This window comes from Triticum urartu, chromosome 3A, assembly GCF_056163025.1.
Source record: "Triticum urartu cultivar PI428250 chromosome 3A, HENAU_Tu73, whole genome shotgun sequence".
In the NCBI taxonomy this organism is placed as follows: Eukaryota; Viridiplantae; Streptophyta; class Magnoliopsida; order Poales; family Poaceae; genus Triticum; species Triticum urartu.
This window is the reverse complement of record NC_141875.1, coordinates 568,614,389-568,686,108: the sequence shown is the minus strand read 5'-3', so window position 1 is coordinate 568,686,108 and position 71,720 is coordinate 568,614,389. Positions and strand designations below refer to the sequence as shown.

Sequence of the window (71,720 nt, the reverse complement as noted above, 5' to 3'; positions counted from 1 at the left end):
ACCTCTGGAAAGATGGCAAAAACCTTAACAAAACATATGTAGAGCACCAGGGCATATCATGCACACAATAATCATGGCAAAAATGACAAATATGCAAATGGAGTAGCAGATCTGACAATTAACTCAAGTAGCCCTCTTCTAACAGCATTTCGGGCATCCAGATGAACTCAAATGAAAATGATGCAATGGAATGAAATGATCTACTCTCTGAGATGAACATTTTGATATGCTATATGCATGAATCAGAGCTACGGATGCAAAGTTACGAGGCTATGAACATGAGCACTTGGACTCGAAAATTCTGGGGACTTAGAGAAAAAACACCACCAGATCTAGGGTTTCGGTGGCACGCGAACCGAGGTGGCTCCGGCGAGGACTGTAGCTCCGGCGAGGTCGCCTCGTCAGCGGGGAGAAGAAAGGGAGGTGAGGCCGGGCTCTCCCCGGCCGGTGCTGACGGCGGCGGCGGCGGGCTTCGAGGAGCGGCGGGGCGGCGACAACCGCGGTGGCCGGAGCAGGCGGAGGGGAGCTCCGGTCGCCGGCGTTGGCGAGGGAGGCGGCGATGCGGCGGCGGGGAGCAGGGAGGAGCGGGGCGGCCGATGGGCCTCGGGGGCCCGATCTGGGCCTCCCGGGCCGGCGGCGGCGAGAAGTGGGGCGGCAGCGCGGACCAGTGAGGAGGCGACACGTGGCGGCGGCGGGGTCGATCCGGACGTGTCCGGCCCGCGGGAAATTGTCCGGCGGCGCGTGGAGACGACGGAGACTAGGGTTTCGGGGAGGGGATCCGAGATTTGGAATGGGGGTTCTTTAAATAGGCATAGAGGGAGCTAGGAGAGTCCAAATGAGGTGCGGTTTTCGGTCACGCGATCGTGATCGAACGCTCTAGATGATGGAGCAGGTTTAGGTGGGTTTTGGGCCAAATTGGAAGGGTGTTGGGCTGCAACACACACGAGGCCTTTTCGGTCCCTCGGTTAACCGTTGGAGCATCAAACGAAGTCCAAATGATACGAAACTTGACAGGCGGTCTACCGGTAGTAAACCAAGGCCGCTTGGCAAGTCTCGGTCCAATCCGGAAATGTTTAATCCCCACACATGAAAGAAAGGTAGAAAAGACCACCGGAGGAGAATGAAGCGCCGGAATGCAAAACGGACAACGGGGAAAATGCTCGAATGCATGAGATAAACACGTATGCAAATGCAATGCACATGATGACATGATATGAGATGCATGACAACGATAACAACAGACGGAGACAAAAATCCAAACCCGAGAAAATAAAATAACTTAATGCCGGAAACGGCAAGAGTTGGAGTACAAATTGGGAAAGTTACATCCGGGGTGTTACAACACTCCACCACTACGAAAGGATCTCGTCCCGAGATCTAGGACTGAAAGAACGCCGGGTACTCAGAATGGAGGTGATCCTCGCGTTCCCAGGTAGCTTCATGGTCGGAATGATGTGACCACTTGACTTTGAGGAATTTGATTGACTTATTGCGAGTCTTGCGTTCAGTCTCTTCAAGAATAGCAACTGGGTGCTCACGATAGGAGAGATCTTCTTGGAGCTCAATGTCCTCGAAGTTGACGGTGCGGTCAGGAGTCTTGAAGCACTTTCGGAGCTGAGAGACATGGAACACGTCATGAACATTTGCGAAGTTTGAAGGAAGCTCGAGTTGATAGGCGAGATCGCCTCTCTTGCTGACAATCTTGAAAGGTCCCACATATCTGGGGGCAAGCTTCCCTTTGATACCGAAGCGACGAGTACCTTTCATAGGAGAGACACGGAGGTAAACATGATCTCCGATCTCGAAAGCCAAATCACGGTGCTTACTATCATAGTAGCTCTTCTGACGTGATTGGGCTGCTTTGAGGTTATCTCGAATGACTTTGCACATTTCCTCTGCCTCTGTGATTAAGTCATTACCCAAAAGTTGACGTTCACCGATTTCAGACCAATTGAGAGGGGTACGGCACTTCCTGCCATACAGAATTTCAAATGGGGCCTTGCCCGAACTTGCTTGAAAACTGTTGTTGTAGGAGAATTCAGCATAAGGAAGACAATCCTCCCACTTCATGCCGAAGGAGATCACACAAGCCCTGAGCATATCTTCAAGAATCTGGTTGACACGCTCGACTTGACCGCTAGTTTGAGGATGGAAAGCTGTGCTGAAACGGATGTTCGTGCCCATGGCCTTCTGAAAAGAATCCCAAAACTTGGAGGTAAAGATGCTGCCACGGTCTGAAGAGATCACTTGTGGAATACCGTGCAGAGAGACAATCCGAGAGGTGTAGAGTTCCGCCAATTGAGCTGCAGTGATCGACTCTTTGATAGGCAGAAAATGAGCCACTTTGGTGAGTTTGTCGATGACAACGAATATAGCATCATTGCCACGCTTGGACTTTGGAAACCCAGTCACGAAGTCCATTTCAATGTGGTCAAACTTCCATTCTGGAATGGCAAGAGGTTGGAGGAGACCAGCTGGCCTTTGGTGTTCTGCCTTCACTCTTCTGCAGACATCACATTCATTCACGAATTGAGCAATCTTGCGCTTCATTTGAGTCCACCAATAAGACTGCTTAAGGTCCTGATACATCTTCGTACTCCCAGGGTGAATGGAGAGGAGAGAATTGTGAGCCTCGTTCATGATCACTTTACGAAGTTGACCTTTGGGCACAACAATACGATCCTCAAAGAAGAGAGTGTCCTTGTCATCAAGACGGTAGCACTTGTACTTGGGTTGACTCTTGGCAATCCCAATCTTCACCTTTTTCACCATAGCATCAAGAAGCTGGGCTTGGCGAATCTGGTCTTCCAAGGTAGGAGAGACTTGAAGGTTGGCGAGGAAACCTTGAGGAACAACTTGCAGATTAAGTTTGCGGAAAGCTTCAGAAAGCTCGGGTTGATAAGGCTTGAGAATCAGACTGTTGCAGTAAGCCTTTCTGCTCAATGCGTCAGCAATCACATTGGCCTTGCCTGGAGTATACTCGATACTCGGATTATACTCTTGAATCATTTCGACCCATCAAATTTGCCTGAGGTTGAGATTAGGCTGAGTGAAGATGTACTTGAGACTCTTGTGATCAGTGAAAATGTCCACTTTTCTTCCCAATAAGAGATGTCTCCAAGTCAAAAGAGCATGCACAACTGCCGCCAACTCGAGATCATGAGTGGGGTAGTTCTTCTCATTAGGCTTCAACTGGCGAGAGGTATAAGCAGCAACTTTCTTCTCTTGCATCAATACTGCGCCAAGACCTTGGAGAGAGGCATCACAAAAGACCTCGTACGGCTTGGATTCATCAGGCGGAGTCAGAACTGGAGCAGTGATCAATTTCTCTTTCAAAGTGTTAAAAGCAATGTCACACTCCGGAGACCAAACGTACTTGACGTGCTTCTGGAGAAGATTAGAGAGAGGCTTCGCGATCTTAGAGAAGTTTTCAACGAATCTTCGGCAATAGCTTGCGAGACCGAGGAAGCTACGGAGTTGCTTCATGTTCTGAGGAGGTTCCCAATCCACAATTGCAGACACCTTCTCAGGATTCACGGCAATGCCCTTGGCAGAGATGATATGACCAAGATAAAGAACCTCATCGAGCCAAAATTGGCACTTGGAGAACTTGGCGTAGAACTGATGTTCTCTGAGCTTATTGAGTACCAAACGCAAGTGCTTGGCATGATCTTCCTTGTTCTTCAAGAAAACCAGAATGTCGTCGAGATAGACTAAAACGAAGTCATTGGTGTAGGCGTTGAAGATGAAGTTCATCATGCGAGAGAAAGTCGGAGGAGCGTTGACGAGGCCAAAAGACATGACAGTGTATTCATATGAACCATAGCTTGTCCTGAAAGCCGTCTTGGGAATATCTTGCTCACGGATTCGAATCTGATGATAACCCATACGGAGATCAAGCTTGGAGAATACTTGGGTACCTTTGAGTTGTTCGAACAGCTCGTTGATGTTGGGAAGTGGGTATTTGTTCTTGATGGTCTTCTTGTTCAATGGACGGTAATCAACACAAAGTCGGTCCGTTCCATCCTTCTTCTTCACAAAAAGAACACCACAACCCCACGGAGAAGAACTAGGCCGGATGAGACCCATTCTCTCTTGAATATCGAGTTGCTTCTTCAGCTCCTTCAACTCTTCAGGTCTGAGCTTGTAAGGACGCTTGCACACAGGTACCGTACCAGGCTCAAGATCAATAACGAATTCAACTGGCCGGTGCGGAGGCATTCCTGGAAGCTCTTCTGGAAAGACGTCTTGATATTCGCAAACGACTAGAATCTGCGAGATAGCATCCAGTTCACCCTTCTCATTGAGAGAAAACAGACGGATGGTATTATCCCGAGCGGCAAAGACAATTACATCCTCAGACGAATGAGTCAATTGAATCTGCCTGGCAGCACAATCAAGATGCGCTTTGTGCTTAGAAAGCCAATCCATCCCGAGAATAAGATCAATATCTGAGTCACCAAGAACCATTGGAGAAGATAGAAATTTGTAGTCACCCAAAGTGATAGTAACATCCGGAGCAATGGAGTTAGCATGCATACGCCTACCGGGAGAGACAACTGCTAATGGACTAGGCAAAATTTGCATAGCCAAACCATGCTTAGATGTAAACGGTCTTGAGATGAAACAATGCGATGCACCTGTCTCAAAAAGAACTTTTGCAGGAATATCATTAACAGGAAGGTTACCCATGATGACATCTGACGAATCCTCTGCCTGAGCTGCATTCATCAAATTGACCTTGGCGTGCTTGGGGTTATGCTTGACCACAGCTGTACTTGCCGATCTCACAGGAGGAGGAGGAGGAGGAGGAGGAGGAAGACGCCTCTGGTTGAAACACTTGTTGGCATAGTGACCCTTCTGTTGGCACTTGTTGCACGTGACCTCTGAAAGCGGACGGTGATACGGAGCACTCGATCTTGGAGGTTGAGACGAAGTCTTGTTCTGAAAGCCAGGGTTGGGTGGGTGGGAAGAACCACTGCCACCTTTGCTCTTTTGCTGATACGGCTGACGGAACGGAGGAGGAGGAAGCCAATACTTCTGCTGCTTGGCCACTTGAGTAGAGGAAGAAGGAGTAGCATCTTTGACTCGCTTCTTGGAAGCATCACACCTCAACTGAGCGGCCTCTTGCTTCAATGCCATGTTGTAGAACCCATCGTACCTCAAGGGCTCAAAGAGGACAAGAGCTAGCTGAATTTCTTCTCTGAGACTACCTCTGAACTGGTATATCATGCTCTTCTCATCAGGGACGTCCTGCTTGGCAAAGCAGGCGAGCTTCTGGAACAACTTGTTGTAGTCATAGACAAACAAAGAGCCTTGCTTCAGGTTGTGGAATTCCTCACGCTTGCTTTCAACCACACTCTGAGGGATATGGTGAGCTCGGAAATCTTGATGGAATTCATCCCAAGTGATAACACGTCCGCCTCTGGAGTCCTTGTACTGCTGGAACCATTCTGTAGCTTGATCTTTGAGTTGGAAGGAAGCGAACTTGACAAAGTCCTCAGGCCTGACGTTACTGCACTCGAAATGCTTGCACAGATCCACAAGCCAATCGTCAGCATCGGTTGCCTCAACGCAATTGCTGAAAGTCTTTGGCCCATTAGCAAGGAACTGGTTGAGTGTAGCAAAGTGATTCTGATTGTTGCCTTGATTCCCTTGGTTGCCTTGATTGCGCTCTTGGAGAATTTGCATGATCAACTGTGTGTTTGCATTGGTTGCGGCCATCATAGCTTGCCATGCCTCCGGAGGAGGTGGAGGTGGTGGCAGATCAGGATTCGGAGTCGTGCGCATTGGAGGAGCCATCCTGAAGAGGTTGACCACCATTAGCACATAGACAGACAAATATTGAAGCTGAATCCAACGGAATGAAAATTGCAACATATAGTCTTCGCATCCGAACAAAATGAACGAATGCATTCCTCTTGAAATGGTCACATATCCATAAATTGAGAAGCCACGTAGAATTAAGGTAGAGAAATAAATCAACAAGGTACGGATCAGGAACGAATAATCGGTAAGAAATCCCAATCTCAAACCAATATCCGTGGAAGAAGAACTAGAGCTACAAGAATTCCCACCTATAAAACTCCCGAACCTTTCCGGTTATGCAATCAGGTGTTGGGGATACATGGGAAGCATAATATCTCACCCAATTCTAGCAAATCCTACATCCAGCTGTATCCATCCTTCAACACATAACCGAGAAAAAAACTTTGGAAACCATCTACCTCAACCTTCGAAAAGCATCCGTTATACAAGTTATGGCAATACTCCCGAACTCCCGCCCCAGTACTGGGTGGCGTCGAGGTTATGTCACCAACAAACTGCATAAAAGAGTTTTTCGATGTCGACGTACTAAACTCAGGTATTTCAGAATTGCAACGATAAAATTATGACGACAACACCTCAGAGCTCAACTCCCCGGGACACTTCCACTAAACCCCTGATAGGAGGCACCAAGACAATGTTCTCATCATAAAACCATCGGAACGATTCCAAGATACCCGCGTGATCCTAAAAATTTTTTAGTGAAATTTGAGAAGAGAAGAGTCAAAACTCTACGTCAGGATGCCTTACCAGAGCGATGAGGAGACTAGGAAGTAAAAAGAATTCCTACTCTCCGATATATAATTCCTAAATGACTCAAAACATTTTTCTAGACACAACTCGGCCGCTAAAAATGATCAAGCAATGGGGCTCCTAAGGTCGGGGAAGGCTCTGATACCAACTTGTCACACCCTCGGGTATTCGGGTGTAAGTGTTTCATTCTCAAGAAAGGTGTTCGGTTGTCTAAATTTGAGGCTAGAGCTCATGAGGGCATATTTGTTGGTTATGCTACAAACTCTCATGCTTACCGTGTCCTCAATAAATCCACGGGACTTATTGAGGAGACGTGTAACGTGGAGTTTGATGAGAATAACGGCTCCCAAGTGGAGCAAAGTGGCACTTTTGATGTAGGTGATGAAATTCCTCCTCAAGCCATAAGAAGAATGGGTGTTGATTTTATCCTACCCATTGAGGAACCCCTTGTGGCCGAAGGAGAAGGACAATGCTCCACTCAAGTGGAGCCATCACCAACCCAAGGCCCACACTGTCACACCCTCGATGCGACTATAGCTCCCACGTGTCGAGGCACGACTTAGAGACATAATCGCATTGAAGGCATATGTCGCAAGTCAGGCAATCATCACAAACATCCCATGTAATATAGATAATAAAAGGGATAACATAGTTGGCTTACACTCGCCACGTCAATCAAGTACATAAATAACATTACATCATCCAAACACTCATGGCCCAACTACGGCGCCAAAATAAAAGATAACCCAACATGCGACATGGTCCCGATCACCCCCAACTGGGCACCACTACTGATCATCAGGAAAGGAAACATAGTAACGTTGAGAGTCCTCGTCGAACTCCCACTTGAGCTCGAGCGCGTCACCTGGAGCGGAATCATCAGGCCCTGCATCTGGTGTAATAGTAATCTGTGAGCCACAGGGACTCAGCAATCTCGCACCCTCGCGATCAAGACTATATAAGCTTATAGGTAAGGCAAGGTAAAAATATAAGTGGAGCTGCAGCAAGCGACTAGCATATATGATGGCTAACTTATTCGCAAAAGAGAGCGAGAAGAGAAGGCAAAGCGCGAGCGAGAAACTAGAGGACAACCTGCACAAGCATTACTCCAACACCGTGTCCACTTCCCGGACTCCGCCGAGAAGAGGCCATCATGGTAACACACTCAGTTGATTCATTTTAATTAAGTTAAGGTTCAAGTTATCTACAACCGGACATTAACAAATTCCCATCTGCCCATAACCGCGGGCACGGCTTTCGAAAGTTCAAATCCCTGCAGGGGAGTCCCAACTTAGCCCATGACAAGCTCTCACGGTCAACGAAGGAATAGACCTCCTCTCGAGACATTCCGATCAGACTCGGTATCTCGGTTCTTCAAGACACTTCGACAGGTTAAAACAAGACCAGCAACACCGCCCGAATGTGCCGACAAATCCCGATAGGAGCTGCACATATCTCTTTCTCAGGGCACACTCAGATTGTCTTAGGTACGGGTAGGCCAGCCCAGAGTTGCCCCTGGTGGCCACCGGCAGCTGACAGGTGGACCAACACTCAAAGGAGCACTGGCCCGGAGGGGTTTAAAATAAGATGACCCTCGGGCTCTGGAAACCCAAGGGAAAAAGAGGCTAGGTGGCAAATGGTAAAACCAAGGTTGGGCATTGCTGGAAAAGCTTTAATCAAGGCGAACTATCAAGGGGTTCCCATTATAACCCAACCGCGTAAGGAACGCAAAATCCGGGAACATAACACCGATATGACGGAAACTAGGGCAGCAAGAGTGGAACAAAACACTAGGCGAGAGGCCGAGCCTTCCACCCTTTACCAAGTATATAGATGCATTAAGATAGCATGGCAATATAATGGTATCCCAACAAGTAAATAAATGTTCCAACAAGGAACGGCCTCCAATCTTCACCTGCAACTAGCAACGTTATAAGAGGGGCTGAGCAAAGCGGTAACATAGCCAATCAACGGTTTGCTAGGACATGGTGGGTTAGAGGTTTGACATGGCAATTAGGGAGGCTTGAAAGCAAGTGGTAGGCATCGTAGCATTGGCATAGCAAAAGAGCGAGCAATCTAGCATAGCAAAGATAGTAGTGATTTCGAGGGTATGATCATCTTGCCTGCAAAGTTGTCAGAGTTGACTGGATCCTCGAAAGCAAACTCAACGGGCTCCTCGTTAGAGAACTCGTCTCCCGGCTCTACCCAAACAAGACAAACAAGCAACAAGGACACAATCAACCACGTGCAAGGATCAAACAATATGATGCAATGATGATATGCTAAGCGGGATGCGATGCGGGATGCATATGCAAGATGTGACAGGAAATGCAAGAACCTGGCCTCAACTTGGAAATCCAAGTGTGCCACTGGAAAGATGAGATGAAATCGCTTGAAAATGATATAAAGATCACCAGAATCGGAGTTACGGTTTGGAAATGGCAAGCGATTCAAGAATGACACCGGCCTGTGATTTACAACAAGTAGCCATCTAAATGCAATGAGATGAACATGCTACAGCACTCAAACATGACAACAAAATACATGGCAGGGATGCATTCAAGATGCTTAACAAAAGTCTAGCACTGAGCCACGGCCAATTCATCCATTAACAGGTTCAAACAAGCATGGCAAAAATGCATATGACAAACAGATCTCAGACTTAGTGAAATTAACACTTGTCTGGAATTTCAGATCAGGTAGCCCTCTTTGGAGCAACAAAACTACATGCTACAGGACCTGAACATGACAAAGTAAAATATGGCATGGAGCTACTCAAAAAGCTTAACAAAAGTCCCTTAGTGACCTTGAGCCAAAAGGGATCAGAAAATATAATAACAAGCATGTGAACATAGCAAAAACATAATCAGTTCTCAGACTTAGTGAAAACTGGAGCATGCTAAAAACAGATATCAAGTAGGCATGTTTACGAGCTCGATGTACTCACTACGGTGCAAGTCATGACAAACTAATCATACATCTATCAAGAAAACACAAAATGCAAGCTAGAAATGGCAATAACAATAACATAGCATGCACGGATCAACTACAACATCATCGGCAAAATTGCAAACAAGTTGACAATCTGTCCAGATTCACAAAGTAGCAAAAGTAGAGCTCGATTGACTCAAGCTAGGGTGCTCCATAATTGCAAACAAAGACATGGATGGATAGAGCACTACAAGATTACCAAAACAACCTTAATGATCATCCTCAAAAGAGGCACGGATCACTAGGAAACAACATGAACATATGACCATATGAAATAAACAGGTCAAGGACTTAGTGGAAATGCTAGGTCCCTGAAATCAGCACTACCAAGTGCCTCACTTGGCAAGCTTGCACTAGTCACCACACACATCATAAAAATACATGGGTTGCACCTCTGGAAAGATGGCAAAACCCTTAACAAAACATATGTAGAGCACCAGGGCATATCATGCACACAATAATCATGGCAAAAATGACAAATATGCAAATGGAGTAGCAGATCTGACAATTAACTCAAGTAGCCCTCTTCTAACAGCATTTCGGGCATCCAGATGAACTCAAATGAAAATGATGCAATGGAATTAAATGATCTACTCTCTGAGATGAACATTTTGATATGCTATATGCATGAATCGGAGCTACAGATGCAAAGTTACGAGGCTATGAACATGAGCACTTGGACTAGAAAATTCTGGGGACTTAGAGAAAAAAACACCACCAGATCTAGGGTTTCGGTGGCACGCGAACCGAGGTGGCTCCGGCGAGGACTGTAGCTCCGGCGAGGTCAGCTCGTCGGCGGGGAGAAGAAAGGGAGGTGAGGCCGGGCTCTCCCCGGCCGGTGCTGACGGCGGCGGCGGCGGGCTTCGAGGAGCGGCGGGGCGGCGACGACCGCGGTGGCCGGGGCGGGCGGAGGGGAGCTCCAGTCACCGGCGTTGGCGAGGGAGGCGGCAATGCGGCAGCGGGGAGCAGGGAGGCGCGGGGCGGCGGATGGGCCTCGGGGGCCCGATCTGGGCCTCCTGGGCCGGCGGCGGCGACGAAGTGGGGCGGCGGCGCGGACCAGTGAGGAGGCGACACGTGGCGGCGACGGGGTCGATCCGGACGTGTCCGGCCCGCGGGAAATTGTCCGGCGGCGCGTGGAGACGACGGAGACTAGGGTTTCAGGGAGGGGATCCGAGATTTGGAATGGGGGTTCTTTAAATAGGCATAGAGGGAGCTAGGAGAGTCCAAATGAGGTGCGGTTTTCGGCCACGCGATCGTGATCGAACGCTCTAGATGATGGAGCAGGTTTAGGTGGATTTTGGGCCAAATTGGAAGGGTGTTGGGCTGCAACACACACGAGGCCTTTTCGGTCCCTTGGTTAACCGTTGGAGCATCAAACGAAGTCCAAATGATACGAAACTTGATAGGCGGTCTACCGGTAGTAAACCAAGGCCGCTTGGCAAGTCTCGGTCCAATCCGGAAATGTTTAATCCCCACACATGAAAGAAAGGTAGAAAAGACCACCGGAGGAGAATGAAGCGCTGGAATGCAAAACGGACAACGGGGAAAATGCTCGAATGCATGAGATAAACACGTATGCAAATGCAATGCACATGAGGACATGATATGAGATGCATGACAACGATAACAACACACGGAGACAAAAACCCAAACCCGAAAAAATAAAATAACTTAACGCCGGAAACGACAAGAGTTGGAGTACAAATTGGGAAAGTTACATCCGGGGTGTTACACACATGCTTCCGAAGAACAAAGTGAAGGCCCTCAACCTCATGAACAAGACCAAGGGCAAGATCATACTCAAGATGGTGTTGACACACCAAGTGATGCCCAAGATCAAGTTCTCTCCCCCAAGCAAGTTCAAGATCAAGAACAAGTTCATGACGGCGCTCAAGATGATCAAGTAACCGCTCCTCAACTCACCACCGAGGAGGAATTAGAGCGTCGTGCCGCCAAGATTGCATCCAAGCTCTCCACCAAGGATCATCTCATGACGAATGTGCTTGGAAGCTTAAGAAAGGGGGTAAGCACTCGTAGACAATTAGAAAATTATTGTGAGCATCACACGTTTGTCTCTTGTGTGGAACCCCACAAGGTCTATGAGGCGCTAGAAGATCCGGATTGGCTCAATGCCATGCACGAAGAACTCAACAACTTCGAGCGCAACAAAGTGTGGAGATTGGTGCCAAGGCCAACGGGGAACCACAATGTCATTGGAACCAAGTGGATATTCAAGAACAAGCAAGATGCCCATGGGATTATCATTCGCAACAAGGCTCATTTGGTAGCACAAGGCTACTCCCAAGTCGAGGGTATCGACTACGGTGAAACCTTTGCTCCCGTTGCTCGTCTTGAATCCATTTGCATGTTGATTGCATATGCTTCTCATCATAACTTTAAGTTACAACAAATGGATGTGAAGAGTGCTTTTCTTAATGGTCCCATTAATGAATTGGTTTACGTCAAGCAACCCCCCGGGTTTGAGGATCCCTACTTTCCCGATCATGTGTATCAACTCGATAAGGCGCTCTATGGCCTTAAACAAGCCCCACGTGCGTGGTATGACCACCTTACCGAGTTGTTACAAGACCGTGGTTTTGAAGTTGGGCTAATCGACCCCACTCTTTTTACTAAGAAGGTTAAAGGGGAGTTGTTTGTGTGCCAATTATATGTTGATGATATTATCTTTAGTTCTCCTAACAAAGCTTTCAATGAGGAATTTGCCGCTCTCATGACCTCAAAGTTCGAGATGTCCTCCATGGGAGAGTTGAAGTTCTTTCTAGGGTTCGAAGTGAAGCAAAGAAGAGAAGGAACCTTCATCAATCAATCCAAATACACTCAAGACATGCTCAAGAGATTCAAGCTAAGTGACGTCAAGCCGGCTTCCACTCAAATGCCCACCAAGTGCCAACTTGACTTAGATCCCAATGGTAAAGTGGTGGATCAAAAGGTATATCGTTCCATGGTTGGATCCTTGCTTTACCTTTGTGCATCTAGACCGGACATCATGTTGAGTGTGGGAATTTGTGCCCGGTTTCAAGCCGCACCTAAGGAAAGTCACTATGTGGCGGTCAAACGAATCTTTTGATATTTGGCTCATACCCCAAACTTTGGCCTATGGTACCCTAGAGGATCAAACTTCAAGCTTGTAGGGTACTCGGATTCCGATTGGGCGGGAGACAAAGTGGATAGGAAGTCCACTTCCAGAGGGTGCCAATTCCTTGGTTGCTCTTTGGTAAGTTGGTCTTCCAAAAAGCAAAGTTGTGTGTCTCTCTCGTCCACTGAGGCGGAGTATGTTGCCGCCGGTAGTTGTTGTGCTCAACTCCTATGGATGAGGCAAACTTTAAAGGATTACGGTGTCACTTGTGACAAAGTGCCTCTTTGGTGTGACAATGAAAGTGCCATCAAGATCTCTCTCAATCCGGTGCAACATTTCAAGACGAAGCATATTGAGATCCGGTATCACTTCATCCGGGATCACATTAGACGAGGAGATATCGAGCTCAACTATGTCAACACTCATGACAACCTTGCAGATATTTTCACGAAGCCCTTGGATGAAGCAAGATTTCGCGAGTTAAGGCATGAGCTAAATATCATTGATTCGAGCAATGTGGCTTGAACCCTTGCACACCCTACCACACTCAATTTGTTATCTAGTTTAGGTGTAGGCATGGACATAGGGGGAGTGTTGTTCTCTCAATGAACTCTCCCTCCCCCCATTATGCATAAATTGACAGTGTCTTTCACATTAGCCATATTTGATGGTATTTGTGCTTCAAAAACGAGTTTTGTTCATGGACCCAAGGATAATTCTTCGCGGTGCCATACCAATTGACTCAAACATAGGTGGCCTCGGCCACCGTCCTCTCTTCGGGAGGTTGGAGTTAACCTTGTTGTTCTCGTGTTGTTTTCTCTCTTTATGTCTTTGCTCTTTGTGTTAGGTTCTCCTAGGGTGTTGTTTCTCTCCTGTTTTGTGCCCCTTCTTCCTCCCTTCGGATTGCACTCATTTGATCTTGGCTTGGGCTTAGGTGGTCGGGCGGTACAACCAGTACCACGAGCGGTTCTACCGCTGGTACCGGGTTGTGCCGTCCCAAGGGTCTCCGTTCGGTGCTTGGGCGATTCCACCGCACAAACCCACGGTAACCCACGTCCGGTACTACCGGTTGATGACGTGTGGTACTACCGCTGTCTCCCAGGCACCGGAAGTACCGCCTCCATCCACCGGTCTGTACCAGACGAGCGGTACAATCGCTCCCCTAAGCGGTTCTACCGGGGCGTGTGTACGGGCCTATATATACTCGACGGGGCTGAAGGGTTGTCTTTTTCCCTTCGTCCTCGTTCCTCTTATTTTTGTCCTAAGCCGCCGGCCATCTCTACCCCTGCCCCGGAGTGCGTCTCACGCTTCGGATCCTTGGCTCTCCGTGGATTCTCTCCGTGGAGGCCTCCCGATCTCTTCCCATGGATGGTGGTAATGCCTCGTGTTCTTTGCCTCTAGATTTTTTTAGGGTTCTTCCTTGTCTAGGGCTTTACTTATCTTTCCGCGTTTAGTGTTCGATCTTTGGCTTAGAAGAGTTCTTTGTTAGCCTCCTGTCTTGTTTGCAGCACTTAGAATTCGGAATATTACTTGTGTGATTCGTATGCCTCGGTTAGATCTATCTTCCCTGGTAGTGCCACTGTCAGCGGTTCTACCATCCCTACGGGCGGTACAACCGCTAGAGCGGTACTACCGCCCCTACGAGCGGTACAACCACTGGAGCGGTACTACCGGCTGAAGATCCTGTACAACCGGAGTATATCAACCACTAAGCATTGTTCTATCTTCTCTGTTGTTGCAACTTGTTCCTTTTCTGCTAGTGGGTGCAATCCTCTCATCCTTGTTGGGTTTTTGTGTGTTCTTTTCGTGTGTGTGTTCAGGTGGCTCTAGTTCTCGCTCTGCTCCTTGCAAGACCAAGAAGAGGGCACGAAGGACCTTGCGCCCGGTTGTGTCTGATGATGAAGAAGTTGTGATTCCCACCAAGCCCACTCGCCGTGAAAAGTCTGCAGCTGCTAAGCAACGTGTGGTTATGCCGTTGCATCGTTGGAAAGCCAAGGATTGGGAAGCCTTCTGCTCAAAGAATCTGTATGAGGTTCCCATTGCTCCCCGCTGGACCACTGTTCAGTTCCGGAATGAGATGCAAGTGCGGATTGTTCATGAACTCTTTGAGCACAACAAGAACAGATATGCCAAGCAGTGGACAATTGATTTTGATCATTGGAGAAACAACATGGAGTATTTTGGTGAGGCACTAGCTCTCTGCGAGGAGTTTGATCTTGTCAAGATCATGTCAGTCAACTGTGACTTTGATGTTCAACTTATCCATCAGTTCTATGCCACGGTTCATTTTGGGGAAGATGATGCGCGCACTCTCACCTTCATGTGTCGCGATGAATTGTTTCACGTTCCTTGGAGGGCTTTCTGCAATGCTATTGGGTACGAGGATACCGGTTTGGAAGGAAGGGGTGGCATTCGCCCTCATGATTTTCCTGAGTCCATGCCTAAGGAGAAGCTTGCCCCTCTGTACATTCGGGGCCGTGGGATTATTGGAGAATCCAAGGATTTGGATAAGGTCTATGACATCATTCACCGAGTGTTCCGCAATGTGCTCTTGCCCAAGGTGGGCAATCAAGATGAGATTCATGGCTATCTGGTTGATTTGATGGTTGCTATGAAGACCATGGTGGGGACAGGGGCAACGTTTGATGTGTCAAATTGGCTGTGGCATGAGATGTACAACATGGTCATCTACCGTAAAGTCCCAATCTACGCTCCGTTTGTCATGTGCTTTCTGAACTCTGTGTGGGCTGTTCGTCGTCCTAGAGAGCTCCTCACTTCTCCAGACAACCTCACTGTTCATGAGGTCAAGCTCCTTAAGAAGAAGAAGCATGCCAAGCCTCGCTTCCCTGAACATGCTCCTGAGGATGTCTATGCTACTTCTGACGATGAGGACTTTGAGCTGGAGCCAGGGTCCAAGCCTTCGTGGGTGGCCACACTTACTGCCAAGGTGAAGAAGACTTTTTGTCTCCAGGCTGACATCCAGAAGAAGATGTATGAGGCACATGTCAATGAGAAGCTTGCACGGCGTCGCCAAATTGCAATGATGAAGCACCTCAACATGCAGGTTTAGAGTGGCTCTGAGAAGAGCATCACCCCAGAGGAGCGTTGGATCTCTACCCATAGCACCTGGACTGATGATGAAGCCCCTCCCCAGCCATCATCCTCGTTTGCAGCAGCTGACAATGCCATGGAAGAATCTGATCACGACGACGATGACGACTTTGATGATGAAGATCCAGATGCGACCGAGGAGTCAGAGGAGGACGCCTAAGCTTTGGGTCGCTAGCTTCGCTCTTTTCCTTTTTGGTGTCTTGATGCCAAAGGGGGAGAGGGTTCTATAGGTCTTGGGGATTTGCTTTTTTCCTCTTGTTCTCGTGTTTTGTGTTTGTTTGTGGACTTGTTTCGTTCCGTGCTGTGTGTGAGACTTGTTACTCCGTTTCCCTTTCTGTTCGTAGGTCATTTTCGCTATTATTGCCTCTAAGTATTTTATTGTCTATCCTTTTGAGCTCAGAGTGATGAGTCTATAAAATCTAGGGGGAGTCTAGTCCTGAAAGTGTGCCCATGCTTTCTAACAGCTAGTACTTGTTGGGGCACACATTCAGGGGGAGTTCCGTCTAGATTTCATTGACTTATCTCTTGCAAATCGTGTTGTTGTCATCATCCACCAAAAAGGGGGAGATTGAAAGGGCATTTCCCTACTTTATGTTTTGGATGATGATGACAACCCTTTGTGGTCTAATCGTGTGCTATATGTTTCAGGTTCTCGATGCTTAGGCTTACATCGGATTGCTTTTGCCTCTCGAAGGAAAAGATCGAAGACGTGTCCTCTACGCTTTTATTTTCTTTGGTCGTAGAGTACCCGTACTATCAAGAGGGAAGCCTCATTAGGAAGCTCTGGGGGAATCAGTTCATGTACACTTTTCTCACCCTCTCTTTGCCTTCCTCAGGTGTGTGTGAGAGAGAGAGTTTTCCTTGCCTCGTCCCCTCTTTCCTGCTCACTGTTTCTGCCCAGCGGTTGTACCGCTCTCTGGAGCGGTTGTACCGATGGGTCTTGTCGCTCACCAGCTTTGCTCGAGCGGTTGTACCGCTGCCTCCGGGCGGTGGTACCGCCACCATGCTCTGCAACAGCTGGGGCGGTGGTTCCGTCCATGCGCCGCTCAAGTACCGCTCTCGCTTCTGGTTTGATGCGGTTCTTGGGCGGTAGTGGCCCGGTTGGTCCGGTCGTTCCACGATGACCGGTACCACCGATGGTCCGAGCGGTTCTTTCGCTCGGAACTTAGCCGCCCAAGAGCTCAAGGCCATGCAGTTATTCCGGCCAGGCACCGCCCAAGTACCGGTCAAGCTCCTGTTTTGATGCGGTGGTTGTGCGGTAGCCAGGCGGTTAGTCCGGTTATTTTCTTAGCCGGTACTACCGCCCGCCTGTCCGGTTGTACCGCTTGGTAGGGTTCTGCAGTTACACCGTGAGTCCCGGTTGTACCGGGACGAGGACCGGTTGTACCACTGCAGTGCAAAAAACGCAGTAACGGTTGGAAATGTGGGTGACTATTTAAGGGAGCTTCTCCCACCTACCACTCCCACCTTTGACCTATCTCACTCCACCATTAATGCCCTTCAAGCTCTCTTGCCCGATCTCTCTCTCTAGCCACTCAAACTTGTTGATTTGCTAGGGATTGAAGGAGGAGACCTAGATCTACACTTCCACCAAAGGATATTTGCTTCCCCCATGCTTTCTTGTGTGGATTTTGTTACTCTTGGGTGTTTGAGCACCCTAGACGGTTGAGGTCACCTCGGAGCCATATTCCATTGTGGTGAAGCTTCGTGGTCTTTGTTGGGAGCCTCCAATTAAGTTGTGGAGAGAGCCCCAACCTTGTTTGTAAAGGTTCGGTCGCCGCCTCCAAGGGCACCAATAGTGGAATCACGGCATCTCGCATTGTGTGAGGGCGTGAGGAGATTACGGTGGCCCTAGTGGCTTCTTGGGGAGCATTGTGCCTCCACACCGCTCCAACGGAGACGTACTTCCTCTCAAAGGGAAGGAACTTCGGCAACACATCCTCGTCTCCACCGTCTCCACTCTTGGTTATCTCGTGCCTTTACTTGTGTAGCTTATTTGTTTCATATATCTTGCTTGCTTGTGTTCCTATTCGTGTTGCATCATATAGGTTGCTCATCTAGTTGCATATCTAGACAACCTACTTTGATGCAAAGTTTAAATTGCTAAAGAAAAGCTAAAAATTGTTAGTTGCCTATTCACCCCCCCCCCTCTAGTCAACCATATCGATCCTTTCAGTATGTCACCTAGCGGTGCATCAAGGACATAATTCTTTTGTGCATCAATGAGGATAACCCTCAGATCACGGACCCAATCTGCATCATTGCTACTATCATCTTTCAACTTATTTTTCTCTAGGAATATATCAAAAATAGGGGAGCTATATCGCGAGCTATTGATCTACAACATAGATCTGCAATACTATCAGGACTAAGTTCATGACAAATTAAGTTCAATTAATCAAATTACTTAAGAACTCCCACTTAAATAGACATCCCTCAAGTCATCTAAGTGATACGTGATCCAAATCAACTAACCCAATGTCCGATCATCACGTGAGATGGGGTAGTCATCAATGGTGAACATCTCTATGTTGATCATATCTACTATATGATTCATGTTCGACCTTTCGGTCTCCAGTATTCCGAGACCATGTCTGTACATGCTAGGCTCGTCAAGTTTAACCCAAGTATTCTGCATGTGTGAAACTGTCTTACACCCGTTGTATGTGAACGTAGAGTTTATCACACCCGATCATCACGTGGTGTCTCGAAACGACAAACTTTCGCAACGGTGCATACTCAGGAAGAACACTTTTACCTTGAAATTTAGTGAAGGGATCATCTTATAATGCTACTGTCGTTCTAAATAAAATAAGATGCATATAAGATAAACATCACATGCAATCAAAATATGTAACACGATATGGCCATCATCATCGTGTGCTTTTGATCTCCATCTCCAAGGCATGTTATGATTTCCATCGTCACTGGCTCGACACCTTGATCTCCATCGTTGCGTCGTGGTCGTCTCGCCAACTATTGCTAACTCATAGCGATAAAGTAAAGCAATTACATGGCGTTTGCATTTCATACAATAAAGAGACAACCATAAGGCTCCTGTCGGTTGCCTGATATCTTACAAAACATAATCATCTCATACAATAACGTATGTCACATCATGTCTTGACCATATCACATCACATCATACCCTGCAAAAACAAGTTAGACGTCCTCTACTTTGTTGTTGCAAGTTTTATGTGGCTGCTACGGGTTTCTAGCAAGAACCTTTTTACCTACGGCAAAAACCACAATGACGATTCGTCAGGTTTTCTGTTTTAACCTTATTCAAGGACCGGCTGTAGTCAAATTCGATTCAACTAAAGTAGGAGAAATAGACACCCGCCAGTCACCTTTATGCAAACCTAGTTGCATGTCAGTCGGTGGAACCGGTCTCATGTGCGTGGACATGTAAGGTTGGTCCGGGCCGCTTCATCCCAGAATACCGCCGAATCAAAACAATACGTTGGTGGTAAGTAGTATGACTATTACCGCTCACAACTCTTTGTGTTTTACTCATGCATGTCATCTACGCATAGATCTGGCTTTGATGTCACTACTGGGAAACGTTACATGGAAAATAAAAAATTTCTATGCACACGCAAGATATATCCATGGAGATACATAGCTATGAGAGGGGAGAGTGTGTCTGCGTACCCTCATAGACCGTTAAGCGGAAGCATTTATCACACGGTTGATGTAGTCGTACTCTTCGCGATCCGATTACGATCCAACCGATCTAGTGCCGAACGGAAGGCACCTCTGAGTTAGCACACGTGCGGCTCGATGATGTCTCCTCCTTCTTGATCCAGCAAGCGGGAGAGGAGAAGTATATGGGATCACAACCAACACGACGGCATGATGGTGATGATGGTGGTGGAGTACCGACAACGCTTCGCTAAGCGTCGACGGGACGAGGCGGTGGAACTATTGAGTAACGGGAGAGGAAGGGGCGCCAAGGGCTTTGTGTGTCCTCTTGGGACGCCCCTCCCCTTTATATATAGGTGGGGGCGTGGGAAACAGCCCTCCAAGCCCTAAGGCGCAACTAAGGGGAGAGGACTTGGACTCCAAGTCCAATCCTATTCCTACCAGGACTCCCTTTTTTGCCCTCCCTAGCCATATGGGCTTTTGAGGACTTGGTGCGCCTAGCCCAATAAGGCCAAGGAGCCTCCCCACAACCCATTCTAGCCCTTGGGTTGTGGTGGACTCACTTGTGGACTTCCGAATCCCTATGGAATCCTCTGGAACTTTCTAGAAGCTTCCCGGTACAATACCAAAAAATGCACCTTTTTCCGGAACCCAAAATATGACTTCCCATATATAAATTTTTACCTCTTGACCATTCCGAGACTCCTAGTGATGTTCGGGATCTCATCCGGGACTCCGAACAACATTTGGTTACCACTCATCAAATATCCCAATACTACTCTAGCGTCAACGAACGTTAAGCGTGCGACCCTGCGGGGTCGGGAATTATGTAGTCCTGACTAAGACACCTCTCTGATCAATAACCAATAGCGGGACCTGGATGCTCATATTAATTCCTACATATTCCACGAAGATCTTTTATCGGTTGAACCTTTATGACAACATACGTAATTCCCTTTGTCTGTTGATATGTTACTTGCCCGAGATTCAATCGTCGGTATCTCTATACCTAGTTCAATCTCGTTACCAGCAAGTCTCTTTACTCGTTCTATAATACATCATCTTGCAACTAACTTAGTCACTTTGCTTGCAAGCTTCTTGTGATGTGTATTACCGAGAGGGCCCAGAGATACCTCTCTGATACATGGAGTGACAAATCTCAATCTCGATTCACGCCAACTCAATAGACACATTTGGAGATAACTGTAGAGCATCTTTATGATCACCCAGTTACGTTGTGACGTTTGATAGCATACAAGGTATTCCTCCGGTATTCGGGAGTTGTATGATCTCATAGTCGAAGGAACATGTATTTGACATTAAGAAAGCAGTAGCAATAAACTGAACGATCATATGCTAAGCTAACGGATGGGTCTTGTCCATCACATCATTCTCCTAATGATGTGACCCCGTTATGAAATGACAACACATGTCCATGGTTAGGAAACCTTAACCATCTTTGATCAACGAGCTAGTCTAGTAGAGGCTCACTAGCGACACGGTATTTGTTTATGTATTCACACATGTATTTAAGTTTCCGATCAATACAATTCTAGCATGAATAATAAATCTTTGAATAAAATTATATATAAAATAACAACTTTATTATTGCCTCCAGGGCATATTTCCTTCACCATCATGGCAGGCAACGCCTTGCTCCATCGCGAACTAGGCCTCCCAGTTGAGGGAGTCCTACACGTAGGTTGGGAGACGTCGTTGCTCTGGCGTAAGGAGCGCACGACACCGGCACACCTTCTCTATGTGCGCCCACGGCGACCGTGACACTGCCGACACGGGGATGCGGTGCGGGTCCAGATGCCAACCGTGGGGCAGGTCGACAACCGAGTACGGCAGTGTCTGGCGGTACTGCTAGTGCCAGCGTGCTTGGTGCATCGGGATGTACAACCTCTCCCGTGGCCCGCCGCGTGAAGGAGTTGGCAACAACAACGAAGAAGGCGCGCGGGACAAGCTGGCGCCGGGGGTGAGCTTTCCCTTGTTCTTGCCGAAGAACCCCATGGCGAGCTAGGGTTTTGTGGTCGCCGGCGAGGAAGCACGTGTGGCCAGATGTGGACGGAGGAGAAGTGGATGAGGTCGCCCCCGCACTTGCATTTAAAAACGACGATGCACCGGATGCTTCCACACGTTGTCATACGCGCCCAAGTTAGGTGGCCGCATTTATTACGACCGTATGCGGTGATTGTGTGGCCAATTTGTGGCCCTGCAATGGACACCAAACGGATGCGTGCCTCATGTCCGTGTGGACGTAAACCTGGCTCAAATTTGGGCCAGAAATGCATCACTGAGCGGACGTTGTTTGGGTTGGGTCGGCGCGTTGGGCCCGGTGTACAGATCATTTGGGTCACATCACGGAGAGCCGGCGCGGAGGTGGAAGACGGGAATGTATCCGGTGCACCCGCACTTGTGGTGCTGCTGATGCACCGGATGCCATAGAACATTTTAAAAAATCTAAAAAAAAATCTAGCACATTAACACAACATCAATGTATGGTGTCATAAAGTTTTGTATCAAAATTTAAAACATTTTTTAAGATACAAAAATGACAAATTTGACATCAGTGTGATAATGGACAAAATCTAAAGCCAAAGTTATTGTACATACTATTCATCATTGGATTTGTCACTTTTGTGTTTTGAGTTGTGTTTCGAGTTTTGACTTGAAATTTTGTGGCAACCTGTATTGATATTATGTGCATGTGCTAAAAAAATTCCAGATTTTTTTATAAATAATTTAAAAGCGCAACGTGATTTAGGTGCATAGTAGCACCACAGACTCCGGTGCACCATATTTTCCCCGTGGAAGACGGAGCGGAGCAGAGACGAACCCCTCCAAAGCGCACGCCCACACGCACGGGGCACGGCCGTCCGCGCCGCCGGCCGCGTCCGCCTCCCCGCCGGACCCAGGTTCGTCCGCATTTCCCCTCCCTCGCGCTCGTCGAAACCCCTGCCCTAACACACCAACGGCCGCAAATCCAAACGCGCTCTTAATTCGAAGCCATGGGTTTCTGCGATCTAGCATCACGAGTTCAGAGCAGCTTCGATTCCATTAGCCATTGCTTTATTTAACGTTACACAGACGAATTCACCGTCGACGTTGGTTGATCTGGTCTGAAGCCAATCGGGCATTCGAGCCATGGCCTTCAAATTTGGGCGGATTGCAAGTTCCAACGACTGATTAGGAAAAAAAATGTCCATAAAATGTCCACCGAGTAGGCAAAGAGCGTGCGGGGAGCTTAGTGCCGAGTTCCACGGTGGGACCGGGATGGTTCTTCCGATATGATGCTGCTGCTGCTGCTCGATCCGGTCACAACCACCGCACCGCCGTATGGGCCTCCGGTGGCTTGCCCTGCGTGCTCGAACTCCGTGACAGACGAGCCGGATGAGCTCAGCCCCTCATTGTGGAGCATCGTCTCGATTTCCTTCACCACCGAGCTCATCGTGGGCCGTTTTGAAGCCGACTCCTCCACGCACTCCATGGCCAGCTGCACGAACCTTCTGAACCCGGCGGACTTGGCGGCGTCGTGGATGGCCGGGTCGATGATGCCCTGCAAGCCGTAGTAGTCGTGCTCGTTGGGATCTATGGCAATCCTGAACTCCCGGACGATGTATCTGCCCTTTGTTATGGGCAGCCTGGCGCTTAGTAGCTCAAGCATGACGACGCCGAAGCTGTAGACGTCGCTCTTCTCTGATAGCTGCTGCGTCATGTAGTACTCGGGGTCCAGATAGCCCTACGAAATGAAATGTAGCCGTCAAGCATAAGAGTAACCAATGAAATCTGTACACAAATTGGCAGACAATGGTAAGCAGAGCATTTACAAGTGTTCCCTTGACTTGAGTAGAAACGTGTCCCTTTTCGGTATCCGCAACTAGCTTCGACAGACCAAAATCAGCAACCTTTGCTTTAAGATTGTCATCCAAAAGGATATTTGTGGACTTGATATCTCTGTGGATAATAGGTGGGTCAGCAAGTTCGTGAAGATACGCTAGTCCTCTAGCTGAGCCAAGAGCAATCCTGAGCCTCTTCTTCCAGTCCAGGTAAATTCCCCTTGCTGAGTCAAAATTGCAAGTTGTGAAGGAGAAGAAACACAAAATGTACTTACTTTTAGGCTTATGAACTATCTCTGTATACATACCTTGCAAGTTCTCTCGCAATGTACCATTAGAAACATATTCATACACCAGCATCTGCTCCCCTTGTTCATAGCAAAATCCTATCAGGCTTACTAGGTTCCTGTGATGAACCCTGGACAGCAGTTCAATCTCATTCTTGAACTCCACCGCACCTTGCTTTGATCCATACTCCGCTCTTTTTATTGCAACACCTGTTCCATCTTCAATCGTTCCCTTGTAAACCTTTCACATGAGGTAAACCGTTAGATTAGTTGTATGTCAATCTTCTTGGAAGAATGTTAATCAATAACTATGTAGTTATTTACCTTTCCGTAGCCTCCTGATCCTATTTCATGATTTTCTGAGAAATTGTTGGTGCAGTTCTTCAGTTCATCAAAAGAGAAGAACCTGGCTCCTTTGAGCTGTGGAGCACCTCCACTATCTTTTTGAGCAACTCCCCATGAAGCTTAAATTTAGATGCAAATGGAGTAAAATCAGTAAAGTTTCAGCAATCTTCAAAAGTTTGTCAGTTTTCCCTTTATCACTGCTGTGAGTATCTGTTAGCTAAGCGCTTGCTGTCAAAACCATTAGTATGAACGGTTGTAAGCTTGGACACCTAACAGTGGGGTTGCAAGAAAAAAAGGGCCCAGTTGTTATTGCTTTGTTGTGTTATAATGTGCTATGTATCTACTTAGTTATCTGCAATCTTTGTCAATTCTAGTAATATATAGTGTCATGTCTCGGCAGAATCGACAGCTGCATAGTTGGAATTGCAATTCACATTCTTTGGAGCCTTACCGAATGGATTTGCTCGTCCTGATGATTGTTCTGGCCTTCTCTTTTTCAGTATAGCAAATGTCGCCCCGGACATTAGGGCAAGCAGAAGAAAACTGCAGCCTACTGCAGTTCCAGCTATAGCACGTTTGCTCATTTGAGATTTCCCACTGCCAGCACCACCTGAGATAGGAAGTACCAGTGAATTTCTTATGTAAACATGGACATAATTTACATTTTTGATGTTGGATACCTGAAAATGAGACATATGTATCTCCAATGAAGTAATAAGGTCCAAAAATATTTGGTGGCTTATAAGTTTGGTTGCTAAAAGCAAAGCCAATCCTTATCAGTTCTGACGTAGCAAAAGATGTCCCTGTTGATGGAAAGAGGCTCACTTGGACTTGGAGGTAGTCATCACTGCTGAAATAGACATCAGAAAGGAAAACTGCACCAGGGCGCAGTCCCAGCTCTTTCCAGAGACTAGTTTCTAGTTGCTGAAAAGTCGTTCTGTCACTCGGGTCAGCGAACAATGGCGCTCTGAAGATCATCTTGCCCATGTAAGGATAGGCACAACTGCAAGTTGCAGGGTCTAGACTTTGATCACCGGAACATGTGGTTGAACCACATTGGGTTATATCGGTGCTGTATGATATCAGGCCCTCTTGCTGAAGGCTGCAAAAGAAGCGGCTCGAGGAATCTGAATCCAAGCACACAGGATTCCCCACAAGTCTGCAAATAGGTGAAAAGGCAATGCTAGTGAATTAATGGAATACAGAGGGAGTGTTTAGATCTTGGTTCTAGAATATGCAGGTACTGCTCACACAAGGGTCTTGTTGTAGCTTGGTGTTATGTTGACTGCAAATATGCGATTGTTAAGGAGATTCACAATCTTCAGTTGTTGGGTGATGTTGCCAGTCATCTCTAGTGTTTCATTCAGTGCGTTGTTGCTTAGTATACTGTCTGATCAGAGAAAAAGAGGAAAACGTGAGAAATTTATATGTTCACGATAATTCATTTCTGTTACATGTCGCCAGAAAATTACACTCGCTGCAGATTGGATAGGGTGAAGAGCCTTTTGGGAACTGGGCCGGAGAGTCCTCCAGATTCTATTGCTCTGCATATTAAGGTGTCAAGGTAACAAATTGTGATTGAGGGAGAAACATATTACTGACTAATGACTACCGTGAGGGAACATCAGATGATCAGTAGTGCACAGTATTAATTTACTCACACTGAAGTAAGAGACTGTAAAGTTGAGAACCAGTTCGGTGCTACTGATGGATCGAACGAATTGTTGCTTAAGTCCCTGGGTGTGCAGATAAAATTGATCAGAACAGTGTACATCATAGAAGTTTGCAGAAAACAATGCAGACGTTTCTTACACCACGTTTAGTTTGCTCAGGCTACTGAGATCTGGTATTGTCCCATTCAGCTGGTTGTTTGCTAAATTGCTGCAGAAAAAGAATTACACCACATGAGATAAATATATTATTCTTTTTGGTTACGGGTTATCACAATTCATGCTACTTACAGGAGATTTAGGTTGTCTAGCTTGCTGATGTTGGCTGGAACTTCTCCTGTGAAATTGTTCCTGTCTAATCGGCTATGGAAGATGCAAAGGGGTTCAACAATAGCAACTAGAATATGTTAGAAGAAAGACATTGCCCATATACGTACATGATTTTGAGGGTTGCGATGCCACCAAGCTCAGGCGGGATAGGACCAGACAATTGATTGTGGTCAAATAATCTGAGGAAGTTCAACAAAGTAGTCAGTGTAACATGTGTAGTGCTACTAAAAATGAAAATTGGTACTTCCTTACATGTGCTCGAGGATCATGCTAGAGTTGAAGAGGCCAGCAAGACTACCACTTAACTGATTCTTGTTAAAATGGCTGTTGATTTATTGGAGATAAGCATCAGTATGGTATGAAAAACAAAGCGACTTAAATTTCAGTTACAAAAAGTGACTTAACACTTCATATTGATCATGCATTCTTGATTCAGGCTGAAGGAATAAATGTTAGAGGGACTTACAAATGTTTGGTGTGTGTAAGTAGGTCAAGTCCTGGAGAACCACCTGAGGAAATTGGAATAGGTCCAGAAAGCTGGTTATCTGCCAGGTCTAGCCAAAAGAGGTTTGAGAGTAAACCAAACGATGGAGGAATTCCGCCTGTGAAGTTGTTTGAATTCAGCGCCCTACAGAGAAATTATTGCAGAGAAAATTCATCTCATTAGTACAACGAAAGTAGCAGCAGAGCTTAATAATAATGTGAGTATGAGTAAGGCTTTGTATGTTCTAATAGTTCTTACAAGAACAAGAGCTGCGGCAAGTTTCCTAACTCTTGGATGCCTCCTGTGAAGCTGCAGCCAGCCAAGATCCTGAGAAGTACAATGCAGTAGGGTAGGCCAGGGATTGATGTATCCCAAATATGCAAGATAAGGATTTGCTAATGGTCATGTAGGCATACAGTGTTTTAAGCTTCTTGAGATTCCCGATAGCATCAGGCAGTGGGCCACCAATTCCAATGTTGTAGGAGAGATCCCTGCAAGCACCCTAAAGTATGAGCAAAAACAGTATATTATATTTTATCGAGGTAAATTAGCCAGTTCTTTTTTCTAAACTTTTGCTACTTATGTAACGTCAGGTTTTTGTTTTATCAGTATAGCTCATATCTTCTCTGTTAAAATGTTATAAGCTCTGCAACTTTACCATCTGGAAACAAAGAATTCATGTTCATCAGTTAATGTTTTCTTTAAGCAGTCAAAGTTTCCAGAATCTTCTGATATATACATATACTCCAACATTTGAAGCAGAAAATGTAGTCTTACTATGATGATTAATAAACTTGAATGATTTTAAGGGTACGTAACTCACAGGTAAACAAGCTCACTGAGTTGGCCTATGCTGTTGCTTAATGTGCCTTGAGCGTCAATAATGCCTGAAAGCCTCCTGGAAACAGGGATGCCAAATTTAACTGGATGATAGGTGAAATTGAAACATCATTAGTTAGTACTCACAGTGACGTCACCCGCTCCTTGTCGCACATAACCCCGTCCCATGGTGTACCACATGGATCATTTGATGCTTTCCAGTTTGATGGGAAGTCCTGCCATCCACTGATGAAAGACTGGAGCGCAGCCACTGACAATGCGTATTGATGTTATTATTCAGGAATTTACAGACCACTGACTTAAGTTATATTATCTGCATGGTGCCATATCTTCCTTTTATTGTCAGTTGCTCTGCATCATGCTAATGTTATGCAGATAAATAAGAAAATTTGTGAACTTGGAGAATATGAAAGGAGATGATATTGAATGAACTATTTGATATGGTGTTTATGATAGTACAATTGCATTATGCACTTGAATTCCATCTCTATTTTGTAGATAGAACAAAATTATTTTTCATACTAGTATGGCAGATAGAAAACATTTCATCTAAATACTTGTGTGGCTTGTCACCTTCAATATGATCAAGCTACATCTTTGCAATGAAAGTAATCTAAGAAGAGAAAGGCACAGGAATTAGATTTATCATAGTTACCATCTTGAGGATCTGTATCACAGAGTCGCACAGGTATACTGGCCAACAGCATCAACAGCAGCAGAAACTTTCTCAATGTCTCCATTCTCAGAGCCTATGGGGATTACCTATGGGGATCACAATTTAGAAACACTCAGAGTGGCAACAAACTGCAAAGCTGGTTGTGAAAGCTTCTTTGCAAGAACCCAAATGGAGGAGCATTCTAAGATGAACGCCAAAGCCTTGCTCTTTGGAAGGACATTTTCTCAAGAATAGGTCGTCCGAATTTGTACCTGTTTGCGTATTCTGCATGATACTTGGACCAGCTGCGGGTTTTGTTGCCAAAAGGGAGAGATGGTCTCGAGGTGATCGAAAGGCAAGTAAAACAACCAAGTTGCATAAGGATTACTGACTGTTCCGTGGGTGTTATTTCTTGACCTTTTCTAGACGGGCTGAGGACCTTCACGGGTCTAGGCTTTTCTTTGATCTTTGGTGGCTTGATACAGGTAACAGCTTTCATCCAACCAACCTGTTTCCTTTAAACGATGAAGTCGGGATGCTCTTTGGAGTTGGGACAACTGTTCCTTGGCTTTTTTCGGTTGAAATTAACGTCGCTGTGATGAAGTGATTCTTATATTCCGATATATACTTTCTTGTTGAGTAGCTAATAATATTATATCCCTTTGGTACAACATATGTTGGTGGGGGCTGAAACAACAATGCCAAGGATTTGGAAGCTCTGATAGTGACAAAGTCATTGGTTTGTTCTTCCATTATTTGTGCAAAGGTACTTCCCCGTTTTGCCCCTTTTAATTTAAATTTATTCAGGGTAAAATATCTGTGTTTTTATCATTTGGCATACATGTCTTTGATGTGCCATTTTGCCAAATGAGTGCAGATGCGACATTATACGTAGGGACTAGAGTTATTGACTGATGTTCCAATAAGAAAAGTGCAGTGAAGGTGCATGGTAATCGAGGCAGTATTATCTTTGTGACTGGTTATGCAATCATAAGAAAGATGCTTCAATGTACACGGTCACAATGCATCTTCTAATTTTGTTTTTCATCAATATAGTTGACTAAATTGTTTTTCTCACTAATACTGTATTATATCTGCAGACCACCCGCCAATGCCAACCACTTTACGACCTCACTCCAACAGGACCTTAGACTTCACAGTTATTCATTAACCTCAACGGCCAATCAGAGGCTATTAGTTTACTAAAAAAAGTGGCCATTAATGGTTAAATATATGTTGTGAAATGGCATTTTGTCGTTTTGAAAAAAAAAACTGTTGAGATTGCATCCGCTAATTACTCAAATCAGAAATCGGGTGAACGATTCAAGTCAGTGAAGGATGTTTATAGGCTTGATGATGGATTGGAACTGTATGCTGGAGATGCACAATGTTCTTCCTTTTAGCAGATACTCCCTCTTTAAAGAAATATAAGAGCATTTAGATCACTAAAGTAGTGATCACTATAGTGATCTAAACGCTCTTATACAGAGGGAGTATCATTCATTTTAATTTTAGGTTATCGATAGAAAAATAACAGGTCATGAATGTTATGATATTATCGATAGATCATTCTCTTTGTCATATCTTAAGAAAGCAATTTGCAAGTGCCTGCTTATAACATATTCCACCTCGGTTATATCAACAGATAGGAAAATGAATATTGTACGATAAATGTCTTGTGTCCTATTCATTTGGACCATGCACCAAAAACAATGAGTAGAGATAAGCAAGAACCAATACATAGTTCCTACTTTGGTTCAACAGCTGAGTATGAATATACACTATTGTAATCAAAAGCACTGCTGCTGCTGCTGTCATCTTTCATAGGAGAGTGTTCCTCTTGGCCTCTACCTGTTGCATCTCCAGAATGTTCAGTTGACAAAGATGCTGAATTTAACAACGGCCCCCCTTCATTCTGTAAAATGGTCTCAAGTTCCTTGACCACATCATTCATTGTCGGGCGGTCAGCAGCAGATTCTTCTACACATTCCATAGCCAATTGCACGAATCTCCTGAAGCCAACTAATTTAGCTGAATCCCTGATTGCTGGATCAATTAGGCTCTTCAAGCCATAGTACTCTTGATCATACTGGTCTATTGCGGTCCTGATCTCACGCACAATGTACTTACCCTTCTCTATGGGCTGCCTAGAAGTTAATAGCTCTAGCATGACAACTCCGAAGCTATAGACATCACTCTTCTCGGAGAGCTGTTGAGTCATGTAGTACTCAGGATCCAAATAACCCTAGTATTTCGATATAAAAGATAAATTAGCAAGAAATCTTGTTTTCCCAAAAGAAACGATGCACTTATAATTCTCAGAATCACTTACCAATGTTCCCTTCACTTGGGTAGAAACATGTCCCTTTTGCGTGTCAGACACTAGCTTCGAAAGACCAAAGTCAGCTACCTTTGCAGTTAGACTTTCGTCCAAAAGTATATTGGTTGATTTTATATCTCTGTGAATAATTGGTGGATCAGCAAGTTCATGAAGGTATGCCAGGCCTTTAGCAGACCCAATTGCGATCTTAAGTCGCTTCATCCAATCCAACTGTATCCCTCCTTTACCTGAAGATTAGCAGTGGTTAAATCGTATGTCCTTGTTTAGGAGATAGTTGTAAAGATGAAGAGAGTATACCCATCAAGTTGTCCCTGAGTGTCCCATTGGAAATATACTCATAAACCAACATCTGCTCCCCTTGTTCATAGCAGAAACCTACTAAGCTCACTAGGTTCTTGTGATGCACTCTGGACAGGAGTTCAATCTCATTCTTGAACTCAGCTGCACCTTGCATGGATCCTTGCTGTGCGCGTTTTATTGCAGCTATTTGTCCATTCGCAATCTTTCCTTTGTAAACCTTTAAACATATAAATATGACATTAGATGCTTTTTGGGGGGGCATCATGACATTAGATGCTTCTGTAAACTTTTACTTATGTCTAGATATGTGAGCAAAGAAATCAGTTACCTTTCCATATCCTCCAGATCCTATCTCATGAGTTTCTGAGAAATTATTGGTGCATTTCTTCAGCTCCTCAAATACAAAATATCTTGCTCCTTTCAATTGTGGTACGTCTCCGTTATCTTTACCACCTGCTCCCCATGATGCTGTGGTATCAAAATATTAACAAGATCAAGCAAACATGTTATGACACTTTTAAATGCTTATGATTATCTTGCTTTTTTTTCTGCCATGTGTAGAGAACCAAAAATTACTAGCTTATTCAAGCTGGACATTTATTTATGGATGCGGCAAAATAAATGATTACCAAATGGATTAGTAGTCCGCTGTACTGCCTCCTTGGCTATTTTCTTCTGCCGTAGAGCATATATTGCTACCAGAACAAGACCGACAATAAGGACAAAGCCAGCAATTGCTATTCCAATTATTACACCTTTGCGCATTGAGGATTTTTTCCCGCTTGGGACTGAAATGGACAAGTTACATAAGACTTGGAGACATATCAAATAAAAGAGAATATAATTCTATGCAGTGTGCATACTTGCAAAGTATGGGATTGCTGTGAAGTAATATGGTCCAAATTGAGTTGGAGCTTTATAAATTTGGTTGGCCAAAGCAGAACTGATTCTTATAACTTCTGAGCGATTGAAGCCCATTTCACTGTCTGGAAAAAACTTCAATCTGAATCTTAGAGGAGTTCCTGGGCTGAAGTCAACATTGGAAAGTGCAACTGATCTTGGAGCTAGGCTAAGGTTCTGTATAAGCGTCAATTCCAATTGTTGGAATAACTCGGGGCTTGTCATGTCAGAGAAGGCAGGTGCTTGGAAGGTCATCGCACCCTCGAAGGGGGTAGTGCAAGCGCAGTTCTGTGAAGTCTCTGGATTTGGTAACTGACCAATAGGGCAAGAAATAGCACCGCAGGGGCCTAGGCTAGTAGAGTATGGATCTTGCTGCCTTTCCTTGAGTTTGCAGAAACTGATATTGGCTGAGCATGCAGGATTCCCTGTTAGTCTGGATGAGAACAGAAAAGATGGGTGAGGCACATGCCACATAGTTGTACAGTATACCGTATGGGGTGATACTTACATTAGGCTGCCAGTGTAGCTTGGGTCAACTGTAATAATATCGATGATTTGATTATTTGTCAAATTAACAACCCGCAGTTTTGAGTTGATACCAGTCATAGTCAGTGAGATTCCAAGGGCATTCTCAGCTAGTGATCTGCATTAAAATACCAGTTACAACATCAGAAGACATAAAATTGTTGGTACATTAAGGTTTAATTAGACGTCAAGTAAGGGTCTATTTGCAGCTAAAACAATGCAAATTAAATGTAAATAAAGCACGTGAGGTCTTGAGGAAATTACATTCTCTGCATCTGTGGGAGGCTGAAAAGAGCATTGGGTACTGTCCCAGTAAGACGGATACCAGCCATGAATCTGTAATTATCCAACCAGAGAAAAAACGTTATTCAGAATCATCTAGCTTATTCACGGGGGTGGATTTTGTACACTCAAGAGCCATTGCAAATACTATATCAGTCATGGATACAGCCTCAAGATCTTTTCACACATTGCAAGAGTGTGCATAGACCTGAAGGTTCTATTTATGGCTGATATAGTTTGTGCACTCACCCTTCAGTATACCACTATACCTAGGCCTTTTCCCTTACTAAACCCATTTAATGTTCACTTCGCTAATCCTCCTACAACTCACAAGGTGTTCAGGGCCGTCGACGTCGAAAGCCATCCTGGTGCTCCTGAGCTTGCAAAACTATTGTAGCTCATGTCCCTGTCCGGGGAGAAAATTGTGTTGAGACAACAGACGAATCATTAAACTTAAGCATTGATATCTTTTGTGTCTTACACATAAGTGAGATTAGTTGCATTTGTGAGGTCTGGCACCGACCCGTTCAGTTGGTTACTTGCTAGGCTCCTGGAATAACCAAAGAAATATTTGCTACATCATTTGGAAGGAAGAAGAAACATTAGTTGTTCCTTGTTGATAGCTACTTACAGTTCCATCAGGCTAGTCAGGTTACCGATACTATCAGGTACCACACCATTGAATTTGTTATGGTCTAGTCGGCTGAAATATGCACAGTCGACAAAAGAAAAGTCAATAAAACTGTGCAAAAGGGAGTGCGAGACAAATGAGGATTTTTTATCAGGTATGTACATAATTTGAAGTGTTTCGACAAGCCCAAGAGATGGGGGGATTGGTCCAGTAAGGCTATTGTTGCCAAATAGCCTGACAATGATTAGCAAAACAAGTTAGATGACATGAGTGAACAGAGAACATTAGCAAGTGCAGATGAATATACTGCTTACACATGTATGAGGGTCATATTGGCATGGAAAAGCCTTCTGTCCATTGGGCCTGTCAACTGGTTCTCGCTAAAATGGCTATTGATTTGGATGGATGGATGAGCCGATATGAAAAAATTAGCACATTTAAGCTATAATTATTCTTTCCATCCTAGAATGGGTACAACATTTTAGTACTTACAAATGCTTTGCGGCGACAAGTTTATCCAACCCTGGGTCTGAACCTCTCGAAACTGGGATTTGTCCTGACAATTGATTGGCCGACAAGTCCAACCAAGAGAGACTTGTGAGAAGGCCAAGTTCTGGGGGTATTCTGCCAGTGAATTGATTCATATTTAGGGCCCTGTATGAGAGTAAATTGAGTTGTATCATCTCGCGAATCAACTAATGTCAATAAAGATCTGCGTTGAAATTTCAGTGAACTCTTACAGGAATGTGAGCTGTCTTAAGTTGCCTATCTCTTGTGGGATGTTACCAGTAAAGCTGCATCCTAGCAAATTCCTGAAAGAAAAAACACACGCGATATGTCAGCTTTTCCCCTGTCTTTTCTTTTGCTCCTCTCCACCTAACCCAAAGAAGAAGAATGTTCTTGTATGGTTGCTGTTCTTACAGAATGGTGAGCTGCTTCAGATTTCCAATATTTGGGGTAAGTGGACCTCCAAGACTTGGATTGTTAGACAGATCCCTGCATGTAGTTCATATCAGTAGTCTAAAACATATAATGGTTTATATCTGTAGATAATTTTGTAGGCTGTAGCTCCCGTTCCTGGATTCTTATCTGTTACCGCATGTTTTTGTTGAGAAAAAACTGAAGCTTTTATTACTGTATGAAGTTATTTTGAAATTGAGGAAGCAATGACTTACAGATACGTCAAAGCGGAGAGTTGATCTATGGCATTGCTTAATGTACCTGCAACATTCATGCTCGATAATCTCCTGCAATTACCAGGTTTCAGCGGATTTTTTCTTGATAAAAGAAGTAAAAAATGATGACTGATAAGTTGAGTTCTAACATTTCTGTCACTCTCCCGCTGGAACAGGAAATTCCATCCCAGGGTTTGCAGGGATCGGATCCTGTCCAGCTTTGCGGCTGATTCCGCCAATTCTTCATCAGTGCTTGAAGTGCGGCAACTGTACGTTTATCAAGCGAACATTAGAGAGGCATTTAATACCAACAACTCCAGTAATTCAATCTCACTCCTATCATGGATCATATTAGACACTAATCTTAATCGTATGAGAGTAGATGCAAGTATCATCATAGAGCATGCAGGATAAGTATTAATCCAAGAAAGGAGGCCTTCTTTGAATTCTCAGTTGTACTGGCGGGAATGAAACATTATTTCAGTTTAACCTTTTGTCGTGGGACCTATTTCTCCATACATTAGCACGAATTCTAAATTTGTTTGATTTGATCTGCTGTGTACCTGATCCATTATAGTTCTATTTGTGCTACCTAGTGCCACAAATTGAATATGATGGTAAAAATGGCTTAAGAGCTACTCCCTCCGTTCCAAATTACTCGTCGCAGAAATGGATGTATCTAGAACTAAAATACATCTAGATACATCCATACCTACGACAAGTAATTCGGAACGGAGGGAGTAACTATTAACGCCACCGAATTGGAAAGCAGAACCATAATCTTGATGCTACATACTACCGTGATGCTGATTTTTTTTCTCTGTCGGAATTCATTATAAGGAATAAATCATCTTCATCTTATGGTACAGGCTGAACTAATCTGGCTCGCCTTCTTCACAGGCCAATGGCTGCTCAGTGAGCAACTTGTTCTTAAAAGTAGGCAACTTTCTTCCTATTAACCCAATATAAAAAACGAAGGACTGTGGCTTACCATCTTGGGGGTTCGTCTGGCTGGAGCCTGACTGAAGGCACAGCAAGAGCAAGAACAGAAGTAGCACCCACTGCATCATCGCTCCGCCGTGCCGTTCCGGCCTCCACAGCAGATCAAGGTAATGTCAAACCAGAAACAATCTCGATGGTTGTTCTTGCGGGACAAGTCTACCCAATTGGCAAGTCCATGGAGGAGCTATCAGGTACCAAACGGCGCGCCCTCCTTCCTGCGGTTAGTAACAAAGACAGGCAAAGCAAACAGCCATTCAAACAAAACCATCACATATATAGCTTGCTTCAGAGGATTTCTTATCGGGCATTGCCTGTCGGACTGCTTACCAGGTCCAAGGAACAGATATGCAGGTAGTAAAACGCATGCACAAAAGGTTGTTGGTGGCCTTATAAGACTTATAAACGAGTCGTAGCAAGAGCTCTCGGTTGAACTGATCAAAAGATGAGATGGATGAAGCAAACGTTTGTGTATTGCATTTGAGTAGTGGGGGCAGGTGCTTCTTGCCTATCCGTGTGCGGCCTTATCTGCGCGGCACCTTATGTTATGCATTGCTCTTGCTCGGCATTGGCCCAGTCGTTAACTGTGCAGGTAGCTGGGTATCACTCTTGGCTTGGGTAGCTGGGTACTGCTGGGTTTTGTACGTTTTTCCGTCCATATCGTTGTGTTTTTAGTTAACATGTCGATAAATTTTGTGATTAGAAAACACGTAGATACGGCAATAAGTTGGATTATGCGTGCTTGGCCACATGTCAGACACTGGATGTGCTGCTCGGCTGTTGTACTTAACAATTCCGTTTCTCCTTGTGCAGGTGAATCTCAGGTTGGGTCTCAAGCTGCCTGCCACTGCTGATGTTGATACGGCATCAGGGCATGTTTTGATGAATTATGCCAACGACTGCGCCCATGGTTGGTCAGTAAACCCTGTTTGACATGGTCACCATCTATTAGTTTATGTTTGTCCGTTCTCTCGAATCCGAGACAGTAGTCAGTTTAAATATAATTTTGTGTCTTTTTTTCCCAAATGATTAAATGTTTCTGTAGCTCTCTGCAGGGCACTGCGGTCTTCATGGGACCTTGGATGGTCTGGCGTGACATGTACCATGAAGTATGCGGTGCCCTACCACGAGCCAAACTAATGGGAAAAAATGGGCCAGGACGGCGAAGCTTTGGATCTACACGGCCAGCATCTTTACCTTGTCGTCGTTGCTGAGAGCCGACGCGTGATGTCGAGGCAGGAAACTCCATGGGATGTATTGGAGAACAGAGACGAGGTTGCGCGCGGAAAGATCCCTGCGCGTGTGGCCAAACCGGACGGCCGGCAGGCCAATGATTGATTGATTGATTTCTCCAGGTAAACGCTCCGCCTTTTTTCCTAAACTAGAAAAAAAATACACAGTTAAGCGGGCGACTGCAGTTCGTTTGGGTGATGCGAGGCAAGAGCCAAGAGGGCTCGAACCTGAAGCCACTTGGTGGCATGCATGGTGCCAATACGTACGGCAGCGCACACGTATCGTGGCCTGCATCGTAACCCCGTTAAGCTGAATGGAGTGAGTCCACCTTTGGCCCAGCGCGCACACGCTTTGTAATCTTGTCAATCGGTACCAAGTATGATGTATGAAATGTTCTCGGGCGCGAAGGTATCAAAGCATAAAAACGGGTGCCGTTTACTTCTTCCCGCGGCGATTGATAATTGTTCTTTTTGGGGTGTAGAACAACTTACCATGGGGCTGGCCGGCTGGGTGAACGCATGAACTCTCTACGATGACAAGTGCTCCCTTCGTAAACTAATATACTAAAAACGTTTAGATCACTATTACTAAAACAGTGATCTACACGTTCTTATATTAGTCTACAGAAGGAGTATGACCGATCAATCCCATCAGTCGTAGAGCTTATCAATATTTTATAATAAATAAATAAACAGATAAGTAGTCATGAAAGCGGCCAGTATTGGGCTGGTTCTAGTGTTGGTACGCAAATACGGTCGACATCCGCACTACAGACTGACGCGCCTGCTGTGAGCCGTTGATGACCGATGGATGCATATTATTTGTTGCGAGGAGCAGGTGCAGGGCATGAGACCGTGACTGCATGCCAATTGGCGCACGCGGAGATGCGGAGCCGCGGGCGCCGGGGTCAAACGCTTGAGCGGTCTGGAATATCGTATATGTAGGCACGTACGTGTGCATAATCTACTCTGGAATCTGAACCCGTCAGCCAGGTAAGAAGAGGAGCGTGCGGGTCCCGACCCTGACTGATGCTTTCTGTTCGCTCGGCTCCACGTGTACAACGTAACTGCGTTGAGAAAACTTGATACACTCCATCCTTTGCATAAATATATACAGTGGGCGCGCATTAGTTTTCTCAAAAGCCAAGCTTCATAACTTTGACCAGGATTTTATAGTGAAAAGAATGTATGTCCGCAATACCAAATGTGAGCCATATATAAGTATATTTTATTATGAATTTATTTTTATTTATTTGGTATTCTAGATGCTGATATATTTTTTCTATAAACTTGATCAAAGTTTGAATTTGGAAAAATCAGGTGAATTAAAGCCATTTGTGTTTAGATTAAGGTGGTGTTTGGTTCTCTAGTTCTAGGACTTTTTCTAGTCCTAACTAAAAAGTCCCTAGTCCCTAAAAAGTCCCTTCCTGTTTGTTTTCAGAGACTAAAAAGTCCCTAGTCCTTTCCTAGAGGTTATTAAATGACCATGTTGCCCCTAATATATAGAAAAATAACAATCAAACAACACCATGGGGTGGCGGGCCAATGGGTGCATGGAAGGGCATTGTTGAAAAAGTCCCAAAAAGTCTCAAAAAACTCTCCTTGAGAGTCTTCTTCATTTAGTCCCAAATGCCTAGTTAAGTCCTTCCCGTTTGGTAAAAAAAGTCTCTAAGAGGGATTTTTTCTAGTTCCTACACAAAAAAGTCCCTGGAAACAAACACCCCCTAATTGTCTCTGCTCGAAATGATATGCATAAACTCTTCGGAAAAGGGTTAACAAATTCATTTAACAGCAAGTTGTTCATGTTTTCCAACAGTGTGAAAATTTCCATGGAGAAGCGACATATGTTATAATCTAGGCAAACAAATAAAACATGTTCTGTAAAAATACTATTACAACCCATATTTTGTTTATTTTGCCTAGATCACAGCACGCCATTTTTGCGCTAAACTTTGCACACCATAAACTTTGCACGCCATTTATTTGTATTTATTTGGCATTCTAGATGTTGACATATTTTTTCTATAAACTTGATCAAAGTTTACAAAGTTTGAATTTGAAAACAATTAGGTGAATTAAAGTCATTTATGTCTAGATTAATTGTCTCTGCTCGAAACGACATGCATAAACTCCTCGGAAAAGGGTTAACAGTCATTTAACAACATACATATTCATGTTTCTAGCCGTGTGACAATTTCCATGAAGAAACGACATATGTTATAATCTAGGCAAACAAATAATAAAAATTGCTATAAAAATACTATTACAGCACATATCTTGTTTATTTTGCCCAGATCACAACATGCCATTGTTTCGCTAAACTTTGCACACCATAAACATGTTTGTGTTCACTGTTCATCTGATAGCATGTGATCCCGGGCTCCATTTTCATCGTGCACGCCCCCGAGTCACTCTGTTGATCGTGTTAAGCCCAAATTCCAAAATTAATCAGGATGGGCCACAAAAATAGCTTCAAGCCCGTCTAAACGAGATGGCCCAAAAGGAATCAGCCTTGCAAGAATGGCGGAACTAGTGATGAAACCGTCTGCCTAGAAAACTAGTGCCTCAACAAGAAAAAAAAACTACCCCTTAAAAAAACTAAAAAAGACTAGTGCCAACTCAATAAAAAGGATGAAATCGCAAAGAAGAATGGCGATTGAACCCGAATCAGTCAGGAGGCAATTGCACGATCATCATCATCATCATCAGAAATGACAATGCCGTTGCTCTATTGATTGATGATTGATTAAACGGCGACTGGACGTATTACTCACCGGAGTCCGTGGACGTCAATGATAAAGGAATTATTAATGCGAGATCTTGTACCAGTACGGCTGCTCTGCTGTACTGGTACAGCACTAATTGCTATGCGGGATCGATCTAATCCGTTGTACGGCCCGGATTCAATGCGCGATACCCAAACCATGTGTTCGCCACACGATCCATGAGTGGTTTGGTATAGTAATAACGGAGCGGGAGCAGCAACGATAGGAAAGCAAAGGTTAAAGCACACTTGTGTATTTCTTTGGCTCTGTCTAGGGCAGTATTGCACATCTAAATGGTACAATCAAATCAATGATGTGTTAAGCGGCCAGAAAGATGTCTCTCCTTCCAAGAAAAAGGCGGCTAGGATTTCTGCCCCGTCGGCAGCGCCACCGATCCATCCCGTCTCCTATGGCCTTAGGGCCATGGATGTGTGGTGGATCCCGTCTCTTACCGGCGGGAGGCTTCGTTTTTAGATGCTTCTTCAAGTTTTGTTAGTGTTTGTGTCGTGCTCGTGAAGATGAAATAAAGTTCTTCCTGCCTAGCCTCGTCATGGTGGTGCGTGTAGCATCGTCGGAGGGCGTGTGAAGATGTGTCTTTGACGGATCTCGCGGGATTCGGTCGGTGGTTGTCTTTGATGGATCTATTCGTATCCGGTCTTTGTTCGTGTGTCTTCAGTTGGATCCTTTTGATTTACGCTTTTTTTAATCGGCGGCGGTTGCTGTTCTGGTGTGTTTGTCCCATAGAGCCTTAACACGACGATTTCCCGACTGTCTACTACAACAAGTTGTGCCTGGCTCCGGCGAAAGAGGGGCGATGAAGGCAGCGTGTGTTCGGCTATCTTCAGTGCATATAGTTGTCGCTAGATGGTCTACGGATACAGATGTATTTTATTATTATTTATGATGTTTGTTGTACTGCCATGATTAAAGATGAAAATGTCAAAAAGTTTATTAAAAAGAGAAATTGACTCAATCAACCGTAAAAATAAAAATAAAAATTCACGCGAATCTTGAGCAAAATGATTTAGACGCGTAGTATTTAGGGTACAGCTAGATGTGTTTTCGCAAAACCGTATTTCTTTCCAATCGATCCTAAAGCACGCTTGTCAAACATTATGATGCCATTTGTTGACGAGCAACTGACTTGTTGTCCTGGCCTCCAAATTCTTCCACATTTTAAACCTACCTCCTGCATTTCTTTATGTCCGCACCGCACGTGCTGCCTCCGGGAGACAGCGCGGATCTAGCCAATACTGCTCCATAGTTCTGAACTACCATGGTCGCACTTGGCCTCATGTTTCTTGGTGTACAATCACAATACATTGTTGGCACAGGTCAATCATACCGCTACTCCGGCGGTTGAGCAGTTCACCGGACCGGCGTCCGGCGCGACACGCTCCCGCTCCGCGCGGAAAGCAACGGGGCGCGAATAAAGGTGGCCGGTCGAGTCGATCCGGGCATCCGGCCCCTAGCTACTGCTGCTTGAAGCGAGGTCAAGTAAGCGGCTTTACGGGAGCCACCGAAAGCGCGAAATTATGGCGGCATGGCATGGCATGCACCGCCGCTGCACGCTGCACAGCTTAACCACTCCGAGACCCTAGAGGCCGAAGTGGGATGGTGCTCACAAAATAACTGCTTGTAGAGCATTTACAGCCGGATATGTTAAATATGGTTCCTCAAACGCCTTCAAACACGTATGAAGGTGTCCACGCGCAACATCTCAAATTTCATTTGTTGTATCCGAATATCTCATACTAGATTATTAAATCCATATAAAGACATGCAAACAAAATATCCTACATACTACTTCCTCCTTTTTGGTTTATATGGCTTATCTCAACTTTTTTGTTTTTCCAATTTATAGGGCTCATCTCCATCTTATTTTTAGTTTCCGAGACACATTAAATCTTTGCATGTAAGAAATAAAAAGAAACACACCAATGCATGTAATGTTTGTACTTACTTTCTCCGTCACAGTTTAGAAGGCACAGTTAAATTTGCGTGCGTTTTCATAATAGACAAGGTTTAGGGCGCATTGCATTTATTTCTAGTAGCTAATTAGTACTCCTATATACTATTTCTATATGCATGCATAGTGTGAATGCTATTTTTTAGCCCATCTCACAACCAATAGATAACCACCTAGGTCCCAGAGAATTTCCAAGCACGCCTTCTAAACCGTAACGGAGGGAGTATCTAGTGGCTAAGCAAGCATGCACTGCAATTAAGCTAATTTAATGCATGATTTTAATTGGGATAGTTTTGTAAAGTACGAGATACATTTCTCCACTCACAAAATGCCTTGATTGATGAGATTTTAGATTTGATTCTTAGGCTAGTCATAGTGGGAGTAACTTAGCAAGTAACATAGCGCATTCCGAGAAATTTTTGCTTATGTGGCATGTAGTTAATGAGAAGTGGTAACATAATATGTTACTGTAACATAGCGTTTTCCAAGACAAGATGAGTCTACATAGCGTTTTCCAAGACAAGATGAGTCTACACGCTAATTAATGAAGTCCTCTATGACACTACTACTATGTTACTTTGCACTATGAAGATAGTAACTTAGACTAGTGTCATATGCATGACACTAGTATAAGTTACTTCCCACTATGACCAGCCTTAGGCTAGTCATAGTGGGAGTAACTTAGCTAGTAACATAGCACACTTTAAGAAATTGTTGCTTATGTGGCAAGTAATTAATGAGAGGTGGTAACATAATATGTTAATGTAACATAGCGATTTTCAAGAAAAGATGAGTCTACAAGCTAATAAATGAAGCCATCTAAGATATTACTATTATGTTACTTTGCATTATGAAGGTAGTAACTTAGGCTAGTGTCATATACATGACACTAGTCTAAGTTACTCCCCACAATGACCAGCCTTATAAACCGGAAAAGAGAGAGTACATCGATCATCTAGCTACTCAGCGTTGAAGATATCGACGATCTCCATGCCCGACTCCGGCAGGGTTGACGACAGTGGCAGCTTTGACTCCTCTGGCGCCTCCGAAGCATGGGCAGAACACCGGAGCGGAAGAGGGAGATGATGGATGGGCTCGAACTCGCGCGGGTTGAGAGCGCCCGGCTGCAGATGCTCTTACTTCTCAGCGAGCTGAACTAGAGGCGATGCGGCTTCTTTTGAGATGCCACGGCCGCTGTCGCGCAAGTCCGGGCCGGAGTCTACCTGGTAGGCGCAGACAATTGCGTCCGGTCCCGAAAGTGAGGGGCGCTGCCGCTTTGGATCGACTTTGCCCTTTTCCGCTTTGTTACTTTTCTGCACGGCGCGTGCATGGTGGGTTCTGAAATCTGGTGTAAACGGACGTGGATGGATATATAGGTGGCGAGGAGCCGAGGAGTTCGGTACCGTATGATTTTTTTTTCGAAACCGATACCGTATGATTTTCGAGAGGCCGAAAAGGGAACAACGATATACTGTACGACCCAACTCGGAGGGAGAACGACGGCGATGCACTGCCGATGTCGACTGACGGACACGTACCACGCGATAACCGAAAGCCATGGAGATGTCATGTCATCAAGCCACTCTTCTTCCACGCCCTTTATGCCTGTACGTCTGGACTTCTAGTGGCTAGAGCATCATGGTTCGGACTTCAGAAACTCGATTTTTCTTCTTCTTGAGAGAAAGCAACATGGCTGCTTTCTACGGATACTGCAGCTCTAATGGCTGGCAGGTCGAAAGCGATGCATAATGGCTTGCACTGCATATACTATGTGGTGCTGGTTGGTGCTACTTCGTAACCACAAGGAACCGGTCGAGGGACTGGCTGCCGTACTCGGCAACATGGCTGCCTTTGTTTGCTGTCTTTTCCTTCAAGTTACTAACTCGCGTGTCTGCCTACAATCCCATTTCTTCTTGTCCAGAGAGCTACTCAACAGACAGGACCACTAGGGTTAATATGGCACGTACTACTTCCTCCGTAAACTAATATAAAAATGTTTATATCACTATTTTAATTATCTAAACGCTTTTATATCAATTTACTTACGGTGGGAGTACTAGTATTAAGGAACACGTGAGCGCAGGTAATTTGAAGACTGGAGTTACAACTTTACCAGCAGACTCTGAATATCTGAATGACACGACCGCATGTTGCGTCTCTTGTGCGTCGTCTTTGAGGCCCATCTACCCGGGCGGCGACGGCAGTTTGACGACGTCAGGCTACGCCGACGGGCTAACGGTGGCTGTCGGCATAGCCGTCGGCATAGCTATGCCGACGTCATCGATCCGCCGCGCCGCCACGTCATTGATCCGCGTCGTTCGCCGGTCCCGTGGGGTGGCATTTCTATGCTGACGGCTAGGCCGTCGGCATAGACCTGGCCCATGGTTTTTGCCACGTCATTGATCCCCGCCCTACGCCACGTCATCGATTCAGGGCTCTACCGTTCCGTGGCCGTAGCTATGCCGACGGCTTTGCCATAGGCATAGATTTTTAATGATATTTTTATATTTTTTATATTCTCTTTTTATTTTTTATTTTTTTCCAATACTAATTTCATTAACTTAAATGTACAGAAAACATATATCGATTGCCCCCCACACGGGCCTTCTTCCGTCGTGTCACGGAGAGGTTAGACGGGACGGGGTACCTGTGGGGGGTAGCAATGCCGCCAGGTGTTGCGTGTTGGAAATATGCCCTAGAGGCAATAATAAATTAGTTATTATTATATTTATTTGTTCATGGTAATCGTTTATTATCCATACTAGAATTGTATTGATAGGAAACTCAGATACATGTGTGGATACATAGACAACACCATGTCCCTAGTAAGCCTCTAGTTGACTAGCTTGTTGATCAATAGATGGTTACGGTTTCCTGACCATGGACATTGGATGTCATTGATAACGGGATCACATCATCAGGAGAATGATGTGATGGACAAAGACCCAATCCTAAGCTTAGCATAAGATCATGTAGTTCGTATGCTAAAGCTTTTCTAATGTCAAGTATCATTTCCTTAGACCATGAGATTGTGCAACTCCCGGATACCGTAGGAGTGCTTTGGATGTGCCAAACGTCACAACGTAACTGGGTGGCTATAAAGGTACACTACAGGTATCTCCGAAAGTGTCTGTTGGGTTGGCACGAATCGAGACTGGGATTTGTCACTCCATGTAAACGGAGAGGTATCTCTGGGCCCACTCGGTAGGACATCATCATAATGTGCACAATGTGATCAAGGAGTTGATCACGGGATGATGTGTTACGGAACGAGTAAAGAGACTTGCTGGTAACGAGATTGAACAAGGTATCGGGATACCGACGATCGAATCTCGGGAAAGTATCGTACCGCTAGACAAAGGGAATTGTATACGGGATTGATTAAGTCCTTGACATCGTGGTTCATCCGATGATATCATCGTGGAACATGTGGGAGCCAACATGGGTATCCAGATCCCGCTGTTGGTTATTGACTGGAGAGTCATCTCGGTCATGTCTGCATGTCTCCCGAACCCGTAGGGTCTACACACTTAAGGTTCGGTGACGCTAGGGTTATAGAGATATTAGTATGCGGTAACCCGAAAGTTGTTCGGAGTCCCGGATGAGATCCCGGACGTCACGAGGAGTTCCGGAATGGTCCGGAGGTAAAGAATTATATATAGGAAGTGCTATTTCGGCCATCGGGACAAGTTTCGAGGTCACCGGTATTGTACCGGGACCACCGGAAGGGTCCCGGGGGTCCACCAGGTGGGGCCACCTGCCCCGGGGGGCCACATGGGCTGTAGGGGGTGCGCCTTGGCCTATATGGGCCAAGGGCACCAGCCCCAAGAGGCCCATGCGCCAAGAGATGAGAGAAGGAAGAGTCCTAAAGGGGGAAGGCACCTCCGAGGTGCCTTGGGGAGGAGGGACTCCTCCCTGGCCGCACCCTTCCTTGGAGTAAGGGCCAAGGCTGCGCCCCCCCTCTCCCTTGGCCCTATATATAGTGGGGGGAAGGGAGGGCAACCATACCTAAGCCCTGACGCCTCCCTCTCCCTCCCATGACACATCTCCCTCCTCCCGCAGCGCTTGGCGAAGCCCTGTTGGAATCCCGCTACTTCCACCACCACGCCGTCGTGCTGCTGGATCTCCATCAACCTCTCCTTCCCCCTTGCTGGATCAAGAAGGAGGAGACGTCGCTGCTCCGTACGTGTGTTGAACGCGGAGGTGCCGTCCGTTCGGCGCTAGGATCATCGGTGATTTGAATCACGACGAGTACGACTCCATCAACCCCGTTCTCTTGAACGCTTCCGCGCGCGATCTACAAGGGTATGTAGATCCACTCCTCCCTCGTTGCTAGATGACTCCATAGATAGATCTTGGTGACACGTAGGAAAATTTTGAATTTATGCTACGTTCCCCAACATTGCGGTGGGCCCTCCTACGGTTGTGGAAACGTGGTGGCAGGCGCAGGCACGCGGCCCCCTCCCCCCTCACGGGCGTCGATGCCGCCGTGCCCCGGAGGGGGGAAACGGCCACGTCGGGCCGACGCAGAGGGAATCTTGGGGTGGGTTGTGCCGGGACTGTGTTGGGGGGTGTAGCTATGGCTGGGCTATGACAACAAGGTGAAAAGGTCCACCGGTCAAACTACATCTAGCGAAAGTCAAAGGGATAGACCCGGCGGTCGTCTGTGTCAGGGTTAGACGGGACGGGGTACCTGGGGGTAGCAATGCCGCCAGGTGTTGCGGTGGCCCTCCTACGGTTGTAGAAGCATGGTGGCAGGCGTAGGCACCCGGCACGCGACTTGTATGAGGTCCCGGCGCGACGCTCCGGTGGCATTGCTACCCTCCTAGGGCCCCCGTCCCGCCTAACCCTGCAGCGTTTGACCACGGGATCTACCCCTTGCACGGACGGGCTTTGAGCAGTGGACGTATCCACCCGGTTGTGTTAGGTCAGCCCATAGGAACACTTTGGAGTAACATCCGGGCCAGACCCACGGCAAGATCCCCTTCGTGTAGACCCGACGCGTCCGTTTCCCCCCCTCCAGGTGCCGGCGGCGGCGCCGTCCGTGAGGGGGGGGGGCACACCCCGGAGGCGCGTGCTGGGCGTTTGCACCCTCCACAACACTTCCAGACTTGTGAGAGGCCGCCTACGCAAGATTTGGCGGCATGCTAGCCCCCGGAGGCCGCCGGCCACAGTCGTAGACACGCGAAGAGCAACCCGCGTAAGAGGGTATTGTTCAGATACTTCTCCATCCCGAAAAATTATTAAAAATTACCATAAGTCCTACAACACATGTGCCCACGTCGTGTAAAAAACTCATGATTTTATCGCGCTCCGAGTATTTAATAATATTCACGCCGCATCGTTACCGCAGAACGTCTACTGCCGTGTCATCGCCATCCGTGAGGGGGGGCCACACCCCGGAGACGCGTGGGGCCTCTTTGGACATGCCACCACACCATCCCGCATGTATGAGGTCCCGGTGCGATGCTCCGGTGGCATTGCTACCCCCCTAGGGCCCCCGTCCCGCCTAATCGTGTAGCGTTTGACCATGGGATCTACCCCTTTGACTTTGCACGGACGGGCTTTGAGCAGTGGACGTATCCACCCGGTTGTGTAAGGTCAGCCCATAGGAACACTTTGGAGCTACATCTGGGCCAGACCCACGGCAAGATCCCCTCTGTGTGGACCCGACGCGTCCGTTTCCCCCCCTCCAGGTGCCGGCGGCGGCTTCGCCGTCCGTGAGGGGGGGCACACCTCGGAGACGCGTGCCAGGCATTTGCACCCGCCACAACACTTCCAGACTTGTGAGAGGCCACCTACGCAAGATTTGGCGGCATGCTAGCCCCCGGAGGCCGCCGGCCACAGTCGTAGACACGCGAAGAGCAATCCGCGTAAGAGGGAATTGTTCAGATACTTCTCCATCACGAAAAATTATGAAATATTCCCATCAGTCCTACAGCACATGTGCCCATGTCGTGTAAAAAACTCATGATTTTATCGCGCTCCGAGTATTTAATAATATTCACGCCGCATCGTTACCGCAGAACGTCTACTACCGTGTCATCGCCGTCCGTGAGGGCGGGCCACACCCCAGAGACGCGTGCCGCCTCTTCGGACATGCCACCACACCATCCTGCATGTATGAGGTCCCGGTGCGACGCTCCGGTGGCATTGCTACCCCCCTAGGGCCCCCGTCCCGCCTAACCCTGTAGCGTTTGACCACGGGATCTAGCCCTTTGACTTTGCACGGACGGGCTTTGAGCAGTGGACCTCTCCACCCGGTTGTCTTAGGTCAGCCCATAGGAACACTTTGGAGCAACATCTAGGCCAGACCCACAGCAAGATCCCCTCCGTGTAGACCCGACGCGTCCGTTTCCCCCCTCCAGGTGCACGACCACGTCGGGCTGACACGGAGTGTATCTTTGGGTGGGTTGGGCCAGGATGGTGTTGGGGGGTGCAGCTATGGGCTAGGCTACGACAACCAGGTGAAAAGGTCCACCGGTCAGACCCATTCCGGCAGAAGTCAAAGAGCTAGATCTGGCGGTCGTCTGTGTCAGGGTTAGACGGGACGGGGTACCGGAGGGGGGGGGGTAGCAATGCCACCAGGTGTTGAAGTGGGCCCTCCTATGCTTGTGGAAGCATGGTGGCACGCTCAGGCACCCGACACGCGGCTTCGGGGTGTGCCCCCCTCACGGGCGTCGCTGCCGCCATGTCTCGGAGGGGGGAAACGACCACCACAGCTTACACCCGGCACCGGGCCGGTAACTGAACGTTTCACCGTAATTGTCCATTTTCTTAGCACAAGTCTAATGAATACCGGAGCTCACAAATATGCTGTAATAAAATAAAAATAAAAAATATGCCGTAATAAAAAATATGCAAAGTACCTATGCCGACGGCTTAGATTGACACGTGGCATGTCCATCTATGCCGACGGCTAAGCCGTCGGCATAGGCTGACCTTATCCACAGCCGCACCCACCCCCTCCACTCATTCTTCCTCCCCCGCACCGTCTCCCCCCCGCCCGACCCTGATCCCCACCCGCGCCGCCGCCGCCCTATCCTGACCCTCGCCGCCGCCGCCCTATCCCGACCCTCACCGCGCCGCCATCCCCATCCCCTCCCCCAACTGCGGCGCTGCCCCGCCCCCGCCCCCATCCCATCCCCCACCACCGCCACGCCGCTCCCCACTGCCCGCGCCGCCCCCATCCCCTCCCCCACTGCCGCCGCACCGCCCCTACTGCCCGCGCCGCCCCCATCCCCTCCCCCACCGCCGTCGCACCGCCCCTAGTGCCCGCGCCGCCCCAAGACCGCCGTCGACGCCGCCGGGCCGGCCCCTCCCCGTCCTCGGCCGCCCGTCCCCGACGGCCCATCCCCGGCTGCGGCCGCCCCGTCCCCGACTGCGCCGGCGGCCGACGCCACTGCCCCGCTCGTCGCCACCCTTCTCCACCCCGACCTCGTCGCCGCCCCGCCTCTGCTTCACCGGTGAGCCCCTTGTTGCTGCTTTGCTGCTACCGCTGCCACTTGCTGCTTGCTGCCACCGCTGCCGCTGGTTGCTGCTTCCTGCTGCTGCCGCTGCTTGCTACTTGCTGCTGCTACGTTAGGTTAGTTAGTTCAGGGTTTAGATGGATAGATTAGTTAGATATATAAATAGTTAGATAGATGGATTATAAGATATAAAATTTTTGTTGATAGGTTAGTTGAGAAAAAAAATTGTTGTTGATATATAGATGGATAGATGAGTGGATACTACATCATGATATATAGATGGATAGATGATGATGATGAATATGTGACGAATAGATGATGAGTCCCTATAGTTTTTTTGCCTACATGATGCAAAAATAAATGAATGCATGTTTAAATGTTTTAAATATGCTCTATGAGTTGTGATGTTCTAATTATTTGTCGTGATGGAATTTGCAGGCTTTGTGGTGTTGCATTCATCGGAGTGACCGTTGTCTGACACGTTGGTCCCCCTGAGCATCCCTCTACTGTTCGACTACTTCCTCTACAACCGAGGGTGAGCTACAAGTCCATCTCCTCCATTTTTTCATATCACTAGATTTCATTCTCAAGTCAAGTGGCGTAACCTAGGCGTCTCCCGTTCGAAAGGGTTGCATCGATAAATATGCATTCAATTGCATATTTATCACCGTAGCTCTTTCGGATTGTCCAGCGTTTTACATGGACAGCCCGAGGATGTGTAGATTGGGTATGTTCTCCATGTTCTACCCCGTTCTGAGACAGGATTTTGGCGGCGCCTCCCCATTGTTCTCCGGAGCACATTCTCTCGGCTATTTGCCGAGACATGTATCTGGAGAACAGCGGGGAGGTGCTGCCGAAATTTTGTCTCGGAACGGGGTAGAATGGAGAACGTACTCAATATACACATCATCGGGTGGGATTAGGACCCATCTTTACCTACTAGAGATGTAGGTGGATTCAACGCGGTAGAAACTGAAAATTTGATGTGATTAATTTAAATGAATCCTTAATTATGTTGTGTGGCTTGCAAAAAAGCAGAGGATGGCAGATAATTAGTGGATGTACAGTGGTTTTATCCGTCGGAATCGAGTAACATCAGAGTGGATCGTGAAAACCGATGTGTATTTGAAGGAGATATTCCGTCGTCCAATGAGAATTATCCCACCATGCCCCTGTGCGAGATGTGCCAGACGTCACCGTAGAAATCAGAAGGACATGAGTGAGCACCTTCGCACGCACGGATATATGCCAAACTTTGACATGCCGCCGATAAACATAGCCGAGCAGGACCGTGGTAGAGAGGAGGTGATGCGACAACGCATCGATGGATATGAGGACGACGGGGTCAGGGACATGCTAGATGATGTCATTGTTGCAGAAACGGCAAATGCGACACCTTCAGAGAATGAACCGGAGGAGCTGGAGGCAACCGCAAAGGCCTTCTTGGAGGTCTTGGCCTCGTCGAAGAAACCTCTTTATGCGGGTGCGAAAATATCTCAGCCGGATGCCATCTCGCAACTGATTGCAGTCAAGGCTGAGTACGGCTGTAGCCAGAAATGCTTCGAAGCATTCCTGGGAGTATGGGCTAACAGCCTCCCTGAGGGTCATGAACTGCCGAAAAGCATGTACGATACAAAGAAAATCATGAAGGCACTCTCTATGGATTATGAGAAAATAGATGTTTGCCCGAAGAATTGCCTTTTGTTTAGGCACGAGTATGCAGATGACAAGTACTGTAGGAAGTGCGGTTCGTCTCGGTACATTGAGGTGGTCGGTGAGGATGGTGAGAAAAAGCAGCTAACCATCCCCGTTAAGGTTCTTCGGTATCTTGATTTTATAAAAAGACTGCAGCGCCTTTTCATCACGAAGGAGTCTGCCAAAATGATGAAGTGGCACAAGGAAGGTATAAGGTACAATCCCAAAAAAAAATCGTACATCCATCGGGAGGGGAAGCATGGAAGTCTTTCGATGAAGAATACCCCGAGGAAGCAGCCGAGGCTGGGAATGTCAGAATAGCCATATCAGGTGATGGGTTGAATCCATATGGTATGTCGTCCAATCCATACAGCTGCTGGCCTGTGTTTGTAATTCCGCTCAATCTTCCTCCCGGTGCCCTAATGCAACGGAAGACCATGTTCTTGTCGCTCATCATTCCGGGGCCTGAATACCCGGGGAAGCAATTGGGTGTGTTTATGCAGCCGCTTGTGGATGCTTTGCACCATTCTTGGTACTTTCCGAGGTTGACATACGACCTGGATCTGCAGAGAAATTTCTTGATGAAAGTTTGGTTGCACTATTGCATACATGACTTTCCCGGCTATGCTCTATTCTGCGGATGGTGTACAAGTGGGAAGATGCCATGCCCAGTGTGCATGCAGGCTCTGCGAATGATTTGGCTGAGTAAGGGTGGCAAGTATGTAGCCTTTGACCTGCATCGACAGTTCCTCCCTCCAGACCATCCAGACAGGGAAGACAAGAAGAACTTCACGAAAGGTCGGGTTGTTCATGAAGTAACCAAGATTCCAACATTTTTGGGGGCAGATGTTCTTGCTCAGCTAAAAGCTCTCAAGCCTAAAGTCAAAGGCAAAGGCAAAGGCAAAGCCAAAGGCTTCGAGGGATATGGTGAGACGCACAACTGGACTCACATTACCCCCTTCTCGCAGCTTCCCTATTTCAAGGACCTCAAACTTCCTTACAATACTGATGTGATGCACACCGAAAAGAATGTGCCAGAGTCCCTTTTCCACACGATCCTCAACATTCCTGATAAGACGAAGGATAACGTAAAAGCTAGAGCCGATCAACAGAGAATTTGTGATAGACCACGCCTGAACATGAAGCCTCCCACAGGCGGTCGAAAAAACTGGTTCAAGCCAGATGTTGACTTTGTCCTTAAACCGCCAGAAAAAAAGAAGTACTTATCTGGCTGAAACAAATTTTGAAGTTCACCGATGGTTATGCATCGAATATAAGTAAGGGAGTCAATCTTTCAACGGGCAAAGTGACCGGCCTGAAGAGTCATGACTACCATGTATGGATTGAGCGGATAATGCCGGTGATGGTTCGAGGCTATGTCCCCGAGCATGTCTGGCGAGTGCTTGCCGAGCTTAGCCATTTCTTCCGCACGCTCTGTGCTAAAGAAGTAAGTAAAGAGGTGATTGAAAAATTGCATAAGAAGGCACCGGAGTTGATAGTCAAGCTAGAGAAGATCTTTCCGCCAGGCTTCTTTACTCCGATGACACATCTCATTCTGCACCTCGCGAACAAGGTATTGTTGGGGGGCCCTGTGCAAAATCGCTGGCAGTACGGCCCTGAGAGGCAGAACAAGCATCTCCAACGGAAATGTGGAAACAAAGCTAAGATTGAAGCTTCCATAGCTGAGGCAGTTATCCTAGAGGAGGTGTCAGACCTAAGGACATCATACTATCCAGACCACGTTCCCCATCTGCATAACATGGTGCCTCGATACAATATAGAAGAGCCCAAGTATCAACCCAGGCTCGATCTATTCAACGCGCAAGGTGGGAGGGCTGGGGCCTCGAAATCTTATAACATGCCACGACAAGAGTGGGAGGACCTCAAGTTCTATATCTTGCACAACATCAAGGAAGTTGAGGAAGTGTGGATGAGGTAATACCACTACACCATTCCTTTATGTCTTCCACATCATCATGTTTCATGTTCACTTAGTCCCGGTCTAACACCGCTTATCTTTTTTTAGTGATTTCGTTCAAGAGGAATGGACGGGAGTGAATCCTCCTACTGAGGCGGAGGCACTTACTCTTCTCCGTCATGGAAACCCTGGACGTAAAAATTTTGTTGCTTGGTTCATGGAGAAAGTAATTTTCCACACTCCCCTATTAAATACCTACTTCAACATTTATTAGTTAACCGAACTAATGCACGCAACAATTTCCATTATACTTGTAGGGAAAAGATCCGAACATATCTATGGATGATGAATTGAGATGGGTTTCCATGGGTTTTGACCCTGCCGTCATGACATGTAAAAAGTATGATGTGAATGGGTATCGCTTCCATACAGAGGAGCACCAAAACAGCCGCCCCGATCCCAAAACTATAAATACTGGAGTGTACACCCCCGGTCAAAATTCAGTAGACTACTACAGAAGGGTACAAAATATATACGAGGTTAAATTCCGCCAGGGGCGTGAGACCCTAAGTCTGCCTGTGTTCAAATGCCGATGGCTCGATCCGCGGGAGGGGGTAAAACATACGCCTTCCATTGGTTTGGTCGAAGTTAAACCATCAACCGTCTATGCCGAAGCCGATCTCTTCATTGCGGCTACCCAAGCTACACAAGTATATTATCTGCCTTACCCATGCCAGAAAGTGTATCTAAAGGGTTGGGAAGTTTTGTTCAAGGTATCGCCACATGGTAAGCTACCAGACCCGAATGAAGACGATTACTACAACATTAACCCCATGACATACGAGGGAGTGTTCTATCAAGAGCAACCTGATGATGATGATGATGATGTGGTTAGAAACGATGACGCTAGACCATTGGGTGATGATGATGTGGACCCAAACGTCGACAATGCACAGAATGATGGTGAGACCATTGTCAATGAAAATGACATACTTATGCTAGAAAAGTTAAACGAAGACACTGACGACGAGGAAGAGCCTCCACCTCCGTCGGACAACGAAGATGATATGATTGATAGTGATGATGAGACGGACCGAGAAAGAGGTTACAACAGTGATGATTCATATGGGTTCTAGCAGATGTACGTTTCAAGTATTTTTTTCTATAGTTTAGGAATATGCCTTTTTATGCATTTTTATAATGTGTTTATTATCATGCCTTTTCCTTCATTTCATTAATTTACTAATTGCTTTTTCTCTTTTCAATGCAGGTTCATGGAACATGGGCAAGGGGAAGGCCGACGGCGTGGGTTTCCTACGCAAGGTCGTCGGCCTGCCTAGTCGGAGTGGTCGAGCACGTAATCCTCCCCCTCGGCTACTTGACGATGACTCCTCACAGGGAGGTCGAGGGAGAGGTGCCCCTAGAGGAGGAGGGGGCGGGGGGAGAGCCTCTAGAGGATGAGGTGCTGGGGGGGAGAGCCACTACAGGGGGTCGCGGCCAGAAAGAGCGCACCCTCACCGACTTAGGGGTGTTGTCTTCGAGGCCCTCCTCTAGTGAGGTACACTCTAGGGAGGAGGAGGAGGAGGTGGTGGAGGAGGAGGCAGGCGAGGAGGAGGAGGAGGTTGGGGAGGGGGAGGCAGGCGAGGAGGAGGGTGGTGGCGGGGATGATGGTGGTGACGGGAAGGGGGTTGACAACAAGGGGTGGCTGCGTGGTAATGCAAAGCTACCAAAGCAGGTTCCTGCTACTGAGGAGCAGAAGTGGCTCATTGAGCCCACGGGAAAAGAGTAAGTGGTTCATTATTTTGCTTGTCACATGCTTATTCCGGTTGTTATTTATTTTTCTTGTCACATGCTAATAGTTCATTCTTTTGCAGCAACTGGATATATTCTAAAGGGGTCCGTATTCCCAATGGCCTCATCACCGTCTTGCTGAAGTTATACTGGCCGGGGTTGTACTGTCCGGATCCAGTCAGGCAGCCGGACCATCAGGTTTTGGCCACGAGCTGGGACCACTGGGAAGCGGCCCTCCACGAGGACCATGAGACCCATGCCAAGGCCGTGATCACTACTTTCTGGGTGAGTTCTCTTCAGAAGCACAAGTCCATTCTAGTTACATGAATGATTTAACTCATGGCTTCTTCCATTCTTGTTTCATGCATGATTGTAGAAATTCTATCGGGTTCTTTCGGAGCACAGGGCTAGAGCGGACCAGATCGTGCTGCGCCAATGCAAGAAGAAGGCCCGCCAGATGCAGTACGAGGTGCGCTATGTGGCCATCTCCACATACTACCACGACGTTCTTGGTGTGAAGATGACCAAGGAAGAAGCGCGGAGGATGGGCATTACCTTGGAGAGGCCCGAGTTCTTGGCGGTAAGTATAAAAGATTTTTCATTATGCTTTCATTATGCTTTCATTACCTTGTGGTACATTATGCTTTATGCTTCCATAACACCAATTTGGACACACCTACATGCCATTATGCTTTTATTATGTAGGTGTGTCCAAATTGGTGTTATGGAAAAGACGAGTCCTGGGCGGCATTGGTGGATCTTTGGTGTGATGAGGCTGGAGCCTGGGCGGCTATGAGAACCAAAAATAAGGCTAACCGAGGGACGGAGGGAGTACATGCTCAGGGAAACCGAAACCACTATCTCCACAAGGCAGTTAATGTATGACTAACCCCATTAAACATTCTTCTTCTTCTATTTACCATCACTTTCTTATGTATGACTAACCTCTGTTTGGTGGTGCAGGAGGAGAAACTGAAGCGATCACTCTCAGACATGCAGGCGTGGGAGATCGCCCATACGCGGAAGGACTCCAAGCCTGGCGAGCCCGAGTACTACGGCAAGAAGACCGCGGGGAGGAAGAAGGCCTACTCCGAAGCGTATCTGAAGTTACATCCTGACACACCTGACCCCATTGCGGCGCCTCTGGACGACAGGGCGGTGGTGAGCATGGGGCCCAAGGAGCACGGTCGGGAGGCTGTTCTCGATGCTGTGATCACTCCTAGTATCTCCTACACACAGCTTCGTCGGATCGACCCGAGCCTGAGCCAGCGCACGAGCCAGCCAGTGACTAGTGCATAGTCCCTCTTTCAGGAGCAACAATCTGTAAGTATTTTCCCTCTTATCTTCATTGCTCACTTTATTTTCCACATTTAGTAGTTTTCTGAGTTCCATGATGTCATACCGTAGGCCTACCTGGAGTACACACGCTAGGAGAGCATGGCGTGGCATCAGAGGCTTTATGAACACCAAGTGCAGAGGGATAGCCAGATGCAGCAGGCTTTTCAGGAAATGGCGGCCGGCAGGTGTCCTCAGTTCCCTCGAGCACAATGCCCTCCAGCACAACTAGTGCTGCTGAGCTTTGAGGAGTTTGTGGCACAGAACGCTGGCCCCTCGCCGGTTAGTTCATCCCCAATCTATTCACCCAAAGCATGTCATGCCTTTCAACACAGTCATATATCCCGTTAATATGTCTTTTCAACATCTAGGGAACAGGTGGATCTACCGTTGGCGGTGGTCTTCACAGCACTCCGGAGACACGAAGCCCGACCACTCCGATCCACGGAGGCGGAGGCAGATGTGGAGGCGGTAGCGCTGCCGCTAGCAGTGACGACCTGGGCTTCAGCGGTCTTGGCGGTGACGACCTCCGCGGTGCTCGACGTCCTGGCGCTTAAGCCTTTGGGTCACATTGTGGCGGTCTTGGTGGTGATGATACTTATATGCTAGTGATGTTTCTTATTGTTGTTTGTGAGATTCTTATATGCTTTGGTGTTGATGATACTTATATGTTTATGCTTTGCGATGCTTCTTATGATGTGTGATGATGAATTTGTTGTGTGATGCTGCTCCTTATTGTTATGTGATGCATATATTGCTGTATGATCCTTATATATGTTGTATATATTCAAATGAATTGAGCTGAAACAAAACAGAAAAAAGAAAAAAAACAGGCAGAAACTATGCCGCGGCTAGGCCGTCGGCATAGAGCTGCCGTGAGCTCCCAGTGGCTGACACGTGGCAGGTCTATGTCGATGGCCTAGCCGTCGGCATAGTTTAAAACTAAGCCGACGGCCAGGCCGTCGGCATAGCCATGCTCCCAGGAGAGCCCAGTTGCTGCCACGTGTCAGGTCTATGCCGACGGCCTGGGCGTCGGCTTAGTTTGAACCTATGCCGACGGCAAGGCCGTCGACATAGACCTTCCCCAGGGGCGACGCTTGCTCGCCATGTGGCTCGTCTACGGCATAGGTTCAAACTAAGACGACGACCAGGCCGTTGGCATAGACCTGACACGTGGGGAGCAGGCGTTGGCCAGGACTTGACGGCGGCCGCCGTTTGGAGGTAACGTTGCCGACGGCCAGGGCCGTCGGCATAGATGTACGGACACCGTTGGGATAGGACCTATGCTGACGGCCTTTCTATGTCGACGGCCTCCCAGGCTACGCTGACGGATATGTTGCCGACGGCCCTATGCCGCGAGGGCCGTCGGCATAGGCCTGTCCCGACGGTCAGTTAGGGCTATGCCGACGGCTAGGGCCGTCGGCATAGGGTGCGATTCTGGTAGTGCATATGTTTTCTCGTTGGGAAGCTGTGGGCTTGTCCAAGTTTCCTGTCTCGACAGAGCGGTCCGGACGTGTTTTGGCATCTAACGCGGGTTTGTATCGGTTCGTCGATCAGTTCGTATGTACATTTTTCCGCAAGCCGGAAATAAACTGGGGGCTTAGTAGGCGTCTGGATCGCTGCCGCGCCCGTTTCTGACTGCCCCGCTCATCAGAAACCCTCTCCCACGCCCGTGCGCATTCCCGTCCGAAGTCAGCTGCCTGCATTCATGCCAGCCCAGAGCGTACATGACCGCTCACTGCAGCCGGCATTGAAGCGGCTCGCCGACAGCTACTTGTGAGATGCGTTGGGATTCCCCTAAAGAGGAGAGGATGATGCAGTAAAGTAGAGATAAGTATTTTCTTCAGTTAAGAAGTAAGGTTATCAATCCAGTAGGAGAACCATGCAACACCTCGTTAGTAGTACCTACACACAAAATAATAAATACTTGCACCCAACGCAAACAAGGGGTTGTCAATCCCTTGATGATTAATTGCAAGGATCAAATCTCGCAGTGATAGGTACATAAACGGAAGCACAAAATAAAATTACAGCAAGGTATTTTTCGATTTTAATATATGATACAGATAGACTTGGGGGGCATAGTTTTCACTAGACGGTTCTCTCTTGAACATAGTATACAGTGGGTAAACAAATTACTGTTGAGCAATTGATAGAAAAAAGGATAATCATGACAATGTCCAAGGCAATGATCATGTATATAGGCATCACATCCAAGACAAGTAGACCGACTCCTGCCTGCATTACTACTATTACTCCACACATCGACCGCTATCCAGCATGCATCTAGAATATTATGTTCATAAAAACGGAGTAACGCCTTAAGCAATATGACATGATGTAGACAAAGTAAATTCAATTAATATGAATAATCCCCATCATTTTACCCTTCATGACAATGATACAAATACGTGTCATGTCCCCTTCATTCACTGGGATTGAGCACCGCAAGACCGAACCCATCACAAAACACCTCTCCCATTGCAAGATAAATCAATCTAGTTGACCAAAACAAACAGATAGATCAGAGAGAAATACAAAGCTATAACAATCATGCATAAAAGAGTTCAGAGAAGACTCAAATAATATTCATCGGATGCTAACAAACACACCGCAAAAAATTAAATTGAATAAATCTCCAAGAACATCGAGGAGAACATTGTATTGAAGATCAAAGAGAGAGAAGAAGCCATCTAGCTACTAGCTATGTGTTGGGGAACGCAGTATTTCAAAAAAAATTTCCTACGATCACGCAAGATCTATCTAGGAGATGCATAGCGATGAGAGGGGAGAGTGTGTCTACGTACCCTCGTAGACCGAAAGCGGAAGCATTGAGTAACGCGGTTGATGTAGTCGAACGTCTTCGCGATCCAACCGATCAAGTACCGAACGTACGGCACCTCCGCGTTCTGTACACGTTCAGCTAGTGACGTCCCTTGGACTCTAGATCCAGCTGAGACTGAGGGAGAGTTTCGTCAGCACGACGGTGTGTTGATGGTGATGATGAAGTTACCGATGCAGGGCTTCGCCTAAGCACTATGACAATATGACCGAGGTGGAAATCTATGGAGGGGGGCACCACACATGGCTAAGAAATCAACTTGTGTGTCTATGGGGTGCCCCCTTCCCCCTATATAAAGGAGAGAGGATGGGAGGGCTGGCCCGCCCCTAGGGTGCGCCCCAAGAGGGGGAATCCTACTCCTAGTAGGAGTAGGTTCCCCCTTTTCTAGTCCAACAAGGAGAAGGAAGGAGAGGGAGAGGGAGAGGGAAAGAGGGGTCGCGTGCCCTTCCCTTGTCCTATTCGGACTCCCGTGAGGGGGGCGCGCGCAACCTCCTGGCTGTGGCCCTCTCTCTCCCCTAAGGCCCACTAAGGCCCATGACTTTCCGGGGGGAGGGAGGTTCCGGTAACCCTCCGGCACTCCGGTTTTATCCGAAACTATTCGGAACACTTACGGTGTCGGAATAACATGGTCCAATATATCAATCTTTATGTCTCGACCATTTGGAGACTCCTCATCATGTATGTGATCACATCCGGGACTCCGAACAACCTTCGGTACATCAAATCGCATAACTCATAATACATATCGTCATCGAACGTTAAGCGTGCGGACCCTACAGGTTCAAGAACTATGTAGACATGACCGAGACACATCTCTGGTCAATAACCAATAGCGGAACCTAGATGCTCATATGGGTTCCTACATATTCTATGAAGATCTTTATTGGTCAAACTGCATAACAACATACTTTGTTCCCTTTGTCATTGGTATGTGACTTGCCCGAGATTCGATCATCGATATCATCATACCTAGTTCAATATCTTCACCGACAAGTCTCTTTACTCGTTCCGTAATGCATCATTCCGTGACTAACTCATTAGTCACATTGCTTGCAAGGCTCATAGTGATGTGCATTACTGAGAGGGCCCAGAGATACCTCTCCGATACACGGAGTGACAAATCCTAATCTCGATCTATGCCAACTCAACAAACACCATCGGAGACATCTTTAGAGCATCTTTATAATCACCCAGTTACGTTGTGACGTTTGATAGCACACAAGGTGTTCCTTCGGTATTCGGGAGTTGCATAATCTCATAATCATAGGAACATGTATAAGTCATGAAGAAAGCAATAGCAATAAACTAAATGATCATAGTGCTAAGCTAACGGATGGGTCTAGTCCATCACATCATTCTCTAATGATGTGATCCCGTTCATCAAATGACGACACATGTCCATGGCTAGGAAACTTAACCATCTTTGATTAACGAGCTAGTCAAGTAGAGGCATACTAGGGACACTCTGTTTGTCTATGTATTCACACATGTACTAAGTTTTCAGTTAATACAATTCTAGCATGAATAATAAACATTTATCATGATATAACGAAATATAAATAACAACTTTATTATTGCCTCTAGGGCATATTTCCTTCACTGTGGACCCATAAGTCTGTGATAAACTACTCACACATCATCAGAGGGGTGACATCGTTGATGTATAAGCCCTTCATGATCGATTTCCCCTTCGACAGAGTGCCAGAAAAGGCCTTCAGATGGGATCTCATGATAAAAGAAACTTGTGGTGGCGGAATAAGTGTTCTGGGTGGCTCTTTGTTGGTTTCCCGATTTTAGAGAATTTATAGAGGCAGAACTAGGTCAAACAGAGCAACAGGGGGCCCATGAGGCACCAGGGCGCGCCTACCCTCGTGGACACCCCCTTCATCTTCTGACTTCCTCCCGAAGCTTCTAGTGTCTCTTATGTCCAGAAAAAATCGTCAAATAGTTTCATTGCATTTGGTCTTCGTTTGGTACTGATTTCCTGGAAAACCAAAAACAGACAAAAAACAACAACTAACACTTGGCACTAAGGTTATAGGTTAGTCCCAAAAAATGATGTATAATGGCATATAATCGCATATAAAACATCCAAGATTGATACTATAATAGCATGGAACAATAAAAAATTATAGATACGCCGGAGACATATCAAGCATCCCCAAGCTTAATTCCTGCTCGTCCTAAAACATATTTTTTGATGTGGAATGTTACCTAACATGTTCATCATGTCATCTCTCTTTTGTGGCATGAATATTAAGATCCAGATGATTCAAAGAAATAGTCTACAATTTGACATAAAAACAACAATAATAAGGCATTCCAATAAACAATCATGCCTTTCAAAATATCAATGCTAAGGAACGTTATCTGATGACCCACAAGTATAGGGGATCAATCATAGTCCTTTCGATAAGTAAGAGTGTTGAGCCCGATAAGGAGCAGAAGAGAATGACAAGCGGTTTTCAACAAGGTATTGTTTGCAAGCATTAAAATTGTCGGTAACAAATAGTTTGGTAGCAAGGTATTTTATAACGAGCAACAAGTAGCAATTGTAACAAAGGTGCATCAAGGTAGCCCGATCCTTGTTGTAGCAAAGGACATGCTAGGACGATCTCTTATAATAAGCAAAGCGTTCTTGAGGACACACGAGAATTTCATCTAGTTACTTTCATCATGTTTGTTTGATTCGCGTTCGCTACTTTGATAATTTGATATGTGGGTGGACCGGTGCTTGGGTGTTGTTCTTACTTGAAAAAGCCTCCCACTTATGATTACCCCCTCTTGCAAGCATCCGCAACTACGAAAGAAGAATTAAGATAAATCTAACCATAGCATGAAACATATGGATCCAAATCAGTCCGTACGAAATAACACATAAACTAGGGTTTAAGCTTCTGTCACTCTAGCAACCCATCATCTAATTACTAGTCCACAATGCCTTCCCCTAGGCCCAAAGATGTTGAAGTATCATGTAGTCGACATTCACATAACATCACTAAGGGAATCACACCATACATATCACTACTGCAGGATGCTGCTAACGCGACACTACGATCAGAGACCCTTCGACGAAACTGTGTGATGCAATAATCGCAAACAGTGGTGTAAAATAACTGTCAAAAAAGGTGCAAAACATTTGCGATCATGGATGCATTAAACATGGTTCAGATTTTAGTTGCGTGTGCAATGCAGGGCATACGGTTCAGTTCAATGAACTATTTGCGATGAGGAGGAACAAAAGAAACGGGCAGCCAGATGAAGGTGTGTGGGATATACAACATACAATTCACTCGGATGAACTGTTTGTGATTAGCCAACACAAAAGAAACGGCTAGCCAGATAAAGGTGTGTGCCATATACGGTATACGGTTCACTCGGATGAATTGTTTTAGATTAGGCAACGCAACAGAAACGGTTCAACCAGATCACGGTGTGTGCAATGGAGGGCATACAGTTCATTCCTATAAACTGTTTGTGTTGAGCCAAGAGAACAGAAACATTTCACATAAACAAGATGTGTGTAATACACGGCAAACATCCAATTACATAGGTGGCTAATACACACATGACATTTCCACATGCCAAAGTAAACTATTACATGCATAATTAACTAGGATAAACAATCATCTGATTATCATCTACTTCTTGTGCTAGCTTGATGTTCATTCTATGCTAAATTTCCATTAATTGATGGCATTTTATGAACACGCCACCGTTTCCCGCCATTTCCTCACCGGTTTCCCGCCACCCGGCGATATTGCGCATAAACCTAGGCGGCGGGCGACGCACGGAGGCAACAAGCGCAGCCTGCAGCACATCCATCTTTTCCAAGCATGCCAACCCACCAAAGCGCTGCCTCTTCCATCAAACTCGTTGACGAGGAAAACGAGTAGGCGCCATGGCCCGTCGAGGCCGAGGCGCTACCCGGCAACGCGACGGACGACGCCGTGATGCGCGTCATCACCAAGGTTGAGCAGACCCTTGGCGCATGGCGCTTCAGCGCCGCGGATCAAGATAGGCATGTCAGCGCCGACAGGATGCAGCTCATCACACAACATGATCGATGGCGCGCCGCAGAGAAAGCTAGGCGTGTCCGCGCTGATAGCTCGCGGCTCGCCGCACGGCGATAACGTTGGAGCGCCGCAGAGCGAGAGGTGCGGCGCGCCGCACAGCAAGAGCGGATCCATCGGTTCTTGCCTACTGTCGACAGGGCATCGTAGCTGGGTACACATCCCGTCAGTACCCCCATTCCTCGTCAGGAGTGGGCAGAGGCCCTCTGCATCGTACTTGCACCAGAGGCCGGCCGCGCCGTACTTGCACTAGACGCCCGCCGTGCCGTTCGCATGGGTCACGCCGTTCGCCTTGTCCGCGGCCCGCTCGATGCCAACGCGCTGGTCGGTAGGCTCGACCGCCTCCTTGGCCCAGGTGTCCACCTGAGCGCAGTAGAGGAACATGGCCGTCGCATCCTCGAGCTGGTGATCTCCAATGAAATAGTCAACTTGGAGCTCGAGATCGCACTCCAGATATACCACGAGCGTGTCGACCGCTTGGACGAACGCCTGCACGAGTTCAGGCAGAGCCAAGAGCTACCATAGGCAAGGGCTACTAGTCATGGTCTCATGGACGCTTTTTATTTTGCTGAGTCGTTTCGACGTGGATATCTATGTATTCACAACAATCATAGTATTGCTTTGTTTATTGCTCTGTTTCAATGTGCGTACTCTGTTTTCCGTTCTTGTATGTTCTATTTCAATGTCTGTATATATGCTTTCCATTCTATATATGTGGATGATAACAGCTAGATTCAAATTAGTATACAAAAACAGATAAAAATGGGATTCATAATATATATATATATATTAATTGTTCATTAGTTCATCACAGAATATATATATAATATCATCACATATACGTGATGATACTTAACTACTAGGTACAATGCATAAAGTTGAAAACGAACAATACTAAAACTAATAATCCGCAGTACTCCGCCTCCTCCGCCTCGCAGCGCTTGACGTACCGATCTGCCTCTTGCTGGCGGACAAGCGCAAACGATCTTGCCGTTTCGTTCGGCGCCCATCGGAGCTCCTCATCGGTGACACGCTGGATCTTATCGGCCCACTGACGGTGTCCTGGACTAGGGGGTACTCACCACGTCGTCTCCCAATCTATTAGATTGGGCCGAGGACCCCCGTGGCCGTATACTCATGGGCCAGTTCGGACGGCTACCGCATACAAGGAAGATTCCACAAGACTTGGCGATCAAGACAAGGACTTCTCCCCACCGACGTATTCGGCTAGGACTCTTGTTATCCTAGGCCTCCGGTGCATTATATAAACCGAGGCCAGGCTAGTCGATAGATAATCAACTCCATACACAACAATCATACCATAGGCTAGCTTCTAGGGTTTAGCCTCCTTGATCTCGTGGTAGATCTACTCTTGTACTACCCATATCATCAATATTAATCAAGCAGGAGTAGGGTATTACCTCCATCAAGAGGGCCCGAACCTGGGTAAAAAACATCTTGTCCCTTGTCTCCTGTTATCATCTGGCCTTGACACACAGTTCGGGACCCCCTACCCGAGATCCGCCGGTTTTGACACCGACATTGGTGCTTTCATTGAGAGTTCTGCTGTGTGATCAACAAAAGGATCGATGGCTCGTCTGCAAATCAACTGCGACTTCGGCGTCTTCGTCACCAGTTCGACTGGTCACCTTGGTTCGACCAAGAATTGCACCCCGTGTTCGGATCACCATGTTCGGACGAGGGCCTTCATCAAACATCAACTCCGATCTCTATCAAGATCACGGAGGAATTATCTATGGAGCTCGGGGGCTCAACGTCAACATTGCCCTCAAGCGACCGTGTTGTTCTTTTGGACAGTGAACTCGTATCTGCCGCCACCACCTCCTCGAGTATCGCTTTGGTGGAATTGTGAGGAATTGGGTCTATAACAACCCTGGAAAATTTCGTCGAGTTCCGATGGAGGAATCTCTGGAAATCCACGATATACTGGAGCCCTGTCAAATCTGGACGGGAATTTGGATGAGTTTAGGGCGTGGTGTCCACCTTCTAGCTCGGACGTCCTTTGGAAGATCCAACCGTTGATCGGCTGCGGAATTCCTATATCTACCATCTCTCAAAATTTCGGCTCGATTCGACCGTCCAAACTCCGGGAACCTTCCGATTAGTGCATCACTTTTCGGATCTGTTTTCTGCGCGAAAACGAATCCGACCCGAGTTCATCTTTTTTATGAACAGGATTTCGGACATCCCTTTTGAAGGAAGTTTTGTATGGGGTATTGTGTTTTGTTCCCGAACACATCCCACTAACTGTAAGATCTTTTGAACATGATCTTCAACATCATGCTGGTGTCAAACCAGTCCGGCAATATTACTCCACGGCTGCCGACCTGCGCTAGACACGGCGTCACTTTGTTGAGCCGAGCTCAACTTCTTCGGATCATCATCTCGGCAAGCCGAACAAGAGCCCGGCATCGCGAAGGATAAATCATCACCAACATCGCCGCCCCACGGATTACACAGAGTGGGCATACCGGCATCGCCGCACGGTCGCTTCATCACGCCGGCATCGACCACGTCACGACCTGCATCGACAGGGCCGCACAATTGCTTCTTCAAGCTGGTGTCCATCACGCCGACCTACTTCGACATCTCGGCTGGACCGGGGGCTTCGCCATCTCTTCATCAACCTACTCCGGACACTTCGGCGTCACTAGCCGACCAGCTCCGTCACGTTAGCTGGGCCGAGGGCTTTGCCTCGGCGAGCCAACCTTTACCAGCATTGCCATGCTGTCATTTTAGTGCCCATTAGGCAATGGGTGTGCGGATTGAGTCCCAATTTTGGGAATCACCTTCCTTCGGATGGCTACGACGAATAAACCAGGTGCTATCAATCCTAGTATGTTTTGCTTGTTTGGGTTCATTTTTCCCAAGGAATTATTACTCTGGTTTGTCCATCATATGTACACAGGTCTATCAAATGGTGGCCGCATTAACGACGGTCGCATGGTGGTCCGGTCAGTCTCCGTACAAAGTCCGGCGAATGCTGCATCCGGAACTCGAACCGACCTGTGAATTCAGGCTTTGCCACGCCTTTACCGCATCACGCCGACGCCCTGCATCGACATTGACTTCGGCGCCGGGCCATATTTCTTTTATTACTCACTTTGCATAAATTATTTATTATGCAACATTTTTTTAATTATCATTATTACTATTATCTCTGGTTTGCACTATCTTTTGTGCACAGGAAAATGATCCGGAGACTTCGGCGTCACTCTGCCGGTCTGCATTGACCGTGCTATGTCACCACTTCGTCGTGTCAAGCTCTCCACTCAGCCACCTCGGGACCGGCTTGAGGGATGGAACCTTGCCCCGCATCAAGCTCGGACCGCGTCATCAATACCAAACACATTAACAGCTAAGTCACTTTCATGCTCAAAGCTTTAATTTCTAACTTGCGTTCGGTTCGACCAAGCATTATAATTTTTTGGAAAAAAGTTGCTTCTAAAAAATTTCCTTGTCCAAACTTTGTTTGTGACGCATAAATTCAAATACCCTGTTTACTTGGGGGCTTCCTTTATGAAGCTTTTCCTGTTGCATATGATTATACTTGTACGACTTCGTTCCTTGTTCGTGTATTACATCACAATATGCACCACATTGACTTAAGCGATTTGCAAGCTGGGTTGCCTCGCTCCTGTGTTTACCCCTACGTTCCCGATTGTTCGGCTAGGGAGTAAAGGGAGCACCTCTGCGATTGTCACGATCGGGTCACCCGAGCCGGACCTCAGACTGTGTGAAGCCGAAAGCTAGCGCTCTTATAGTTATTCAATGATGGTCGGCACACAACGGAACTCATGAGTACAAAAAATCTATTGCACAAGTCTCATAATAACAATGAGCACCAAAGAAAGGTATCGGTGGGGGTACTATTTTCTTCGAAGATGCTTCTTACTCTTCGCAGTAATATAGCATAAGTTCCCTGAGCGCGCTTTGTCTGTTACAGCCTTATGGCCTGATTGCCTGGTTATTGGAAACACCGTCGATATTCTCGACCGATGGAGTACATAACACTTTTCGGTCCTTAACCGAAGAGGGAGAAGCCGACGGTCGGTTAAGACGCGTTTAAAGTTCGATTGAACATAGATATGATATAAGTACTTCGGTACATGCAATCATTCTTCTACCCAAGTCACTTGGGGGCTCTTAAGTTTATTTGAGCCGTTTTATAATAAGTGTTCTTCTTCTCAGTCATTGCAAAGTTCTATTATTATTATTTATCACTCCTTTTTTCGACGCGAGTGCACGGTCACTAGCCGGGGAGCCTAATTTCTCTCTCAAAGCCGCTAGAGTTTAGTTTGCTAAACTGGCCTAATGAGAAGTACTCCGCCCTCGGGATAGGAGGTTGAAGCCGTAGGCTGACCCGCTCGAAGTCTTGAGATAGGATGTGTCATGTTAAAGGACGACAGGAGCACTTCTTTTTTCTAAGACCAATTTTCGGATTGGCACCGAACACTTGATCTTGTTCGAACGTCATGTTTTTACTGACGTTTCTTGGTTTTCCAAGCTTTTTGGCACTTTTAAACTATTTGTGCTTTTTCAGCATTAGTCTTGCAGTGCAACGCCAGACACCTTTAGGGATTCGGCAAAAACATTCTCAGATATGGCTATATATGCATCGGTTTCGAATTGTGTCTTCGGTCAATAGTTGGGTTGCCCGGCTCCTACACTTGCTTCCTACGTTCCGTTTTGTTCGGCTAGGCGTGCAAAGGGAGAACCACTGCGATTGTGCTTCTAGCTCACATGGTTAAGCACCTTAGTGGAGAAAGCCAAAAACTGACTGTCACAATAAGCGTAAACTGGTCAGCGATCCGATGACTATGACGGACCATTCATAACATTGGCCGAAGTGTTTACGGCTTGACCTCGACTGTCGCCGAACACTACCGGGCGCTATTAACTGGCCTCCCAAACTAAATCCTCGATATTTTGCTCTTACATTCGAGCTGAGGTTTCATGATCATGCTTAGCATGACAACCCAAAGAAAGGAACCGATAGCGGGACTATTTTCTTTGGAATACATTTCTTCTGTTAAACAGTAATATAACATATCTCTCTGCGTACCTTTGTTTATAAAACTGTGTGGCCAGATTGCCTTGTTTGTCGTAAATCTTTGCCCTCATAAAGGCTTTATAAAGTAGGACAAACACTCCTCGGCTACTGGCCAAGGAGGTGGAAGCCGATGGTCGGTCAACAAAGTTTTGTACAATGCAGATCTGAGCATTAATGACGTAAAGTACTTGGATACATAGAGTCATTACACATAATTTGTGATTTTACTATGGATATTGATCCTTAATTCGGCCACCCATGCCCGCATCAAGGCTCGGGGGCTACTGGGCTTTGGGCTTATTATTTACAAATATTAAAGGGGCACATTGATCCCCTGATCTGGTGTTACCACCCGACCAGTGTCTCGAGGGCTACTGCATTGCTTGTCCAATCCAGAAAATTTTATGTGCAATATAGTTTCCGAGGAGATTTTGATCCTCAGGTTGGTCGGCCGCACCCAACCTGAGTCTTGAGGACTGAGCACGCCGCTTTTGTGTCCTGAAGTATTCTGCCGAGCTAGGACTTGATCCTCAGGCCAATTTTGCAAATCAACCTGAGTCTCAGCGGCTACTGGGATCAGCGGTCTTATGTCATCCTTCATGTGCATCTCGGGTTTTAGACCGATACACACCTTGAGGGCTACTGGCTATATATCTCGACAGAGAATAAATTGCACCAATACAAAATATTGACAAAAAATCGGCCCATAGTCGGGGTGGTGCACCACCTCGGAAGCAGTCCGGCATAAAGCTCGGGCGCTAGTGGCTGGCTCCATAGAGGGCATTTCCAGCATTAAGCTCGGCTAAACTCCTTCAACTTTTTTGAACCAAGGTGATATGACACCTCGGATATAGTCCGGCATTGGAGCCTGGACACAGTCCAGCATTGGAGCTCGGATATATTTCGGCATTGGAGCTCGGATACATTCCGGCGCTAGAGCTGGGAAGCGGTCCGGCGTTGGTGCTCGGCTGCAAAAGATACCTCGAATGCAGTCCGGCGTTGGAGCTCGGACGCAAGAGGACCCTGCCTCCCCGGAACAACTTCAAACCCGAGGTGTGGCATAAAAATAAACAAGGCATTGATAAAGGCCGGAAACTTAAAGAGGCTCCTCAGATACCCGACGTGTAAACTCGTCGAATGCATTTCGGCGATCCTCAAGATCGAAGATAAAGAAGATTTGTTGAACCAGTTTTCAAGACCGGCAACCGAAGATGAAGAACAGTTCGGAAGAATCGAGGAACGTCCCTAACTTGAAGACCGGTTCAGGGGGCTACTGACGGTGTCCTGGACTAGGGGGTACTCACCACGTCGTCTCCCGATCTATGAGATTGGGCCGAGGACCCCCGTGGCCGTATACTCATGGGCTAGTTCGGATGGCTACCGCATACAAGGAAGATTCCACAAGACTTGGCGATCAAGAAAAGGACTTCTCCCCACCGGCGTATTCGGCTAGGACTCTTGTTATCCTAGGCCTCCGGTGCATTATATAAACCGAGGCCAGGCTAGTCGATAGATAATCAACTCCATACACAACAATCATACCATAGGCTAGCTTCTAGGGTTTAGCCTCCTTGATCTCGTGGTAGATCTACTCTTGTACTACCCATATCATCAATATTAATCAAGCAGGAGTAGGGTATTACCTCCATCGAGAGGGCCCGAACCTGGGTAAAAAAACATCTTGTCCCTTGTCTCCTGTTACCATCCGGCCTTGACGCACAGTTCGGGACCCCCTACCCGAGATCCGCCGGTTTTGACACCGACACCCACCTTCATGCAACGACGAGGCGCCCAGCGCCTTTGACCTTCCTCGCGAAGTACCAGTCTTCGTACACCTCCTCCGCACGAGTACGTGCCCGCTCCCAAAACTCTACAGCCTTCTTTTTCCAGGTGGCATCACGGGCTTCACAGGCCGCCTGGTACCTGGCTTCCTCATCCTCCATCTCCTTCTTGAACGCAACTTGTCTGGTTTTCTCAGCCGGCGACAGCGACTTCCATAGACAAAGATTGTACTGGCCCCAAAACCAATCCAAAGTTGGGGGTCCGGCGCAACCTCATCCGGCGGCGCATAGGGGTCCTCGTTGCCGCTATTCGAGTGAGCGTCCTTGGGGTGCGGCGACTCCTTGTCGGCGCGTGGGCAGACCGGTGGTGCCATAGCAGAGATTTGAGAGAGAGAGAGAGAGGGCGAGCGAGGGGAGGATGTAGATGAGAATGCAGGCAGGACGACATGAGCAAGGTAGTATTTATTGGCGGCCGGAATCTAGATCGACGGGAACAGTTCACACGCCGGTCGCCAGAATTTACGAGTACTGTAGTTTGAATTACACAGATTCCCGCAGCAAAATTCGTGTGTGAACATAATAGCTGACGGTTTCCAATACAGAACCATGTCTGATTAATGGCCCCCGCCACTTACCTACCAAACCTCAAGCTGCGAGATAGAGTGCAATCGTGTGGGGGTCGGTTGTCTTGCCAGATCTTTACATTTTCTTTTTTGAACACCAGATATTTACACCATCTGATGATTTTTTAACTCGCACACAAGTACACACAAATATGATTTTTCAAACCGTTATGGTTAGCCGTTGCATGTAGATGTAGTTTAAATTTGAATTACGGCCATTAAATGGCAAGAAAATCACTTAAATGTCTTCAAAAGGTCAAATGACTCCTGAAATTTTCCAATTTTTCACATCACAATTGTATTAGTGCATGTTACACGTAAAAAAAATTCAAATCCATAAGAGGAAGCTATCTCCCGTTCGTCATCAAACATGCATTGTTCCTTCTCGGAACAACGAGCCTTCTAGTGAGTTGCTCCGGTTTGTGAGGGGTGTGTGTCCAAACTTTTGAAACACATGCCAATTTTTTTACCACATCATCTTGGTGGCATGACATTACATCAACCAAGGTTTCATGTATTTCTGATTTTTTTTAATTTTTTGGAATTTAAATGCCATGGCACTCCATGCTTAATTGTGTCATAGCCGTTAGACCAATATGTTTGAAAATTCCTACCAATTTACTGCACATGGAATTAAATCCCACACAAGTACACAAAATATGACTTTTCAAACCATTATGGTTAGCTGTTGCATGTACATGTAGTTCAAATTTCAATTACGGTCATTAAATGGCTAGAAAGTCACTTAAATGTCTTAAAAGGTCAAATGACCCCTGAAATTTTCCAAAATTTGACATGACAGTTGTATTAATACTACGAATGTTCTCGTACATTTAAAACACCATCTGTTGCCACTTTACTCCAAATCCGTCTTTCACAGCTAATAAAAAATATCTACAACAGCACACACAATTGTTTGGTAGGAACCATTTGCGATGAAAATATCTGTGTCTATTTAAGTCTTCCTCCTTAAGCTTCACCGGCTCGTCTGTGCTACGTCTTGAGCTTGCGTTGGTTTTCCCCGAAGAGGAAGGGATGATGCAGCAGAGTAGCGTAAGTATTTCCCTCAGTTTTTGAGAACCAAAGTATCAATCCAGTAGGAGGCCACGCTCAAGTCCCTCGTACCTGCACAAAGCGATAGCTACTCGCAACCAACGTGATTAGGGGTTGTCAATCCCTTCACGGTCACTTACGAGAGTGAGATCTGATAGATATAATATTTTTGGTATAAAGATGCAAAGTAAAACGTAAAAGCAAAGTAAAAAGCAAGGAAAGATTAAAGTGATGGAGATTGATATGATGAGAATAGACCCGGGGGCCATAGGTTTCACCAGTGGCTTCTTTCAAGAGCATAAGTATTCTACGGTGGGTGAACAAATTACTATTGAGCAATTGACAGAATTGAGCATAGTTATGAGAATATCTAGGCATGATCATGAATATAGGCATCACGTCCGTGACAAGTAGATCGAAACGATTCTGCATCTACTACTATTACTCCACTCATCGACCGCTATCCAGCATGCATCTAGAGTATTAAGTTAAAAACAGAGTAACGCCTTAAGCGAGATGACATGATGTTGAGAGATAAATTCATGCAATATGAAATTAACCCCATCTAGTTATCCTCGATGGCAACGATACAATACATGCCTTGCTTCCCCTTCTGTCACTGGGTAGGGACACCGCAAGATCGAACCCAAAGCTAAGCACTTCTCCCATGGCAAGAACTACCAATCTAGTTGGCCAAACCAAACGGATAATTTGAAGAGACTTGCAAAGATAACCAATCATACATAAAAGAATTCAGAGAAGATTCAAATATTATTCATAGATAGACTTGATCATAAACCCACAATTCATCGGTCTCAACAAACACACCACAAAAAGAAGATTACGTCGAATAGATCTCCACAAGAGAGGGGGAGAACTTTGTATTGAGATTCAAAGAGAGAGAAGAAGCCATCTAGCTACTAACTATGGACCCGAAGGTCTGAGGTAAACTACTCACACTTCATCGGAGGGGCTAGGATGATGTAGAAGCCCTCCGTGATGACAGCCCTCTTCCGGCGGAGCTCTGGAACATGCCCAAGATGGGATCTCATGGATACAGAAAGTTGCGGC

General features: G+C 46.7%; 2 protein-coding genes and 1 long non-coding RNA gene across 25 annotated transcripts; 1 reads left to right on the top strand and 2 right to left on the bottom strand.

Annotated features, from left to right (window-relative positions):
- The first annotated feature begins 22,206 nt into the window (after positions 1 to 22,206).
- LOC147980557 (uncharacterized) lies at positions 22,207 to 36,658 on the top strand. Of its 23 annotated transcripts, XR_015619427.1 has the most exons (7): positions 22,207 to 22,344; positions 23,397 to 23,475; positions 24,398 to 28,361; positions 28,583 to 28,642; positions 34,931 to 35,223; positions 35,843 to 35,943; positions 36,075 to 36,658. It is a non-coding gene; the product is annotated as an uncharacterized LOC147980557 (long non-coding RNA). The 23 variants fall into 23 exon arrangements; XR_015619435.1 differs by lacking the exon at positions 28,583 to 28,642 and having other exon boundaries at positions 24,398 to 26,923; XR_015619431.1 differs by having other exon boundaries at positions 24,398 to 28,642; positions 34,931 to 35,139; positions 35,843 to 35,939; positions 36,085 to 36,658.
- On the bottom strand, positions 22,365 to 27,961 carry LOC125546987 (leucine-rich repeat receptor protein kinase HPCA1-like). The gene is made up of 19 exons (XM_048711050.2): positions 27,877 to 27,961; positions 27,348 to 27,471; positions 27,205 to 27,279; positions 26,798 to 26,872; positions 26,640 to 26,708; positions 26,364 to 26,525; positions 26,150 to 26,221; positions 26,005 to 26,076; positions 25,859 to 25,930; positions 25,710 to 25,778; positions 25,559 to 25,633; positions 25,370 to 25,441; positions 25,149 to 25,283; positions 24,578 to 25,056; positions 24,349 to 24,507; positions 23,877 to 24,016; positions 23,574 to 23,793; positions 23,257 to 23,489; positions 22,365 to 23,168 (listed from the first exon to the last, which is right to left on the bottom strand). Exons 1-19 carry the CDS (start codon positions 27,959 to 27,961, stop codon positions 22,674 to 22,676), a joined length of 2,883 nt encoding a protein of 960 aa, XP_048567007.2. The 3' UTR covers positions 22,365 to 22,673.
- LOC125546986 (leucine-rich repeat receptor protein kinase HPCA1-like) lies at positions 29,624 to 35,155 on the bottom strand. The gene is made up of 19 exons (XM_087547737.1): positions 35,022 to 35,155; positions 34,180 to 34,297; positions 34,031 to 34,102; positions 33,777 to 33,851; positions 33,596 to 33,667; positions 33,348 to 33,509; positions 33,170 to 33,244; positions 33,018 to 33,089; positions 32,856 to 32,927; positions 32,706 to 32,774; positions 32,556 to 32,630; positions 32,207 to 32,278; positions 31,926 to 32,060; positions 31,381 to 31,850; positions 31,147 to 31,305; positions 30,846 to 30,985; positions 30,515 to 30,734; positions 30,209 to 30,444; positions 29,624 to 30,121 (listed from the first exon to the last, which is right to left on the bottom strand). The coding sequence occupies exons 1-19, from the start codon at positions 35,098 to 35,100 to the stop codon at positions 29,624 to 29,626; spliced, it is 2,871 nt and encodes a 956-aa protein (XP_087403863.1). The 5' UTR covers positions 35,101 to 35,155.
- Positions 36,659 to 71,720: the final 35,062 nt, after the last annotated feature.

Bases quoted from the DNA above. Each gene is read 5' to 3' on its own strand.
- LOC125546987 (XM_048711050.2), bottom strand. From the start codon at position 27,961: ATGGAGACATTGAGAAAGTTTCTGCTGCTGTTGATGCTGTTGGCCAGT. The intron at 25,931-26,004 runs GTACGTATATGG...CATCTTCCATAG, and splicing joins ATCGCAACCCTCAAAATCAT to CCGATTAGACAGGAACAATT. The intron at 24,017-24,348 runs GTAAGGCTCCAA...TCTAAATTTAAG, and splicing joins AGGACGAGCAAATCCATTCG to CTTCATGGGGAGTTGCTCAA.
- LOC125546986 (XM_087547737.1), bottom strand. From the start codon at position 35,100: ATGATGCAGTGGGTGCTACTTCTGTTCTTGCTCTTGCTGTGCCTTCAG. The intron at 33,090-33,169 runs GTAAGCAGTATA...AATCATTGTCAG, and splicing joins AATATGACCCTCATACATGT to GCTATTTGGCAACAATAGCC. The intron at 30,122-30,208 runs GTAAGTGATTCT...TCGAAATACTAG, and splicing joins CCCAAGTGAAGGGAACATTG to GGTTATTTGGATCCTGAGTA.